The sequence below is a fragment of the Helianthus annuus genome, chromosome 6 (genome assembly GCF_002127325.2).
Source record: "Helianthus annuus cultivar XRQ/B chromosome 6, HanXRQr2.0-SUNRISE, whole genome shotgun sequence".
NCBI lineage: Eukaryota > Viridiplantae > Streptophyta > Magnoliopsida > Asterales > Asteraceae > Helianthus > Helianthus annuus.
In genome coordinates, this window is record NC_035438.2 from 146,886,892 (window position 1) to 146,958,980 (window position 72,089).

At 39.6% G+C, this 72,089-nt stretch overlaps 2 protein-coding genes and 1 long non-coding RNA gene across 18 annotated transcripts; 1 reads left to right on the forward strand and 2 right to left on the reverse strand.

Moving 5' to 3' along the window:
* Nucleotides 1–12,542: 12,542 nt before the first annotated feature.
* On the reverse strand, nucleotides 12,543–14,039 carry LOC110883752. 3 transcript variants are annotated; one of them, XM_022131391.2, is made up of 4 exons: nucleotides 13,771–14,039; nucleotides 13,154–13,662; nucleotides 12,799–13,087; nucleotides 12,543–12,724 (listed from the first exon to the last, which is right to left on the reverse strand). In XM_022131391.2, exons 2-4 carry the CDS (start codon nucleotides 13,651–13,653, stop codon nucleotides 12,695–12,697), a joined length of 819 nt encoding a protein of 272 aa, XP_021987083.1. In that variant the 5' UTR covers nucleotides 13,654–13,662; nucleotides 13,771–14,039; the 3' UTR covers nucleotides 12,543–12,694. The 3 variants fall into 3 exon arrangements, with proteins under 3 accessions (XP_021987083.1, XP_021987082.1, XP_035830504.1); XM_022131390.2 differs by having other exon boundaries at nucleotides 13,154–13,667; XM_035974611.1 differs by lacking the exon at nucleotides 13,771–14,039 and having other exon boundaries at nucleotides 13,154–13,708.
* A 1,087-nt stretch (nucleotides 14,040–15,126) lies between these two features.
* Nucleotides 15,127–19,693, reverse strand: LOC110883751. Of its 14 annotated transcripts, XR_004860960.1 has the most exons (12): nucleotides 19,505–19,693; nucleotides 19,333–19,424; nucleotides 19,002–19,148; nucleotides 18,766–18,864; nucleotides 18,563–18,673; nucleotides 18,423–18,459; nucleotides 18,162–18,350; nucleotides 17,801–18,082; nucleotides 17,189–17,244; nucleotides 17,022–17,115; nucleotides 16,467–16,935; nucleotides 15,127–16,375 (listed from the first exon to the last, which is right to left on the reverse strand). It is a non-coding gene; the product is annotated as an uncharacterized LOC110883751 (long non-coding RNA). The 14 variants fall into 14 exon arrangements; XR_004860956.1 differs by having other exon boundaries at nucleotides 18,563–18,864; XR_004860957.1 differs by having other exon boundaries at nucleotides 18,766–19,148.
* A 2,933-nt stretch (nucleotides 19,694–22,626) lies between these two features.
* LOC118479643 (protein FAR1-RELATED SEQUENCE 5-like) lies at nucleotides 22,627–24,954 on the forward strand. Its single transcript, XM_035974278.1, has 3 exons — nucleotides 22,627–23,095; nucleotides 23,173–23,584; nucleotides 24,914–24,954. The coding sequence occupies exons 1-3, from the start codon at nucleotides 22,673–22,675 to the stop codon at nucleotides 24,952–24,954; spliced, it is 876 nt and encodes a 291-aa protein (XP_035830171.1). The 5' UTR covers nucleotides 22,627–22,672.
* Nucleotides 24,955–72,089: the final 47,135 nt, after the last annotated feature.

Consider the following 72,089-nt stretch of genomic DNA (forward strand, 5'->3'; position numbering starts at 1 on the left):
ACAAACTTAAGTGTTTTGAAATCTAAATGAGAAAATGGTTTGTTGAAAGGGGGAGTTCTGATTGTTTATGCCGAGTGAATTGAGATTTGATGTGATTCGATATCAGTTGTCAAGTTTCTGTACAGTTTGTGTTGTTTTCTATGTTTTCAAGTGGGTCAAGAGTCTAGTAGTTTTCAAATTTCCTTTGAAATGTGTTTGCATTTTAGGGGGAGTAGAAAATTTCAGAAAATCCAAAAACATTAGAAAATTTGAAAAAGCCAAAAACATGATAAAATTCAAAAATGAGTTTCGTTGTGAAAAGAGGAAATGATAGTACGTTAGTAGGCTGTCACAACATGCTAAAGAATTGGAAAGATAATATGTGATAAACAGTCTTACTGTGGATATGTCAGTAAGTTTTTACACATTTAGTAAACTGTGACGAGATATAAATCTAAAAGTTCAAACTTGCTTGTTCTGTGGGTTAACACAAACTTGGATATATAGGTAACCCCTGAAATCTTGTTTGAAAGGTTCCTTATTCTGAGATACTAGGTCTTTATGCTCAGTGATATCTGGGGTATTATCCCGGGACTTCTGCTGTATGGAAGTACTGACCTAGTCCCCGGATAATACTTTTCGCAAAAAGCTTGAAACATAGCTTCACCCTCAGCATGCTGATGAAACAATAAAATTGATAGTCGCTGCTGTTGAAATTAAAAGATCCTCTAAAGGGGACACACCAAAAGTCGAAGCCGTCATCTCTCTGCGTATACGGAAGTATCAACCTGAGCTCTCACGGCCCTCGCATCTAACCCCTATACAGATATCATCTGTGGTATATTCACTTGTAAGACTGAATATTGGGATCTGGATACGGGAGTATATTCAAGTAGTGGGACACACGAATAAGTTAGTATCTAAAACATTAATATCGTATCTCGGATCAGTTGAACTTTGTGTGAAAATTTCAGTGGACCGATATACTGACAATCTAGGTAAATTGTTTAGAACTGAAAATGTAATCTAGCTTAATGGTGTTAGTGACATGTCTCATAAACTGATATGATCCTCTTACACGATCTCACAAAAAATAGTGCATGTAAATATTTCTTCTCTGCATTTCATTTCTTTACATTGAAAAATCCAAAAAGATTTTGTGTGTGTTTTAGCATAAATTTTCAAAAATCCACAAAGATTTTCAACAAACTGATGTTGGAAAGCTGATTATCAAAATTCCGAGTGCTAAACATGATGACATTGTTGTGAGGGGGAGTGTGTCTAAATTGTCAATATATGTTTTTAAATCAACTAATGGTTCATCGTGTGTGTGTGATTTGAGAGAGAGTTAGTGTTAGTGCATGCAAATTGTTAAAATTAGAAAATTTACTTCTGGGTTAAGAATGTGTAGGTGTAGCCAGGTTTTGGATTCAGTGGACATAGCTAAAGCCAGGCATCAAGTTTGAACATGTGAAGGCCAGACAACGATCCTGAAGATGTTGCTGAAGAACAAAGAAATACCAGCAAATCGAGAGGGGGAGTCTGAAGACAGAGAGAGAGAGAAGCTCAGAGGACTGATAAAGATTGAAGATTGAAGACTCGACACTTAAGACTCGTCAACATCTGAGGGGGAGTCTGTTAGTGCAGTCATCTGTCGTCTTCGTCTTATGTCGAGTCTTGAGCTCGCGTTGCAGATCTGATCAAACATGATGTCATCTTATACAATGATGACATCATAGAAATGACATCATCATTGCATCATATCACAAAATGTCAAAGTTATATACGGATCAGAATGCATGAAGGTTTCACATGAAGACAGAAGAGAATTTGGTCCAATCATATGCTTTCGTTTGAGGTCCAATCGTTTGAAGTCAACCGCTTGAAGTATATGCAAATTGATGTTGATCGTTTGAAATGTTGTAACCGTTTGAAATTGTTAGCCGTTTGAAGGCTTTCGTTTGAGATTAGGTGTGACCGTTTGAGCATGTTCAAACGATCAGGTTCTAGTATAAATAGCCTTCAAACGAGTTCAATTGTAACGATAGGGTCTATTGATACCGAAGTGCTGCCGGTATTTCCTCTCACTGTAAACACTGTCATTTTAATAGAAAAGAGGATTAAAGTGATTTTCTAGCTGTTTTCTAGTGCGTTTCTTAGTTTCCGCCTCTGAAACGTACGAGAGCTCTTCCGAACGACTCATTCAGGTCGAAATCGATCCTACATTAAACAATTCCTCATAGCAAGCATGTGATTCAAGATAAACATTTAAATATGGCATGTGTCTAACATATCAAACCAAAAGAGACGCAACATGCTCATGACATAACCTCAAGTCTACGGGCGGGTCGTCAATCCTATAGCGCTACATATGTCACGGTTAGGCTCGTACGAAGTTAATGATAAGTTCAACACATAAGAATCACCCAAGTTTAAAGTATCAAGCCATCACGTATACAAGCATGTTATAGGAATGTTCATGTGTTTAAGCCAAATGTTCATGTGTAAGTTTTTGATAAGTAAACATGTTACACCCTAAAAGTGGTAAAAGTAAAAAGGGGAAAATACGAGTATACTCACATAATTGCTAAGTCTTCCGATTATCCAATCGTTGGCGAGTGTATGAGATTAGGAGGATGGAACACCAAGGTAACCCTATAAGGGCAAACGATGGTGCATGAGTAAAAGGAATTATGACGGAGGATAAGAAGTGAAATCTAAAGTATTACTTGTTGCTGTATAAACATATATATATTTTATATAGTTTATACAATAATTCTAAATTACGTCTATCGGAAAGGTTATAGAAGTATCGTAAAAATAAATAAATAAATAAATACATATATATTTATAATTATTGTTATGAAAATTTAATTGAATCCGATAGGCTTCGCCTGTTAAAATAAACGTGTTTCGTTTCACGGAATTTTACGAAAAACGGGCAGAGTTTCCTCTGTTTTTGGACAATCCCGACAACACAAGTTGTCGATTTATTTGTCAAAATTCAACAAGTAACAAAACATTTTATACGAGTTTCATAACGGAAATAAGTGTCTTTATACAAGTTTCAAAACACGTTTAGTGTACAAGTTCGAGTAACGGGCGTTTCATGATTAAACAATAACTATATATATATATATATATATATATATATATATATATATATATAAACACTAATAATAAAAGTTGCGTCGCTTAAGAATATACCAAGTCTCGGATGAGTCGTTGACCCGATAGTTGACCGGGTTTGACCAGTTGACTATTGCTGACCGATCTTGACCCGTTGACTTGCCTTGACCAGTCAGTCCGAGCCGTGAAGCTGCTGAACCGTGAGAACCGCACCAACCGAATAAATAAAAAAAACCAAAACAAAACTAAAATGAGACTTAAACAAACAAACCCAAATCAGATTCTGATTTTTGAAATGAAACTGAAGTTTAAACGAATAAAGTTCCAACTCTTACTAGAACCGAGGCGACCTCATTGACTTGGTGCCGACTGAACCTGAACCGAGCCTCCAATACCTCGCTGTCGTCGGCCGAAACTCAAACAAAACGAACAGAAACTCAACCCTACAAATCCGATCTTTTAAGCTGACCCAAAACGGAGCCGAAACTGTAATTCGCTGGAGATCAAGTTGCACTTACATAACCCGAACTAAACTTGAAAACTGAACCGAGTGAGCTAAACACAAAGGAACTCGAAGCTGTAAAACCCGAACTAACCCTGAAACTCGCTTAAAAACTCGAACCGGAATTAGGTTGGACTGGAACCGAAAGACATAACTGAAAAAAAATCTGATCCAGACACACCGGAACCGCCTCCGCCGTCTGCGACGCCTACTGTCGCCGCTGTCTACTTCTCTCTCCCTCTCTCTCTCTATCTCTCTCTCTCTCTCGCCACCGGTGGTGCTGATCGAGAAGAAGGAGGTGGTTGGGTGGTCGTCAGCCGAGCCACGTCCGAGAAGAAGGAGGTGACTGGTGTGCGGGAGTCGTGAGTGAAAGAGGGAGGAGGAGGAGGTGACTGGTGTGCGGGTGTCGCCGGAAACGTAGCTCCGGTTGTCGGAATTGGTGAGGGAGGGAGAGAACAGGGTGTGTTGGCATGAGCGGCTACAAGTTTGAGTTTGAGATCTGACTTCACAGTATGACTAAATATATGTAGATTAGGGTTTGGGGTACCATTTTCTCTTTCAAGTAAATACACAAGTAGTCCCTCAACTTAAAGAGTTAAATGGTCACACTAACTTGGTTATCTAAATAACCTTTTAATTTAATTAGATTAATTAATTAATTACTATATTGTTTTTTTTAACAAAATAAATAATTAATTAATTAAACGAATCATTAATTATATATAAATTTTTTGACGGATGTTACAGTCTCCCCTACTTTAGGAGATTTCGTCCTCGAAATCTAAAAGTAAGACTTTTGAAAAGATGAGATCCAAAGATTTAACAGAGAGAATAGATGAGACTTGATTGCGAACGGGGTTCGTCTAAAAGACAAAGAATAAAGGAGAATAAGGGGAGTATAAAAGCGAATGATTGATTTTAATAAACGAATGCGAGTATAATGGTAGCATATGCATTGGATAGACGAAAGTAGCGTGTTAAGAATGTGGTCTCGTCACGGATAATCGGATATAATGCGTTTGTGAGTTGTTTAAAGTTTGTATTAGGTCTAAAAGGTCTGCAAAACACCAAATTTCTCATGGCACGTTTTACGAAAGTTTGGTAGCATGGTGAAAACACTTATATATAGGAAGTACCAGCGGCGTATTCACCATGTTTTGACCACGTTACGTCCGTTTCGTATTCGGTGTCATGTTACGTTCTGTGTCTTACCATACACAGTAGTACACTCTATGGTTCTCATACGCCGATCACTGTAATCTCATGTGCACCCGCGATTATATTGATCGTCGCATGATCCGCATAGCTTGTACTAGTCGTGTATGAGTCAGGGTATACATAATTTAAAATTAAGAATGTGTACGTGTAGGAATGTAGTATGTAAGCAAGTCCATGCTTAAGTATGTATGGGACCCACGTAAGCAAATCACTCAGATTACGCTCGCGTACGGGTACGAATTTATGAATCATGAGTTTAAGTATGAATATGCATGTATGTATGAGCATAAACATAAAACGTGTAAGTAGTATGTGGATAAGTATAAGCATAAAACGTATGAAAAATGAGTATAAATGCGAGTACAACAGGAGTATAAGCGTAATCACAAGGTGTATGAGTATAAATACAAGTATCAGTGTGAACATAAGATGTATGAGCATAGATATGATTATGAATATAGGTGTAAAACATGAAGGTTAAGTATGAATAAAATATATGTGTATGAATATAAGTGTAACAAAGTTGTGTAAGTGCAAATGGAAACATAAAGCGTGTGAATATGAATACGAATGTAGTATAGACATGAATGTAAGGACAACGTAAGTGTATAATTGTGAGTGTATTTATTAATGTAAAACGTACGAATTCAGAATCGTGAGTATAACATAAATGTGTAAGTGTGAACATAAGTGAAGGCGTAAAATGTATAAGCATGGATGTAGAAAATAATGATTTTGTTTATAGTATAAATCGAAATACATGAGTTTATGTGCGTAAAAGATCAAAAGTTTTGAGTATGAAAGAAAAAGTGAACGAGTGACACGCGTGAGATTGTTGTGAGATATTGACTAAAACATGTAAAATGGTATGCATATGTAGTTGTTTGCGTAAAACGTGAAGTTAAATAGATTGAGTTGTCATGAAATGCAGGATCTAGTTTGTGAATGTAAGGGAATATAAAACAGCTATTGGTTACATGAAACGTGCTTTGTAAAAAGAATGGAAATGCTACTACGGTTTTAAAAGAGATTACATAACTTGAAAATTTGTCGGTCCTTATGAAGTTTCTTTGCCCACGTGTTTTGAAGTTAATTGACGTATTGAATGAGGTTTTGAAAAAGTCCTAGAGGTTAATAAGTTTGCATCATTTTAAGCAACTTTGTGTTAGAAAATTTTGAAACTTATAGCTTCTTGTGAAAAAGTTGATCCTTAGAAAAAGGAATTTGGTACATGAACTTAGTGATTGTTGAAAAAAAATGTTTCATTGGTTTTGAAAAGGAATTTTTTTTGTAAATGATTGAATAATATTGGTAATATTTTATAGGTGTGTGCGAAAAAGTTGATTTGATTCTCAATTGAGAATAACAAGCTCTAGTTTAATGGTGTGAGAGGAGCGTGTTTCAATGTTTACGTTGGTTGGTGAATTTGTGGGCAATGGATTTATTAAACCGACCGGGCTGACAAGTAGTATTTCGTGAAATTTTGAAAATCGAGGAACACTCGTTTATTGGTAACATTAAAATTTTGTGTATGCGAGTGAGGTGAAATTAGATTATAGAATAAGAGGTACGTTTAAATAAATGAAGAATTTTGAAATACATGATAAATGATTTAGGTATAAACATGATTGTGTTTACATAATATAGCCTATTAGAAGAAAGCATTGGTAACGATCACCTAGGTAAGGGAATCACCCCTAACTCGTTGGTGAGGTCGTTGTAAGGTGAGAAATAAAGCGGAGTTAATCGTCAAGGTAAGGAAATCACTCCTATCTCGATGATATGTCTCCACTCGTTACAAAAGTGTAAATAAAATTACGTGAAAATATGCATGCAAATAATGTATAATCGTATGAAAAGTAATAGCATGATGCATGCGCAAAAGTGAAATCTCAAAATGGTTCAAAATTGACAAAAGATCGAAAATAATAAAGCGTGAGTTTGATAAAAGGAAACTCGGATGGTTCCAAAACGGAACGTTGACTAACCAAAGAGGTCGAAGAGTCTTTTGAATTTGAGAAACATGCTTTGGCCTAATAGGTGGAATACTCTCGCCGATATCTCGGTTAATGGTATTCACCCTTCCAGTTACTACATGTTCCCAATCCATCGAAAATTCAAGACCTGGCGGGATTTTTTTTCAAAATCAAGGAGCGGAACTAGTCGACAAGGTGCGGGTTTCACCCCTAACTTGACGATTTCGTACCCTATGTGTGGTTGGCACTCATCGAGTCAAAATTTAATTTCGACACATTGACGAGCGTCCACTAGAATTTAAATTTGAAATTTCCGTTAAGATGTGGATTTCACTCCTAACTTAATGGTGAATTTCGTGCGAAAAAATAGAATCAAGCGGGGTGAGAGTCGTTTACCAAATTGTGGGTTTCATGCCTATTTTGGTAAACTCATCTCGTTCGTATAATATGAGTGTTTTCGAGTTTAAGAAAAAAAATCGAGTAAAATGCCTTGGAAAAAGGCGTATGTTAAAGGAAATAACGAACAAGTATAAGCACATAAAAGGCATGTTGAGAATAACACACAAAGAATAGATCAATAAATCAAAGTATCGACACATAGAAAACAAGTATTGACACATAAGAATAGCAATTCAAGTATTAACACACAAGCGACTTATATGTTTAAAAGTCAAGGCGAATAAATGAGAAGCGAGTAAAGTAGCATGCAAGTAGTTTCAAGCAATACACGAGAATAAAGCTCTAAAACTATAGACTAGGTTAAAGCATTCCTACTTTTCCTAATTCCCTATAGTTATGGCTCTGATACCAATCTGTCACACCCCAACCAATGGCGGAAACATCGGGATGAGACGAAGTGTGAAGATTGCTAGAGACATCATAACGCTATTGCTATTTGTGACAATATTTAAATAATCCCCATTTCATTTCATAACTTCAAATAGTCAACATTACATAAACTCAAATAACAACAAGTTCCAAAAGTAATACATAACAACATAAGCAAAATTGATACAACATATTAAACCTAAACGTCTATATGTGTATCTAGGCATCAACGCTACTTCTTTTCATAGCATCGTCATCATCAACCTGTAACATGTTTAAAAATACAATTCAATGCAAAAGCAAAGGCGAGTATACAAGTTTGGTACGTACATAGCAAAAGATAAGTTTTAAACAATTCCTCATAGCAAGCATGTGATTCAAGATAAACATTTAAATATGGCATGTGTCTAACATATCAAACCAAAAGAGACGCAACATGCTCATGACATAACCTCAAGTCTACGGGCGGGTCGTCAATCCTATAGCGCTACATATGTCATGGTTAGGCTCGTACGAAGTTAATGATAAGTTCAACACATAAGAATCACCCAAGTTTAAAGTATCAAGCCATCACGTATACAAGCATGTTATAGGAATGTTCATGTGTTTAAGCCAAATGTTCATGTGTAAGTTTTTGATAAGTAAACATGTTACACCCCAAAAGTGGTAAAAGTAAAAAGGGGAAAATACGAGTATACTCACATAATTGCTAAGTCTTCCGATTATCCAATCGTTGGCGAGTGTATGAGATTAGGAGGATGGAACACCAAGGTAACCCTATAAGGGCAAACGATGGTGCATGAGTAAAAGGAATTATGACGGAGGATAGGAAGTGAAATCTAAAGTATTACTTGTTGCTGTATAAACATATATATATTTTATATAGTTTATACAATAATTCTAAATTACGTCTATCGGAAAGGTTATAGAAGTATCGTAAAAATAAATAAATAAATAAATAAATACATATATATTTATAATTATTGTTATGAAAATTTAATTGAATCCGATAGGCTTCGCTTGTTAAAATAAACGTGTTTCGTTTCACGGAATTTTACGAAAAACGGGCAGAGTTTCCTCTGTTTTTGGACAATCCCGACAACACAAGTTGTCGATTTATTTGTCAAAATTCAACAAGTAACAAAACATTTTATACGAGTTTCATAACGGAAATAAGTGTATTTATACAAGTTTCAAAACACGTTTAGTGTACAAGTTCGAGTAACGAACGTTTCATGATTAAACAATAAATATATATATATATATATATATATATATATATATATATATATATATATATATATATATATATAAACACTAATAATAAAAGTTGCGTCGCTTAAGAATATACCAAGTCTCGGATGAGTCGTTGACCCGATAGTTGACCGGGTTTGACCAGTTGACTATTGCTGACCGATCTTGACCCGTTGACTTGCCTTGACCAGTCAGTCCGAGCCGTGAAGCTGCTGAACCGTGAGAACCGCACCAACCGAATAAATAAAAAAAACCAAAACAAAACTAAAATGAGACTTAAACAAATAAACCCAAATCAGATTCTGATTTTTGAAATGAAACTGAAGTTTAAACGAATAAAGTTCCAACTCTTACTGGAACCGAGGCGACCTCATTGACATGGTGTCGACTGAACCTGAACCGAGCCGCCAATACCTCGCTGTCGTTGGCCGGAACTCAAATAAAACGAACAGAAACTCAACTCTACAAATCCAATCTTTTGAGCTGACCCAAAACGGAGCCGAAACTGTAATTCGCTGGAAATCAAGTTGCACTTACATAACCCGAACTAAACTTGAAAACTGAACCGAGTGAGCTAAACACAAAGGAACTCGAAGCTGTAAAACCCGAACTAACCCTGAAACCCGCTTAAAAACTCGAACCGGAATTAGGTTGGACTGGAACCGAAAGACATAACTGAAAAAAAAATCTGATCCAGACACACCGGAACCGCCTCCGCCGTCTGCGACGCCTACTGTCGCCGCTGTCTACTTCTCTCTCCCTCTCTCTCTCTATCTCTCTCTCTCTCTCGCCACCGGTGGTGCTGATCGAGAAGAAGGAGGTGGTTGGGTGGTCGTCAGCCGAGCCACGTCCGAGAAGAAGGAGGTGACTGGTGTGCGGGAGTCGTGAGTGAAAGAGGGAGGAGGAGGAGGTGACTGGTGTGCGGGTGTCGCCGGAAACGTAGCTCCGGTTGCCGGAATTGGTGAGGGAGGGAGAGAACAGGGTGTGTTGGCATGAGCGGCTGCAAGTTTGAGTTTGAGATCTGACTTCACAGTATGACTAAATATATGTAGATTAGGGTTTGGGGTACCATTTTCTCTTTCAAGTAAATACGCAAGTAGTCCCTCAACTTAAAGAGTTAAATGGTCACACTAACTTGGTTACCTAAATAACCTTTTAATTTAATTAGATTAATTAATTAATTACTATATTGTTTTTTTAACAAAATAAATAATTAATTAATTAAACGAATCATTAATTATATATAAATTTTTTGACGGATGTTACAACAATGGCTATTTCCGGTTAAAAGTTTGTAAACTTTGCATTTTCAGTCTGGTCCATTTTAAGTTTAAATAACTTTCTTTTATTGCACAATTGACCCACGTAGTTAACTTTTAAGAGTCTTGGGTCACAAATTAACTCCGTTAAGCTCCCGGTTAGTTGTAAGATCACCCGAAAAGTCTTGTTTTCATCAAAACTCTATGAGATTACTATCCGATATTCGTGAGATCAAAAATATAAATATTACAATGCTTTCGGGATCGTTAAAAGGTCACTCAGAGGTAACTTTATACATGTTGACACATTTAACCCTTATGCTTTGTAAACTTTTCAATTTAAGCACAAACGGCTTCCTATGTCCGTCAATTCATTCACTCATGAATACGAACATCTTATGAGGTCATTCAGAGGCACGAGTTTGGCATGTTAACACATTTGATCCTTCCATACACATACTTTCTTTGTTTATTAATTTTAGTCCTTCGGAATCCATTCATTACACGTTTAAAGTTCATGACACGTGTCGTTACTACATTGGACATGATTTTGCGAGGTGTTACATATATGATGCGTGAAATTAGGGTTTTGGGTTAAAGCTGATTCGTGCGCACCCATATAGTCCATCCGCAGTTCTTGTTGGTCCGTGCCAAGTCATTCCGCACCAAACCATGTCCATCCGTAACTGTTCATATGTGCGAACCTACTTGTCCTATAAATACTAGTGTTGTCTTGACTCTTGAGAACTAGAGTGGGGAAACTCTGTTCATTTTCACGGTTCTGTAATTGTCAATCAGTGACAGAAATCATTGTTAATTAGCTTGCTTGTGTTCAATTCACTCTCGTACTTGGATTCCACACAAGATACGAGACTTACACAGTCAACGGTGTAACGGTATCGATCCTAACACTAACTCACAAGTGGTATCAGAGCAGGAGATTGATTTCAAGGATTGAAGACACAAGATTCAAGCAATTTCAAACATAATCAGAGCTGAAATTCATCATTCTTCTTCTACTCATTCTTTTCATCTTTAAATCTTAGATTCACGACGTTTTCACGGATAAAAACGGTTGAATTTTGAATATGTTGTGGGAAAATCTGTTTTAAACAAACCTCTAAAGTTTCAGATCTAAATTCAAACATCTTCATCAAAAATTTGCTGAAAATCATGAAAAATGGAACTTGTTTGCGCGCTGATGTGTTTTCACGGATCTAGATTAGGTTCATCCGCACGAACCTAGTTATATTTTGATCAAATTGTGTTTTAATAAGCTTGCACGGATCTAGGTATTCACGGATCTATACTTTGGACAAATATTGAAGAATCAAAGTTTACTCCCAGCGATTTCAATTGACGATTTGGGGATTCTGACTTAGTTAAACATGATGGTCCATCTAGGGTTTCAATGGTCAGTGATGATGGTAAATGTCGTGATGTGGCAAATTATAGTTCTAGGGCCAATTTTGATCAGCGTAGTTTGGTTTTGGGCCCTGGCCCAAGTGGAAAACAAAATTTGATTAACGGACCATTAACAACAAATAGTTTTGGTTTTGTTAATGGGCCACACAATTTCTGTTCATGGACTGAAGGCTACATCAAATGAATATGGGCCACATGTAAATGATGTTAATGGACCTGGACCTGGACATGGAAAACCAATTTTTGAACTAAAAGACCCCAACCATCTTAAAGCAGGTTATCTAAGCATCTAAGCACCTGGGCTATGCACAACTATGAGATAATCTATAAGAAAGAACAAGACAATGGACTATAACTTTATTTGATCCATTACTGTAGGCTAAATTTCAGAATAGTTGGGTCCAATCTTCAAAGCAAATACACAACCTGGTTGTAGGAAAAGACATACAATTAAGGCCGGACATAAATTTGAAAATACGACTTTGGGTGGTAATTCGGGGTTCATGCCTTTAAAATGTATATTTATTAGAAAGGCCAAAGGAGCTGAGAAAGTGGCTTATTACCTATTCAATTGAAGGAACAGAAACAAAGCAAAAGAACACTAAACTCCTAAATACTACAATACCAACTACAAGAGATTATTTTTATAGACTAAAAAAATAGGGTTAAAAGTTAAAACCCATAATTAAACAAATAAGCCCGTAGGTGATGACTCGGGCCGATTGCCGTTACTGTCGCGCCACACCTAGTGGTGTCGAGAAGTCTACAACCTAACACTGGTCCAGTTGCTTAGACGGTCCACTTATTTTCTGAGACTTTACAAATTGCATGGTTCCCCTTATTTCTTGATATAGAGTTAATGTGTTTCCATGGCACCACCATGGCGATATCCATTGCTTACTATCCCGAGACGGATGGTACAATACAAGTTGTGAATTTGCAAAAGCAAAGCAAAAGAACATCAAATTCCCAAATACTACAATACCAAGCAGCATTCACTTAAGCAAAGCGGAAATCATAGAAAGAGATGAGAGGTTTACAATGTAAAAACAAACTAAATTAATTAATCAAATTCAAGCCATTTAAAATAACGAATTATCTCTTCATAAACCTCAAAGCTTTCCTCAGCAAGACGATTCATTCCTCTTGACAGCCTGCAAATATTAATCAGCAGGTTAAATATATGATGATTGATGAGAGGTACACACACACATATATATTTATTTACCTTAGTTATAGATTTATGGTATTTCCTGTATTCCTTTGCACCCACATGAAGTAACCTGGTCTGTTTATCTATGAGCAGGATAAGTTTGTTAGCAAGGTTAAACCGGGTTTCGTAAAACGACGCATGTTCAGCTTCGAGCTCCCTGAGCTGGTGTTCAGCAGTAGACATCAAATAGTCTAACCTGATGTCCTTCACATCATTTCGTGGTAGACACGTATAATCATCAAAACCCGCGGTTACAAGCGGATACTTAGAAGCAAATTCACTCCTTGTCTTTACCCGTTGTTTCCTGATGAAATTAATTCCGATTAACAAAATAGATAATTAAAAAAAACCTGTAAGACGTAACCCAAACCTCGTGTTATCAGAATTCGCTGGCTGTTTGTAAGCCCCCTGAGATAGCTGAAATAACGCAGAGTACTTGGGCATGAATGTCATTCGTTGTCGAGTACATTGGCAGCTCTCATTGAAGTAATTTATCCACTCCCCTTCCAAGGCGTCAAGTTTGGTTGGAGAAGCAAAGGCGAAGCAATCTCCGATGACATTTGCACTAATCGGAGTATGGCAATACGGAAAGAAATGGCCAACACCCTCAGCTATGTTCGGGTAGCGCTGAAAGAATTCGTCACGATTCATACGAGGAGCACGGACACGACTAACTTTATCTCGGCCACTCATGTCTTTCTCATTTTCTGTGCAGAGTTGTTTGGCGTTCCCACTGCCACTGTCTGTGCGGCGGCGTTTGATGACACTGCCTGCTTCTTCATCTGCTGAAGAGGAAGGAATTACCGCGTTTTCAAGCGTGGTATCCAATTTATCAGACGAAGCAATTACGGTGGCGTTGTTATCAGCCATTGTGATCAACTTAACTTGTTTGCAGAAAGAATGTGTGATATTACTGTCAAGAATTACAATACAGCAAGACAAATCGAATGATTAAACTACTGAAAGTAAAGCAATAAGAAGGCTCACAAAGTAAGTAATGATCAGTGCTCCCCCTCAATAACAGCAACCAAGATAGCAACGGTTAACGTGATTGAAGAAAAGGAAAGGAAAGAATAGACATTCCTTGTACAATCATATACCAAATTGAAGCAATATACGTATTATTATTATACATATAAAGCCCAAACAATGCTTTAGCACAATAACCCAGATCTTCTGGTCCAAGAGAAGCTAGCCCATCTAGAGATATATGCAATATTTAGAGAATACGTGTATCTTTGACATGAATTGGGTGTATATATATTTCAACAATTACACACCCATATATAAAGCAATTATCTGTATTTATCTTTGTCTTAGACCTTGTTTCATTTCAAACTATTAGTTCTCTTTATTTCTAGAAATTATATACTTGCCTTTGGTTTCATAGAAATACAAATACTTTCCATTATAATCAAAATCATTGTATATTTTTTTGTGTTATTATTTAGCCAAAAATATTTTGTTGTTCTATTTAAAAAAAGAGAGTTTATTTATTTTTGTTGTTCTATTTTGAAACAAAGGGATACTTTATCTATTTAAGATCAACTTTGAAAGAATTTGTTATATATATATATAGATACTAGCCATTTACCCGCGTGATGCAGCGGAAGTGGTGATTTACAATAGGATACTCGTTTAGCGTTAGTTTATCAGTTATCTCGTGATATATTGTATAGAACTTAAGTTAGTTTTCTTATTCATAATATGTTGGCATTCGTTTTTCTGTTAGTTTATCAATTCTTTGGCGATATATCTTTGTTCATTTTTTTAACTGTAGATTCGGCGTGATCTATCTATGCCTTAAATGTTTTTGGAATTTTTGAAGTGACTACAAAGAAAATTTAAGGTTGTTAGATATGTTTAGCCAATTTGTTAATTATGACTAACCATGTGAAATGGTAAACTTATTTTTTTCTAAATACTTAAAAGGGTTAATGGGTCAACCCGTTTTTTATACGGATCAACCCGAACTCTTTTTAAAACCGATTAACCTGAACACCACCCCCTTTTCTAAACTTTTCGTGTAAGTCGACCAAAGACATGTTTCGTTCGTGTCATGTTCGGGTTGTGTCAAGCATTGTCGCCCCTAGTTATGACTGATGTCTTTAGCACAAATAAATACATGGGTCATGTTCGTGTTTAACAAATTGAAATCCCTAAATTCTTATCAGCCTATAGCCTGCATTCGTAAGAAGAAAAAAAAACAACCCTAGTAACCGTTGTAAGTATTAATTTTGTTGAAAACGAAAGGGAGCTGTAAATACAGGACAAATGCACCAGCTAGATCCCAAATAACTCCAATCTCAAAACAATACACCAAATAACACAAAATCACCAATATGATTAATAAAGCCAATCATTCCATAATCATTTCATTGAAGAGCAACCTGTTTACACCTTTTTACATTCAAGTAAATCTAATAATTACTTAATTAGTCTAGACAAAAACTGTAGTTATTCTCTTAGAATACTACAATTTTTCTTAATGGCATATAAGACCAAATAAGCCATGCATAATACATTGTTACCATCCTAATAACTACATCAACTTTGCTTCTATGAGTCCAGCTACCGACCCGACTAAAGCCACCGCCGATACAACCATCAGAACACCACTGAATATTTCAAGAACCACCCATTTTCGACTCCATGCTTCCGCCTTTCTTTGCACTATCTACATTTCTACTGGAAAATATATAGCCAATGGACATAGATTTAGTGCACCTAACACACCCAGAATCTCATGGAATCTTTTCAAAAACTGACTGCTGGGGAGCTTTAAATGCAAATACTGGTTGGTTGAATAGCTTTTGTTATAATCCAAAAGGATTGCATTAGTCATTGTTTACCATTATAAATGATTTGACTTTTAAGGTCAACAAGAAGATGAAGATTCCATTACTTTTGTTAAAGCCACATAAAATGTTAATTAAAACTAAAAAGCAATGGCCATGAAATAGATTCCATGTGGAATCCAATCTTAAAAGACATGGTATTGACATGATTGATAATATTCTTCTTGACAAACAAACAGTTTGACTTTTAAGGTCAAACAAAAAAAAAGTAGGAAATTCATTATTTGATAATTTATAATTTATATAGTCTTTCAAAAAAGTATTAATGAATACCCAAAATCTCAATACATAGAAAAATATGTAAAGACAATTTTGGTCAGGAAAGTTTGATAAAACCCATTTGAATTTTAGTATGAAAAGTTGTAACTTTGACCCGGAAAGTTATATAGTAAAAGACAGTTTGACTTTTTGAAGAAAATATTTATCAATAAGATCTTTGTTAAACCTGTATCAATTTCAACTTGAAAGTCATCAATTTGTCCTTAATAGTCAAAGAGTGACTTGTTTATGTGAAGTATAGAAGGTTTACTCATATTAGATGCATTATAATGCAGGCGTTAGCAAAGGCGACGTGCCAATAAGGTTCATAAAACCTGAAGCCTGTCAAGAGGTTTCCCGGTGTATCATTCCCAAATGCAGCAGCATCCAAGGTAGAAAAAACTTGTCGCAAGAATCGCTATTGCTGAAGCGTGTTTTGTAACCTTGTTTTCCGCTGGTGGTGACTTCACAGTATCCTATATTACACCAAAAAATTTATCTTACGCATGTGTATGACACAATTAAAAAGTAACTGATCTTAAACTTAACCAATGACAAATTATTAACCTGAATTTCCAAAAGAATAAGCTCATATGGATACGCGAATGCTATGTCTCCAAGTGCTTGAAAAGTTAGCCATAACTTATTAGCTACACTAACAGCCGGGTATCCTATAATGCTCCCAGCAATCTTACCATTCTCTGCGGTGTTTTCAAATGATCAGATCACACGGAATTCTTAGAGGGTGTTTGGCGTTTTCTCCACTTTTAAGTCACTTTCAAAACGCCAAACCCCTACCAAAAACCGGAGTGGGGGATAGAAACATAAAGGAGCAGAACCGAGCCCCAAACCAATAGAGAAGTAACAAAAGGACATTATGGCCGCAACAACAGACACCAAAACCATGCTATGGAAATCCAGTATTTGTGACGTTAAAATCTACACTACTCCAAACAACAACATACAAGTGTTGCCACCGTATTCGCAATCGCCATCACGCCATTCTTTATGGTAACAGTTGGCTTTCAAAATCGCCCTGAAGGATTATCGAAAACCACCAGTCATCATGAAACAATATTTGGAACCCATTAATTAGTAACCTTAATCAGTGGGTTAAACTACCTCATATAAGTCAAAGTTGTTACAACATAAGCAACCGCAGTTCCATAAAAACTCACATACTGAAGAAAACCACATATCCAGGCGTGTTTTCTGCCTGAAAAACACACTATCATAACTTAATACTTACAAACACATAGAAACTTAAATATTTGATGAAATCTTGGTACCTAGAATAACTCCCGTAAAAGACCGGTTTCTAGTCCCGGTAACCGGATCAGGAGACCTGTAACAATCAGATTAAAAAGGAACATAATGTTAGTAAAAGTTGAAGAGGTCGCAAAATGGGTGGGTCGTTTGTCAAAATGGGCCAGCTTGAGATAATCCAAAACACTTTCCATCAAGAAATGCTCGAGTTTTTTAATAAATAGTTAGCATATTAAAAATGATCATGACGTTTACATCATTTCAAAAATTAATAAAAAAACCATTTTCTAGGTCATAATACGCTTGAAATGAATTTTAACTCATTTCTCTTTTCAATGTCTTTACCCATTTGACCCATAAATCCATTTATAAGTGAACGGGTCAAAATTACCACCTCTAAAAGTAGTAATTTTATTGACTCGTATTTCATTATCTTTCTCATCGAGTCATCCTCAATGAGGATGCTTATTAAATATGATCAAGCATATAGATAAAAATTCCGAACGAAAAATTTGTCAATTTGACAAAGTATATAGATAAAAATGTAGTCATATACGGATTATCATTGTCAAACTGCTGATGAATATGGTTCTAGTTATGGTTTTTTATATCATGCATAGCAAGAAAGATGAGACCTTTAAACATAAGGTTGTGTAATTATTTGGTGGCCCCGCTTGTAGTTTCCGGTTTATGCAAATGAATGTCTTGGGAAGAAGATTGCATTTGATCTTCAGCTCTTCAAATAACTTCTTCAGCGCTAAAACCAGTTCACTTCTCCTCCTGTTCTTTTCACCAAACTCTTGAAAATTCATCATATGATTGAAAACATCGCCATTTTTATCTTGTTCACATTTTCGATCTCCTTCACGACAAAACTGTGATTCAGGTGCCAGAATTGGGGATTCTACTCCAAATACCTAATCACATATAATAATGATAGATAGCATTTGTTATATACCATGAAACAGAATGTATAAAAAATGTTTTATAACTTACTTTTCATCTTGTCTTTTAATAGCCCAATCTTCTCAATAGGTGTTGTAAAGTCAGAGAATTCGACACCATCTGACATATCTGGACTTCTATAGAAATTTCTAATGCGCTTTGTAGACAAACCCCAATTCGGATTATATTGTCATATCTCCAGAAAGCCGTCGTTAAGATATTCATCTCTTCAACTATCAACTGTCAAATAACAAATAGTCCATCAATTAAATGCAAAATATAAAAAAAAAAAAAAAAAAAAAAAAACTGAACCAGCGCCAAATGGTCATAAATCTCCTTAAATCCATATCTTCAATGTACATACATTGTAAACATATAACATTAATTAAAAATGAGTTAATCACCAACAAATGAAGCATACTTAAAGAACTTGTCGATATAAACGTTCTTACATGAAACCAGGCTGAGCAACATTTCTAAAAAGCCGCAATCGCTTCTATCTCATTAGAAATTTGCCGATCCATCAATTCGTTTGGCCTATCATACTTCAGATCCGAAAATATCTGCAGCTATTAACGGTGGTTACTTCAGTCAAAACACCTAGAAAAATAGTGTATCAAAATAATGGAAGTGATAATCATAGGACAGATGTGACCTGCTCATTGATTAGTATCAAACTCAGCCAAGCTTAACACCAACCCATCAAATTAAACCAGCAAGCTTAAACTTTTGAAATCACTAACTTAGGGTTTACCTTTCAGTCATTACAAATTCGAGAAAAACAAGCAAATAGATCCAAAATCAAAATGCAAACTCATAAATAAAGGGCTTCAAATCAAAGCCCAAATTAGTCAGAATCATGGTAAATGGTGCAATACTAAATATTTATACCTTTACAAACAAAAACCCATGAAACCGTTTCAAATTAGGGTCAGCGACCACACCAAGTATGTTGACTTAACAAATTTGATGTAATTTTCACTGAGGACTTTGGGCTTGATGCTTCTGATTGTAACAATTCCATAGAGTTTCAAATCCCTATACATCAAAAACGAAAATTAATCAACCATCAACAGAATGTAAGTTTGAAATCCCTAATTTCAAACAACAAATTGACTCGATGAACTTAGAATTGAAACTATATCCACTCGTAATCACAATAAAATAAACAATAGAAACACTAATTAAGCAACAGAGTTGGGGAAAAAAGGGGGAAATGAACCATGAAAGGTGATTCAGTTTCGACCCTTCAATCAACTGCTACACTCATCACCGATTGATATTGACTCAATTGTTACTTACATCAGCAAAGCCCTAAAAACAAAATCAAGATCAAAGCTTTGATTTTAGGTTGACAATTTCTGAATAAAAGACAAATTAGAGAAGTATGATACCTGGAATGAAGGAGAAGCCGCGATTGAAGTAGCGTAACAAGGCGGAGGGGAATAGGCGGTGGCTCACAGATCTGGTCATGAAACGGATCTGGTGATAGATATGGCAGGCATAGTTTTCTTGAGTCGCGCCGAGGGAGAGAGAGAAGGTCTGATTGTTTTGTGAGATGTTTGAGTTGTTAGAGAGAAAGGAATTGAAAAGTTGATCCGTGTGAAGTGAAGTGAACGGCTGAGGTCGCGATCCGTGTGAAAAATTAAGAGAAACGGACGGCTGAAGATAAACCAGGGTAAAGGGTAAATTATTTGTGTTTCTTGGTGTTTAAGAGTTGTACATTGTGTATTGAGGGTGTTTTCAACACATTTATGCTTAAATGGTTGTATAATGTGTTTAAAATGGTTGTACAATGGCAAATGACCATTCTTGCCCTTCCTATATGCTTATTAAAGTAGTATAGATATATATATATATATATATATATATAGGGGACCGCTAAAATGTGAAAACCACATCCAGCTGTAAGAACCATGAGAACCAATATTGTCCAATAACAAGCTGATATGTCATTTACCCACATGACTTTTCTGAAGGTTAATATGGTAATTTAACCCCTCTTTCCTTTTCAATCAGCCACCGCCCCCCCCCACCCCCCCGTCATTTCCGTTTTCCATTTTTCGATTTGTCAGGAAATAATACGAATAGCACTGTAGCATTTTAGTAATCCCAATATTTTCCTTCATTCTTTATATAAGCAAGCTCTAATTCTTGAATCACCCCACACATTCACCTTCTGGCCTTTTCTTCTCTCCCTACCACCTCCTAAAAACCTCCTTCATCAATCACCCCTTCACTGGAAAAACCCAAACCAAAAATCAAAAGACCGAGCAATGTATAATCCTCCGAGTGGCGACTTGGAAGGAGAAATCACCGGTGCCGCCGCCGGGGGTGCCGATAATCTGATCATTGGCACCCCACAACGGGGATCAGGGGCTGGGATTGATGTCGAAGGCACTCTGTTTCTAGAGCAGTTTGCTTTCTCTGGAATGCCGGCTCCTGTGGGTGTTGAGCGAGGATCAAGTTCAGGTGGTTTCCGGACTCCATTGATGACAACAAACCAGGCAACAGACATTGGTAACACATATTCCGGTCAAAACCTTAATTTGACTTTTCTTAATTTTTTTTTATTTTGGGAACTGACTTAGCATAGGTATCAAAGAAAATGAAAAGCGGGGTTGAATGATGGGGGTTAACTTTATACTGGCTCACCCTTTTATGTTAATTGTGAAAATTAGTTTTTGCATTTTTTGATGTCGGTTCACCCATAATTCAGTTTATTTTACTTTTCGATGTAAAAAAATACTTATTTGTTGTGTTTGTTATGCATTTTTTTTTGTATACAAACAGATGTTTGAGTGTGGGGGGTTGAGTATTTGGGGGGGGGGGGGGGTTAAGTTCTTTACTGCTTCGCCGTGTTGTAAATTTTGTATATTAGTTTATACATTATGACGTGGGTTCGCGCATGGTTCAGATTTTTTACTTTCAGTGTAAAAAAGTAGTTAATTGTTGGTTATCATAGTTTTTTTTTTTTTTTGAAAAATAAACACATTTTTTGTGTGTATTCTGTTTTGCTGCTGCACCCCCCACCCAATATCAGTTATTTTTATGTAGTCGGCTCTTATGTCTGAGGTATATACATTTTTTTGGTGTGTTTTGTTTCGCAGACCATGCCACAGAGTCAGAGGATGAGTGCTTTTCCTGGTTCACTCCAAATGGGACACGCTACTGGTGCCCGGCTGCTCCGGATAACCTAAAACCAAGAATTGACACCGTGTTTCAGCGATGGGAAGACGTCGCGGAGATGTATGACCTCTACGCAGATCACTGTGCGTTTTCAACTAGGCTTGGGACAATTAAGCGAAAGAAAGGAGCTATCACGCACCGTTACATTGTTTGTTCCAACCACGGGAAGCCGCATAGCCAGAATAGGAACTTCAATAGCCTTGACGAGACATCGCTGAAGATAAGGCAGGCCACTTTCCGTGTGTGTGACTGTAAAGCTTGTATACGTGTGAGGTTTGATAAGTCATCTTGCATTTGGGTCTTGTATCACTTTGAAGAGAACCATAACCATCCTATGGTCCCATTGCATAGTAGAGATCTAACGAAAAAACGCCGGAGGCTTGATTTTTTTACTAAAGAATTCATCCACCGAGCAAGTCTTAGCAAGGTCGGACCGTCGTTGGCACCTAGGCTACAAGTTAACCTTAGGGGGGGCACCACAACGTCAAAGGGACGGCTGATGACTTTCGGAACTTTGCATCAAGGGTTCGCATGTTCATTGGTGACAGGGACACACATTTGGTGATCGAGAAGATGAAAGATCGGGTCGACCACTTGCCGAACTACACTTTTAAGTACAGCATGGAAAACGGTGAAATCCGACACATGTTCTGGGCGGATGAAATTTCCAAGATCAACTATCAAGCTTTCGGCGACGTCCTCGCATTCGACGCTACTTATCAAACCAACAAGTACATTTCACAGCCTTGAAGTTTGGGTTTATATATATATATATATATATATATATTTTCATTATATATCTTTTTTCGAAAGTTTCAACTGGGTTAATCGCGTTATAACTGATTAACGTCGTACACACAGGTACAATCTGATCTTCGTTCCGTTTACTGGGGTTGACAACAACAAGCGGTGCGTCACTTTTGGAGCTGGCCTATTGTTTTGTGAGACAATTGAGGCCTACACGTGGTTGTTAAGGGCTTTCCTCGACACGCACAACAAGCAGCCCACCCTAGTGCTAACTGACCAAGACCCGGCCATGCGGCAAGCAGTGGCTGTTGTGTTTGATCGTTCACTCCATCGCCTGTGCATGTGGCACCTCATGAAGAAATTACCTGCGAAGGTGGAACTGTTGCCCCTTCACGTCTTTTTGTATTTATTTCTATACGAGATATTTTTTTGGCTGGACTCATTTATCTCCTTTTTTGTCATTTTTTTTCCTTCCAGATTACAGGAGAGGTCGTGCATAACACTGAATTCAGGGCTGCCCTTCATAAACTGGTATGGAACATTTATATTAAACCTGAGACATTCGAGAGGAGATGGGGAAGCTTCTAGAGAAGTATGGGCTCGAAGATCACGAGTGACTGAGAGACATGTACAACATAAAGGAGGTGTGGGTCCCGGCTTATTTTAGAGAAATCCCAATGTCATGTTTGATGAAGACTACATCCCGATGCGAGAGTTCGAACTCTGCGTTTAAGGTGAACTCGTCCTGGGCGAACACCCTTGTCCAATTTTTTTTTTGTTGTTATGACTCCACGTTGGAGTCCCAACGCTATAGGCAGAGGGTTGGGGACTTCAAGGCGGATGATCGCGCGCACGAGTTCAAATCTGGTTTGGCGATAGAGAAGCACTGCGCATTATTGTATTCCCCGGCCATATTCGTCGAGGTCCGCAAAGAGATCCTGAAGGGCCTTTTACACTGCTACACTACCGGGGTCGAAGAAGTCGACGGGAGAAAGGTGTATACTGTTACGCATTTGGACAAGCGTTCCGATGTCGTCAATGAATTCACGGTAATGGCCCCTCCCTCTTTTTTTCTTTTCAGTACCCTCTTTTTTATAACGTGGGTGTGTCTTCTGACATGGTGCAGGTTAAAGTCGACCCAGTCGAGGACACTACAACATGCTCCTGTAACCTTTGGTGCCATATTGGATACCTTTGCAGGCATATATTTTGCGTCTTCCGGCAAACAAAGTTGGACGAAATCCCGGCTAAGTATGTGGTTAGTCGCTGGGGACGTCACGTGTTGCCGAAGTCGGTTTTTCATGTAGAATTCAGGTATGGGGTAGACTTGTCTCCGGTTTCGTTAACCAGGAACACCCTAGTGGACTGCTTTTCTGAAGCGCTTCAGGCTGTGATGGGCGACCGGGCAGCGATGGAGGATTTCATTGAAAAAATCAAAGGCTGGACAAAAGAATTGAATGACGATCGACGCGGTAAAAGAGTCGCCGAGGCAACAGAATCACAGGTTATGGCTGATATGCTTGGCGTGGTGGTGGAAGGTGAGAATAGCACCCCCGTTTCCTGCTCCAATCCTCAAGGTGTACGCAATAAGGGACGCGGGACAAACAAACGCATGATTGGGCCGGGTGAGAGGGCAGTCCAGAACCACCAAAAGCCCCAGCGATTATGCAGAACATGCAACCGCTTTGTAACCGGGCATGACTCCCGCAACTGCCCAGAGAAACTCAAGACTGCAGAACCTTAGACCTGGGGCTGAAGGGGGCGGCGTGACGGGGGGTGCCTTTTTTTGGATCGGGGGTTCAACTTATGACTTATGTGGTGCACGGTTGGGTTGACGTGTCTTTTTTGTTGACCAGTATGGCTGTGTTTGGGCAAGGTAATAGGTTTTTGGTATATTATATCTCTAACTTTGGTACAACAATTAATGTATAAAGTAAACCCCCCCCCCTTTTGTGGTATGGTTAATAGTACTTAGTTTATGTTTTTTGTGTGTTCTCGGTTTATCATCGAACCCCCTCCTCCAAACCAAATTTACGTAAGGTTGTGTTTGATATGCATTGAAGACGTATAAAATCAGCAGCAACCAACATAATGTAGGACGTATACCTTTTTCAATGTGGCAACATAAAACCGAGAAATGTTCCCGAAAATTTACGTAAAGCGTAAAAGCTTTGGTTTTTTTATGTGAAATGTAAAAGCCTTTTTTTACGGTAAGACGTACATAGGGGTGAAGTGTAAAGCCTTTTAAAGTTACACGAAAATTTTTAAATGTAAAACTTAAACCCTGTAAGTGTTAAAAAGTTGACTGTTTACGGGAAACGTAAAAAAATTCATAATCTATAGATCGATTAAACGTGAATCTTTTTCTTTAAAACTTAATACATTTTGTGGAAAAAAAAGATAATAAAAATCAAGAATCACACTCTCTGTAAAAACAAAAAGGGAAGTGGTAGGTGTGTCCGTGTAAGTAGAGGTGTTTTGGAATTGGACAAAACATCTTTTCTAAGTTTGTCATTTAGTAAAAAATAGACATGGGCTTGGAACCACTCAATTTTTTGATTTGAAATGATTACTGCACAAAGGTCAAGGGTCATGCAAAAAAAGTCAGGAATATCTATAAGTGCATTTGGAGAAAAAGCACACCTCCTCTTGTCACCTTCCTTTGTTTGTATCTCTATATATAGCATACTGCACTAGGTTGTTTTTCATCCCAACTATAGAAAAAAAGACATTTTCTAAATCTGTCCACGCAAACCTGTCCCTCCCGGAGGTGAACTAACAAACCATAAATGTGTTACATTGTCTTACCGCGTCGTTTATTTAATTTTTTTATTTAAAAAAAATGTTTTTGTTTACCTTCTGTTCAGGCTCGTCACCAAGCCCTCCAAATCAAAATGCGAAAGCCTAAACAGTGCAAGTGTGGAGCCCTGAGCAGATGGGTTTGGTGTCTAACCCAGACACTTGTTGGCTCCCTATCCAGCGTGATGGCGGTGACTCAGGGGTGCAAGTATGGGATCGTCGCCGACTGGATATGAATTCGGACCCAGGTTTGGTTTGGTATCCCAGGCAAGCCACGGGGTCTCCCCCGACCCCCTCCCGCCCCCCGCAAACACGCTTTGGTTCGCCAGCTCCCCGGTTCGGTTCACCTTCTGCCCCCTTCAGCTCGCCGGGCCCCATTACGCCGGTTCGTGGGAACTTTGGTTCCCCGCCAGCCCGTTTTGCTTCGCCCCCTCGTGTTGGAGTTGCTTTTCGTCCTTCCCAAGGAGCTGCTTTCAGGACGCCACCGTCTGAAGGTGGAAGCGAGAGGTCAAAGGGCAAGCAGCCAATGACTCAGGTTTGGGTACCTAAGGCGACAAAAGTGGAGGTTCCTGATCCCTATCATGGTTCCAAGGATGCAACGGCTGGTTCGGATACGACATTCTTTTCGTGGGGGTCAGACTGCACTCTGATTTGGATTAGCCATTGGTGAAAATGGTTTTCAAGCGTTTCGCTTGATTCGCTGGGATGTGTAGGGCATGTGGGGTTTGGTCGCTAGGATGTTTGCGTGTCATGTGTTCCATTTCAGTGTTGTGTTTTTTTAAAACTTCGTTTGTAACCGATGTCTATTTCGTATTGTCTTGTTTTATGCATCAAAATGCAACGTATGTGTCTGTAAAATGTTTCGTTCAACGAATAAAAATGGAACGCGGTGTATGTGCTGTAATGTTTTTTTTTTTGTTTTTTTATCAATGAAAAATTTTGCGTAGACCGTAAAAAGTGAGACGTCTTCACCTTAGAAATGTTCCGTAAATAGTTTTTACGCAAGAACCGTTCTTTTACGGTTTACGCAATGTTACGCTGAAACGTTTTCAACTTTAAATTGTAGCAAAACGTTAAACTTTGTATGTAAAATTGTATAATTGATATGCTTAAACTCACAAAAAGAAATTCTGGTAAAACGTATAGAAACATTAAAAGTTTCCGTAAAACGTAAAAACTTTTTCGTACACTTCTACGGTTAATGGAAATTTACGGTTTTTTAGCTTTTTTTTCGCAGTTTCCTTTTGCAATTTTTTCGTTGAATTTTTCACGGAAAAAATTGTTTAGGTTTACCTTGTTTTACGGTTCAGACATAAGTTTTACGCTAATTGTCTAGGGTTTTTACATTTTTTACGTTTACTTTTCAGGAAAACCATTTTATGGATTGGGAGACTTTACGTTTACTTTTTACAGTTGGCGTTTTACCTTTAAGAAAACCTTTTTACGGTTTACGCTAAATTTACGTTTCACCCCTTAACCTTTTTATGGGTTACGTTTTACTTTTTACGAAAAATTCTTTTTTTTTGCGGTTTCCTTTCTGCCCGTAAAACTTTTGACGTTGTAGGCCTTTTTATGCTCTTACACAATTTTTTCCATTGAATTTTTCACGCAAAAACATTGTTAGGCTTACCTTGTTTTTACGGTTCAGGCATAAGTTTTTCGCTAATTGTCTACGGTTTTACATTTTTACGTTTTCTTTTCAGAAAAAACTTTTTACGGATTGGCGACTTTACGTTTAGTTTTTACAGTTGGTGTTTTACCTTTAAGAAAACTTTTTGCGGTTTACGCTAAATTTACGTTTCACCCCTTTAACTTTTTTATGCCAAACTTTTTACGGAAAACATTTTGAGGTTTACGTTTTACCGTTTACGTAAAACTTTTTGTAATGTTCGCTAATTACAAAGTTTACTTTTTTACGGAAACCTTTTTTACTTTTTACAGGTTATGAACATAAAAAAGTTTTTACGTCCAAACTTTTACAGGTATATGCTTAGCGTAAAACTTTTTTACGGTTTAGGAAAATTTTTACTTTAACCTTTTATGGGTGACGTTTTACTTTTTACGAAAAAACTTTTTTAGTTTTACGCAAAACTACGTTTTAAGGAATACGCAAATTTTTACGTAAAACTTTTTAAGGAATACGCAAAACATATTAAGGTTTACGTTTTACCGTTTACGTAAAACTTTTTGTAATGTTACGCAAATTACAAAGTTTACCTTTTTACGGAAACCTTTTTTACTTTTTACATATTTCGCACATTTTAACGATTTATGCTTAGCGTAAAATTTTACGGAAACCTTTTTACGCAAAAAGTTTACAGGTAAAAAGTTTACGGAAACCTTTTTACGTAAAAAATTTACGGAAACCTTTTTTTAGTTTACCTTTTTGCGGAAACCTTTTTACGTAAAAACTTAGCGTAATATTTTTTAACGGTTTAGGCAAATTTTTACGTTAACCTTTTATGGGTTACGTTTTACTTTTTACGAAAAAACTTTTTAGTTTTACGCAAAACTACGTTTTAAGGAAAACGTAATTTTTACGGGGAACTTTTTACGGTTCAGGCATAAGTTTTTCGCTAATTGTCTACGGTTTTTCATTTTTACGTTTTCTTTTCAGAAAAAACTTTTTACGGATTGGCGACTTTACGTTTAGTTTTTACAGTTGGCGTTTTACCTTTAAGAAAACTTTTTGCGGTTTACGCTAAATTTACGTTTCACCCTTTTAACTTTTTTATGCCAAACTTTTTACGGAAAACATTTTAAGGTTTACGTTTTACCGTTTACGTAAAACTTTTTGTAATGTCCGCTAATTACAAAGTTTACTTTTTTACGAAAACCTTTTTTACTTTTTACAGGTTATGCACATAAAAAATTTTTACGTCCAAACTTTTACAGGTGTATGCTTAGCGTAAAACTTTTTTACGGTTTAGGCAAATTTTTACTTTAACCTTTTATGGGTTACGTTTTTCTTTTTACGAAAAAAACTTTTTTAGTTTTATGCAAAACTACGTTTTAAGGAATACGCAAATTTTTACGTAAAACTTTTTAAGGAATACGCAAAAATATTAAGGTTTACGTTTTACCGTTTACGTAAAACTTTTTGTAATGTTACGCAAATTACAAAGTTTACCTTTTTACGGAAACCTTTTTTACTTTTTACATATTACGCACATTTTTAACGGTTTATGCTTAGCGTAAAATTTTACGGAAACCTTTTTACGCAAAAACTTTACCTGTAAAAAGTTTACGGAAACCTTTTTACGTAAAAAATTTACGGAAACCTTTTTTTAGTTTACCTTTTTACGGAAACCTTTTTACGTAAAAACTTAGCGTAAAATTTTTAACGGTTTAGGCAAATTTTTACGTTAACCTTTTATGGGTTACGTTTTACTTTTTACGAAAAAACTTTTTTTGTTTTACGCAAAACTACGTTTTAAGGAAAACGTAATTTTTTTACGGGGAACTTTTCGGGGGTTACGATTTACTTTTAAAGTAAAACCTTTTTAAGGTTTACGCAAATCTTCAGGTACTTTTTACGGTTTACTTTTTAAGAAAAACACTTTATGTTATACCACCAAAAAAACAACAGTTTACGGGTTACTTTTTAAAGGGAACTTTTTGACGGTTTTTTTGGGGAAAATAAACTGCGCACTTTTTCCATAAAACCTTTTTTATGCCAAACTTTTTACGGAAAACATTTTAAGGTTTACGTTTTACCGTTTACGTAAAACTTTTTGTTATGTTCGCAAATTACAATCTTTACTTTTTTACGGAAACCTTTTTTACTTTTTACAGGTTATGCACATATTTTTACGTCCAAATTTTTACAGGTATATGGTTAGTGTAAAAACTTTTTTACGGTTTAGGCAAATTTTTACTTTAACCTTTTATGGGTTACGTTCTACTTTTTACGAAAAAAGTTTTTTAGTTTTACGCAACACTACGTTTTAAGGAATACGCAAATTTTTACGTAAAACTTTTTAAGGAATACGCAAAACATATTAAGGTTTACGTTTTACCGTTTACGTAAATCTTTTTGTAATGTTACGCAAATTACAAAGTTTACCTTTTTACGGAAACCTTTTTTACTTTTTACATATTTCGCACATTTTTAACGGTTTATGCTTAGCGTAAAATTTTACGGAAACCTTTTTACGCAAAAACTTTACAGGTAAAAAGTTTACGGAAACCTTTTTACGTAAAAATTTTACGGAAACCTTTTTTTAGTTTATCTTTTTACGGAAACCTTTTTACGTAAAAACTTTACAGGTGTACGCTTAGCGTAAAATTTTTTAACGGTTTAGGCAAATTTTTACGTTAACCTTTTATGGGTTACGTTTTACTTTTTACGAAAAAAACTTTTATAGTTTTACGCAAAACTGCGCTCTTTTTCCATAAAAGCTTTTACGGGCAATATTGTGCGGGGTTCGTCTTTCTTTTTTACGCAAAAACTTTTTACGGTTTACGTAACTTTACATTTTAAATTTTACATAAAAGTTTTAACGAAAAAAGTTTACGGGAAGTAACTGTTTACGGTTTACGTAACTGTTCATGTAAAAATTTTACATGAAACTTTTAAAACTTTTTACGGTTTACGTAACTGTTCTTGTAAAAATATACGATTGGCCCTTTTACGTATAACTCTTTACGTTATACCCGAACTTACATACTCCTTTTAACGTTTTACGCATACCTTTTACGGTTTACATTTTTTACCTTTTTAGCAAAAAAATATTTCGGGTTACGTAAAGTTTCGATTAACCAAAAAAGAAACAAAAAAGGAAAAAAGGGAACCTTTTTTTAAACCACCCCTACTGGGTTTTTAGACAACCAACTTGGGGTTGTCCTAGTGACCCACACAAACACATCTGTCCATCGTCCCAAAACAAAAAAGTCATTGTCTAAGCTTGCTAAACCACCCCAAAAGACGCCCAACTCATAGTTACCCATTCAAAAAAAGTTACTGGCTAATATGTCAGAACATTGACTACACATATTTCAACCGATGTCGTATCACGTCGCCATATTTGTTCACGGGGGCAGGAGTTTCTCCGCAGCATACCTTTTCCGTAAGTAATTGCACTGGACCTTTTTCCGCGCCCCGTGCACACTAAACCCGCAGAAGAAGTTTCGCCTGGAACCCATAAACTGTTCCATATGGCGCATTGCGAATATGCCGGACTCAACAAACGGCGCCGCAATTTTGCGGGTTGTAGACCATGGAAGGTCCTCGTGCATAATGAGACTCGCTTGCATTGATGTCGCTTTGGGATGATTTACCAACTTCAAGTAATCGACAAAAATTTCTTTCTGCGGTCAAGGGAAAAAAACCGAGATGTAAAACGACCTGAGCTTTAATTATACCAGAAAGGAAAAAAATACAACATAAGTACCAGGAAAAAAAACATGCCACATACCACTTTAAACGGTGTTGACTTCATGATATAGCTTTCGTCATCCCTTAACAATGCCCCAGACCCCCTGTCACCCAAGTGGTCAACGAGGTGTATGCACTCGGCCTCCAAATCAAAAACTACAAGGTAGTAGTGGTCTCCCTCTAGCATTGTCACAAAGACCATGTCGAACGCACGCAGGTCCACCAGGTGATGTCGCCCGGCCAGGCTAGTCTTGAGCCCACATTCAAACGCAGACACGCGACTCCCATCAGGGTCTGTCTCCAAGCTTAACATCCACTCAACCTGTGGGGGGGGGGAGCCAAACCGATTACGTTTTATTTTTTTTACGTCATAATTTTTTTTTCCTCTTACGGTTTACGTAAAAAAGGTCTACTTGTATACTGGGAAAATTTGTACAATTTTCAGCTCAACAAGGATTTACGTTTTATGTGGGAAAAATGTTGTACGCTTAACATCTTACCACGGCTGTGTGGACGCAAAACAAGCGTCTAGGCATCCCGGGGATTAAGAATTTCGGGTCGCCGTTGAGGACGTGCGCCCATGCATCGACTACTAACCCGGCTACGTTGCTTCCAATCTCCAGGGATTGAAGGGCTATAGCTTCCGCCCGTGCCCCAAACATGTCCTCAAACATCACATATCTACGGGGCATGAACAAAAAGGAAAAAAAAAGTTTACAAATTTAAAACGGGGAATTTCCAGAAGTTTTCATATTAGGTATGTTTCCTAACAAATACCCGACCGATAGGGTTTTTACAAATTTATTTTTCGATTGTATAACTTACGGAAAGTTATCGCATGCGTCGTCCGGGTTGACCTGTGTGTATGGATCACTGCATAAAAAAAACACATAAAAAAAACGCCTCTGTGGTTTAAAAAACAACAACATATTAAAAATCAAAAAACATAAAAATCATTTTAGACTTGGCGTAAATGGCGACACGAGCGCAGCATAAAAATCGTGGTTGTTTATCTTTTTTACCTCTCGGTCATTTCAAATAGTGCTTGCTTCAACAACCCATTCTTTGTCCGCTTACGGAAAAGCCACCGCCACGCCGAAAGTTCCAGCATCGTGGTTTGTTTTGGGTCTATCTCGACATCATCCGGGTTGGAAACCAAGCGCGGCTTCTCATGGAACGCTCGGATTGGTCTTGCTTGAATAGGCTCCGTTTGCTTCGGGTGTCCCCCAGTTCCCGTGCGCTTACTACCCTCTCCCATGTCGAACGGGCCGCGGGTTGCAATAGGGACCCAGAAATCAGCACCTAAACGTCTTCTTGCACCGTCGGTGGCGCCCGCACCACTCCTACGTACGGAACCCGAGCCGCCATCATTACCTGCTGGTGGTGGGGATTACACAGGAAGAAAAAAGAACGAGAGAAAAAAATTAAGAAACATAAAAATCAAAACATTTCCTAGCGCGCAAAGAAAATTCCAATAAATAAATAAAAAATATTAAACAAAGTTGATAAGTATGTGATTTGTTTTTTATACAATCACAGCGTACATACTCGAGTTTTTTCCGTTTGGCTGCCGCTCACACGGCACCCTCTGCGATATCCCAAGACTGAAACTAGGTTGGCTACCCGACGCAACATCAACCTTCGTAGGGGCCTCACCTTCGCGCACCCAGGACTTGAAGCTTTGAGGGCTTCTGACAGGGCTAGATATGGTGGCCGACACTTCCACAGCATCCGAAGGGCCAGGTCCCAAGTCAGCCTGGACACCTGCTACTGGTGGGTGGTTGTCACAGGTTAAAAAATAATAAAAGAAAGGACCAAAACGAAAATAACAAACATAATAGCACCCCACGGAACGTACCAGGTGATTTTTCAGTTGCTCCCGCGCCATACGCTACTTCCTGCGAGATCCCCAAGCTAAAACTCGGCTGGCTACCGGCCCCCACCCGGCCCCTGCCACCGTTAACACCTACGGGAGCGATAATAAATAGTTAACACATAAAGGCCAAAATTTTCCCGTGTTTAGACATTAAGCCAAAATACGAAACGTGACTTGGTATTTTTTATATACACACCACTATGCGTACCCACGGGCTGTTCCCCCTCGCAAGATACCCCGGGCACGTAGTCTGCTGCACGCAAGCCCGAGGAACAGGCTGAGCTGACAGACAGGGGCCCGATAAGAAGCCTCACGACAATTGATGACTTGGTCCAGCCTCGCCCCCGTCCAACAGACCCAAACCCCAGTTCCATCGTCGAACTGCGATTAACAACCGTCTCACCTCCTCCAGTCTTAACGCTCATTTCCACCCCTTCCGTTGCCACGCCATCAGTCCATTCAGCAGCAACCCCTTGGTTAGAAGCACAAAAAAGTCATGCATTAGATCATTTACCAGCTTGAAAAAAAATAAAAATAAAAAAATAAAAAATGTTATAAACAAGTTGTTGCTTATTTTTTTTCTGGTCACATACCTGTTCCGGGTTCTGAAACATTTTCAATTGCGGCTGCGAGCCTGGGTAATCCAACCAGCGGAGCAAACAGCCCACATACAGCTAGGGGCCGAAGCACGGTGGCAGGCTGCTGCTGCAAAACGTCGGCGGCAGGTGGCCTCCCATCAACATCCGGCTGTACATTTTCAACACCGTCATCGTCGGTTACGCCCGTTTCTTTGTTCACATCATCAGGCGTGACTTCAGGACCGCCCGTAACGTCACCCGTGTCTGAAAAAGAAAGTACAAAAAAGGAAGTAGTTACCCAGCAGGCTCATTTCTTCCATTCATGGGGCCTTTTTCGTTACCTGACTTGCCAACATTCGCAGGGCTCTCAACATCCGAGCCCCGCACTCTCGTTTCGGCCGACACGCTAGCATCGACTTGACTGTTATCCCCCAAACTCACCGTACCCTGGGTATCAACCGACAACTGTTCTTCCACGTGATTCACCCCCTCTAAACTTTCAGCCTCCTTGTACCCAGCATCGCCGCTAGCTGCTGTAACAGCCTCAACATTGCCCACATCTGGCTCATCGGTGCCATCGTCAGCATCGTCTCCACCCGCAGCGCCACGTGTCCCTAATATGAAAATAAAAAAACCCTTTTTTCGTGAGACACAAATTGAATGGATAAAGAATTCGAGGGGGCGTTTGTTTATTTATTTCCTTCTTTTATTACTTGGAACAGAGACTAGGCTTACATCTCCCAGGCTCGCGCCGTCCCCCTCTACTGCGGTTTTGGCGATACCTGTTATCAACACATTTAAATTACCCTCTTCGTATTCGTCGCCAGAATCAGAAGCAACATCTGTGTCGTCTTGCGTCGGTTGCTCAATCCCCCCTGCAGAAAAAACAAGGTAAAAAAAATGCACCTAGCGTAGCAAAAAAATAAAATAAAAAACAATTCAATTACCTGCTAGGGCGGACGGAGGGCTGGAAGAACCCCCGGCTGTTCTATTCAGCATGTCGCCTTCCTCGAAGGTCTCTAATCCCTCATCCGGCAAACATGGTAACACGTCTAACACTTCGAGGTATTTTCGCTTCAACCTCCTATGATCCTCGTTGTCCGGATCCAGGTTCAACCGATCGCTTAAAGTCTTCTCTATTTTGGACCTTAAAGCAGCTAACTCTTGTAACCATTCATCCACAATGCTCGCCTGTCCGCCCGTACCGTCTTTGTTTTTTACAGCGGCAGACGAATTTGCCATCTGGTCAACACCATAAATCGTTAGTGTTTTTACAATTTACGTAAACCTTCCATTTTTAACGAAAAAAAGGTTTTATGTTTTCTACAGTTTATCGTTGAAAACGTTATGCTTTTAACGGTCTACGTAAATTTGTTTTACGGGTAGACCAACATTAAACAAATTATAAGAAAACACGGGAAAAAGAGATACCAAAAATTTAAATATGGTCATACCTGTTCAGCTCCACCGTTCTCAGCTGGGGCCTCACTTAGAGGTTTCACCTGGCCACGCCCGAACCCTCCGTTCGCTATCTCGTAGTCCTGACGACGCGTCAAAAGATCTTTTGTCCAGTAATGAAATGCGCGGACCCCAACGCCAGTGTTGCACGCTGGCTGCTGTGTGCAGTCTACATACCGCAACTGTAGGAAAAATAAAAACACAATAACATATAAACATAAAAAAACTTTTAATAAAAGAAATCAAATTAAAACATAACGACCAAACACATGCTCACCGTCAGGATCGTCAAAGGCCCCACCCAGCAACACTTGGGGTCCGATGGCCTCCATTTTTTCTTACACTTCCTCAAACACTCGATAATGAATTCACACCAATTGTAATCTTCGTATCTTGTTTCCGCTGTCAAACATTTCAAAATCTTGTCTTTGACATAACTGTTCTGCTGTGAACTGCCCATCGTTGTGAGGAAAAGCAAGGCAAAATCGGTACGGAAAAACGCCATGTCCGAATACGTGTCCTTCTGAATTTCGGCCGAAATCAGTGAAGGGGCTATGTAAGTTGTTGGCGGGAAGCGTGCCCGCCATGCCTTCAACGATGGATGAAGCGTCTTGGCTACCTCAACATCAGCAAAACTCAAACCTGTGTTTCGTATCCCTAACAATTTGCTAATCAACCCCCAGTCAACCACCAAGCTGGCATTACCTATGTTTAACGTCATCGACTTCGCATCAAAAATATCCACCACATGGAAGGCCAACTTCTCAGGAATCCCGTTGACACTCAGACCTAACAAGCCCCCGAAACCCATTGCCTTAATAGCCTCTTTCTGACGATCACTTAAAAACAATCATGGCACTGAGTAATTGCTTCGGGGAAGATCGTGTATTCAACGCTGGAATGTGTTGTTGTGCTGGTTGTCTGTGTTTTGTCCTCCTTTTCGTCGGGGAACCACAATAGTCCGATTGCTTCCGCTTCGTTGTCTGCCGTTTGACGATTGCCCGTGGGGGCGTGTCGTCTTCGTCGCTCGAGTCAAAGAGCACACAAGCGACATGACTATTGCGCTTACGCCTGGACCTCGTGCCTACATGTATGCGGGAGGAAAACATTTATGTACATTTGGGGGTCGTTTACACGTGGTGTAAAAAAACCAGCTGCTAATTACGTAACGAAAGAAAACTATCTTTTCTTACCGGAACTAACGCATATAACATCTCGTTCTAAATTTGTCTTCCCCTTTCTCCGGCTCAAGCTTCTGGTATGTGCAACCATTTTTTCCGTGTAATCACCTACGATAAATAATAAAAATATTGAAACATCGTCAAAATATACAAACCCCCCCGGAAGATCAAACCCCAAACCTAACAGAGCAGCCACTAAACCTAAAAATCTCGATACTGCCATCAAACCCCAAACCTAACAGAGCAGCCACCAAATTTTTCCGGCAGCCATACATTGAAACTAGTTTTCCAAACACTACAATCCCCATTCAATAAAGGACCCCAACACCCCCCCCCCTCCACCCCCGCTATATAACTTGCCACCACCCACAGTCGTTCCCAATAAAATATCAAAAAACATCATTCAAAAACCCCATTACAGAATTCTCAATATTGGAGGAAGGGGAGAGACACCAACCTTTTAACGTTTTTTCCTAGATTTGAAGCTGGGGTCCTCGACGCTTTCAAATGGGGACGCCGAAATCGGATTTGCCGAAAGAATTTTTGGGTGTTTCTTCGTCGCCTAAAAGAGGAGAGCAGAGAGTTTTTCTAGGTTTTGATGTTTTCTGCTTATTTATGACGAAGAGAGGAAGAAGGCAAGAAGTAAACATAGAGAAGTGTAAAATTTTAATAGTGATTAGACATGCATGCTGAAATGTGCAGGGATATAACTACTGGCATTAAAATTAGTTAACTAAAATACCCTTTTGTTAATAAAAAAATCAAAAGCATAAAATACAAAAGAGTTGAAAAATAATTTTATATTCATTTAATCTCATCCATCCATCATGTTGATCTAAGGGCTAAAAACTAGTTCCCATGGTTCTTACAACTGGAGGTGGTTTTCATTTTAGCGGTCCCCTATATATATATATATAGGACAAAGATCCGTTAGTAACCGCCCTTTATTGCGAGAACCGCGAGAACCAATGTGAACACAACCAAAAATACCTAAAAATAGCTAAAAAACACACAATTTTTTTTGCTACTAAAAGTAGTGATTTTAACTTAAAAAATATTAAAAAAAAATTTGTGTGTTTTTTTTTTAGATTTTTTTTTAGGTTTTTTGGGTTTAATTTTTAGCATTTTAGCTTGGGGGGGGGGGGTTAGGTTTTTGGGGGGTGGGGGAGGGGGGTTTAGGTTTGGGGGGGGGGTGGGGTTAGGTTTTTTTTGTGGGGGGGGGGGGAGGGTAGGTTTTTTTAGCTATTTTAGGTTGTGTTCACATTGGTTCAGGCGGTTCTCGCAATAAAGGTGGTTCTCGCTTGAACCTTACCCAATATATATATTACTAGTCTAAGTACCCGTGTATTACACGAGTAGCTTACACAAAAAAAATATCTCGTTTAACAATGTTGACCCAAATATTTGAATTATATAAATGTTAAACTACTAACGCAAATATTAGAGTATACTGAATAATTAAAATACATGAATGTGAAAAAAATCACAAGTCGTGGGTAAAAATTTCTTCAACTGACCTGGACTGGCTCTTTTCAACCCGGTGTTCAACCCGACCATCTTGCCACCTTCATATTCTATCTTCATCAACCTATGTTGAGTATGGAAATAAAGCTTTTTGGACTAAAGGAACTTACCCACCAACACCTTGGTCACTGAATCAACGGAGATAACACTTTTGAGGACGAAAAAAGTTGAAAGGTGTACCGATTGATAAGATTCCAATATCCATAATATTCTATAAACTAAACCCTAATTTAAACACCTTTAAGAAGCATATAAGCTAAGCTTGAACACTTTTGAGAAAAAGATTCCAATGTCTGTAATATTCTATAAACTAAATCCTACTTTGAACACCTTTATTCCTTTAAGAAGCATATAAGCTTGCATAAATTTTACAGGCAGGCCTCGGATAACTAACCCTTACTCTAAGAACATTTAAGAAGTATATAAGTTTAAAGAAACTTGAGGAACATTAATAACATCATTGCAAAATCAGACTGTCAAGTCGAAGCTGGGAACACAAGTATCTAGTTATCTTTTGAGATCTCTCAACTCGAAACATTTTGTATCCTTAATTCCTTATAATGCTTCCTTCCGTCCCACCTTGCCCCACAAATCATATATGCTTCTAATCAAATATTGAAGGGTTATGGTCCCAAAAACCTGCGCCGACCAATCAAGTCGTGCGCGGGACCATACTCCTATTAGGCTAATCTGGCATCTTTCTCAACCCCGCGCCGACCAATCAGGTGAAACCTAGGTCGCGCATGAGGTCTAAACAAAGACAAGACCATATTTCACACCTAGTTTCCTGGATAAAAGCCCTAGGGCTGTAAACGAGTCGAGTCGAGCCGAGCTCGACCCGGCTCGAGCTCGGCTCGAACTCAATTTGAGCTGGCTCGATCGAGCTCGAATTTCAAATCGAGCTGAGATTTGAGGCTCGAGCTCGACTCGATTAAAATTCGAGCTAGCTCGGCTCGGCTCGAACTAGCTCGAACTAACAGAGAACCACAAAATTTACTACTTAAAAAGCCTTAAAAATGAATCTTTTCATAGACTAAGGGTGATAATTGCAATTATATTTAACCAAATGGCTAAAAATGCAAATAAAAATAGTTAACCCACTTTGTACATTTTCTTTAACTTCTTTTATAGGGGAGGTACTCCCTTAGTTTTTAATAATTTATTTTTTCTCTCTAAACTTACGTTTTTTAATCTTTTTGAAAAATTTGAATACGCATGTGTGTTTAGTTTTTTTCTCGATATTTGTGACACCTGTATCTGTAATCATTGTAAACAGTTCAGTTATCAAAAAATAATGTTATTTGACCCCAATATTTGTTTGTTTATGTTTGACATTTTTCATGTTTTGATTTTCGTTAAATTTCAAACTCTATATCGCTTTCTGGAGAATTATACGCAAACTGGTGCATAAACGTAATCAGTATAACGCAACAAATACTCCAGAACATCAATTTATGCTTAACATACCTTAAATAACCTTTACATAACTTGGAAATAAGTTTTGAAGGCTTTGGTATGGCAAAATCAAGTTTATTCGCTTACAGGGACTAAATTCGACAAACGACGAAAGTATGCCGATTCGTACTGTAACGAACAATCTGAAAACTTGATCATAAGTTAAACATACTCTAAATATCATTCACATAGCTTAGAAATAGGCTTTGAGGGGTTCGGTGTGCTAAAATAAACTTTTTGGTCATTCAGGACTAAAAGCCTCAAAAGTGCATAAGTTTGCATTTTCGCGCATATCTTACGTTCTGAATACATCCGGGCATCCAAAAATTTATGTAATCATTAAAATATTTTATTTTAGTGATTGCCATGATAAAAATCCATTCGTCGCGCAATTTGGATCGTTTTTCGCGTTCGTGCGCATTTCGTCGTAATTAAGCAAATAACGCGACCGTACGACCAAACGAACCGACATCCGGCATATTTTTGGGCATGTTTCATGTACACTATGTTTAGACATCATTGTAGGGCCTTAAAGTTGGCTTAACGGGCCTTAGATGTGTCGGAATTGAGCTTAAAACACTGCAGGGACTGAAACTGTAATAAATAAAAGCTGTTGGTGATCTGTGAAGTCCAGGCGGCCCGCGTAGCCCCTGTCTGACTCTTACGTGGGGCGCGTAGGTGCAGCAGATCTGCACAGAATCTTTCCCAGCCTGTTTCTAGCTGTTCCAACTGATTTGGGGACTTGCAAATGGTATTTTAGCAACATATGGGCCATTTTTAGGTGCCCATGTGTACGATTGAGATTGAAGCTCGGTTTTCGATGAACGATCCTAACAGTTGTACGAAAACTATAAATACCCCTCATGTTTTCACTCTCAACTCACACTTTGATCAAATTTTTCCCTAAGTTGAAGGATAAAACCTTCATACCTGGGAATTATTAGATCAAAACTTCCGTTCTTGGACCCGTTGTAAGTATTCTTTCTTTCTTTTACGCGTTTTAGCGTGAAAGTCAAACTTTGTTTGACTTTCCGCATTTACCAGTTTATGGTCAACACGAAGTTCGTTTAAACTTCATAACGTGAGCATAATCACGATGGTTATAATCCCTTGTGACTATACCTACTGATTAGTACGTTATCTAGGCAAAGTGACGAGTCGTAGTTTCGGCCAAAATGCGTATTCTTGCGTATTTTGTAACCAAACTACTTTTAGGTATCAAGACCCTTTGTTTTGATACCAAACCTGTTTTCAAACTTCGTTAAACATGTTTTAACATGTTTAGCTCGTCACTTTAGATTTAGTGCTTATATATGGTCGTAAGGTAAGCGATCTAAACAATCGTTTATACTTTCGAACCCGACCCGTTTGGTCGATCATTAGGATCCGACCAAACACATTAGATGACCATAGTTGTATAGGGAATAACCTTCCGAGGTTATACCTTATGGTCACGTCGTTTAGTTAGTTGTATGTTAGGTAGTTTATATGCCTTAGGAAAATTACCAAAATGCCCTTTTACGCCAAAATTCATTTTAAGCATATGTAACATAAATTTTGACATCTAAACTGATTAGGCAACTATATTAGACATGTTAAGGCATATATTACTTACCATAGGACTAGTTAGGCGGTCCGAACGCGTTTTACGCGAACGACGCGTTAAAGTAGCGTAAGCTACCTAAACAAGTCGTAATGGGTCGTAAGCACTTAGGATAGGTTCCGTTTTTGAATGTAGGCTTTGTTAAACCATACTACATGAGTTCTTACACTCATTTGTTTTTTGAAACCACATTTTATCCGATCCTCCGATTTAGGTCCGTTTATTAACGTAGTTACCTATATTAGGTGCCGTTTGATTCCGTGATCTTTCTAGCATTGCTTGGTGGTTATCTAAAGACTATTGAGCAATCTCAAGTGAGTACATAGTCCCCACTTTTACTGTTTTTCAAATGTTTTGGGGTGAAACACATGTGCCTACTTCTTACTTTGGTGCTTTCATGTTTTCATATCATATACTTGCTATGTTCATTAGTACGCATATAGTACATGATTTCATATATGTTTTGCTATGTATGTTTACTTAGCATGCTAGAACATTGATTTACATTACATTGTTTTGCTGTGTTTGTTTACTTAGCATGCTAGCACATTGATTTACATTACATTGTTTTGCTATGTATGTTTACTTAGCATGCTAGCACATTGATTTACATTACATTGTTTTGCTATGTATGTTGACTGAGCATGCTAGCACATTGATTTACATTACATTTCTGCTATGTATGTTGACTGAGCATGCTAGCACATTGTTTTACATTACATTTTATGTTTTGTATGTTAACTTAGCATACTAGGTACATTGTTTTCATAAAACATGCTTACATTTGGTATGACATTTGGTTGTTTAACAAACTAAAATACGTTCATTAACATTAGCTACGTCGCTAGGTAGTAAGTAATGGTACCATAGGACTTGACAACTCCTATTCCTGATATCCTAGGTTTGTTTGGATGTAAGGAATGACTGAATCCGAAAATATTTTGATAACCTTTACTCTAAGGGTCTGTTTGGTATGGGGTAATGGAATAGATGAGAGAATGGAATGGGCGAGGTAATGGAATGGACAACGGAATGAAATGGATCATTCCATTCCATTGTGATGTTTGGTTACTCATATGTGAATAGAATGAATCATTACTTTGTACAATTTGATAAACAAAAAAAGATGAAGTAACGAAACACAACTGTATTAAAAACGACAAAAATATAATTGCCTCCATAATAATAATAATAATAATAATAATATATTAATGATAAAAAAATTAATAATAGATTTTTTATATATATTAATATTAGTATGAGTATTAATAAATATAAATATAAATATAAATATAAATATAAATATAAATATAAATATAAATATAAATATAAATATAAATATAAATATAAATATAAATATAAATATAAATACAAATAAAAGTATAATAATAATAATAATAACATATTTCTTTCCATTACTTGAAGGAATGGAAAAAAAAAAAACACCTACATACCAAGGAATGAAAATTATTATATTTGGAATGAGTTACATTCCTTTGGAATGCTCCATTCCATTACCACATGATAACCAAACATGTTTCTTTTCATTCCATCAGAATGATCCATTCCATTCCACCTTCCATTCCTTCATACCAAACCAAACGCTACCTAAGGTTATCCTACAGTCTCAAGGCTTGAATGTATACGTTTAACTTATCGCATAAGTGTTTGTATCAGTAAAGCATGCATTTATTTTGCAAAACATGACTTTTGATATATATTCAAAATACTTTGTTTTGTACATTTTACATTTGGTTTAAGTAATCACATTTTACTTACCATACATAACATTTGTTTACACATTACATGATTTACATTTGACATAAACATTTTGATATTGGTTTACACATTACATGATTTACATTTTGACATTAAACATTAAACATTTTGACATGGTTTATACAATAACATTTGACAATTGGTTTAAACATGAACATTTTACATTGGTGGTTTGTTTGGGTAAGTGATTTAAGTAACGAGGCGTGTGTAATATGATACAAGCATGGTGGATACGCCGCTGGTACTTCCTATATATAAGTGCTTGTATGATATTACACATCGTAGCGTTATTTAAATCATTTCAGTTTAGACATATAACATTTTACATAAATAACATATTTTTCACAAAACACTGTTTTACAAAACAGTTTGTTTTATACAACTCATTTTACTTGTGTAGGACCGGTTTCGCGACCTGAATGAGTTGATCGGAAGAGCTCTTGTACGTTTCAGAGGCGGAATACTAAGAAACGCACTAGAAAACAGCTTGAATATACTTTAAACCTCTTTTCTATTGATATGACAGTGATTACAGTACAAGAAACTACCGGCAGCACCTCGGTATCAGTTTTCTTAATCGTTACAAATGAACTCGTTTGAATGGTATTTATACTAACAGATCCTGTCCGTTTGAACATGCTCAAACGGACGCTTCACTCAAACGACCACCACTCAAATGGTCAAGATCAAACGGAAAGGCTTCAAGCGGAAGCCTCTTCAAACGGCTAGATATCCTTCAAATGGCCAGGCTTTCAATTCTCTTGATTTCTTGTCCAATCTGATCTGCAACGAACTCGAGACTCGACATAAGACGAAGACGACAGATGACTGCACCAACAGACTCCCCCTCAGATGTTGACGAGTCTTAAGTGTCGAGTCTTCATAATCTTCAGTCTTTATCAGTCCTCTGAGCTTCTCTCTCTCTGTCTTCAGACTCCCCCTCTCGATTTGCTGGTATTCCTTTGTTCTTCAGCAACATCTTCAGGATCGTTGTCTGGCCTTCACATGATCAAGCTTGATGCCTGGCTTTAGCTATGTCCACTAAATCTGAAAACTGTTTACACCTACACATTCTTAACCCAGAAGTAAATTTTCTAATTTTAACAATTTGCATGCACCAACACTAACACTCTCTCAGATCATTCACATATGATGAACTACTTGTTGATTTAAAAACATATTTTGACAATTAGAAGCACTCCCCCTCACAATAATATCATCATGTTTAGCACTCGGAATTTTGATAATCAGCTTTCCAACATCAGTTTGTCGAAAATCTTTTTGGATTTTTGAAAATTTATGCTAAAACACACACAAAATCTTTTTGGATTTTTCAATGTAAAGAAATGAAATGCAGACAATGAAATATTTACAAACATATTTTTGTGAGTTCGTGTAAGAGGATCATATCAGTTTATGAGACATGTCACTAACACCGTTAAGCTAGATTACATTTTCAGTTCTAAACAATTTACCTAGATTGTCAGTATATCGGTCCACTGAAATTTTCACACAAAGTTCAACTGATCCGAGATACGATATTAATGTTTTAAGAACTTAAACTTATCCGTGTGTCCCACTACTTGAATATACTCCCGTATCCAGATCCCAATATTCAGTCTTACAAGTGAATATACCACAGATGATATCTGCATAGGGATTAGATGCGAGGGCCGTGAGAGCTCAGGTCGATACTTCCGTATACGCAGAGAGATGACGGCTTCGACTTTTGGTGTGTCCCCTTTAGAGGATCTTTTAATTTCAACAGCAGCGACTATCAATTTTATTGTTTCATCAGCTTGCTGAGGGCGATGCCTTTTCAAGCTTTGCGGAAAGTATTATCCGGGGACTAGGTCAGTACTTCCATACAACAGAAGTCCCGGGATAATACCCCAGATATCACTGAGCATAAAGACCTAGTATCTCAGAATAAGGGACCTTTCAAACAAGATTTCAGGGGTTACCTATATATCCAAGTTTGTGTTAACCCACAGAACAAGCAAGTTTGAACTTTTAGATTTATATCTCGTCACAGTTTACTAAATGTGTAAAAACCTACTGACATATCCACAGTAAGACTGTTTATCACATATTATCTTTCCAATTCTTTAGCATGTTGTGACAGTCCACTGATGTACTATCATTTCCTCTTTTCACAACGAAACTCATTTTTTAAATTTTATCATGTTTTTGTCTTTTTCAAATTTTCTAATGTTTTTGGATTTTCTGAAATTTTCTACTCCCCCTAAAATGCAAACACATTTCAAAGGAAATTTGAAAACTACTAGACTATTGACCCATTTGAAAACATAGAAATCAACACAAACTGTACAGAAACTTGACAACTGATATCGAATCACATCAAATCTCCATTTACTAGGCATAAACAATCTGAACTCCCCCTTTCAACAAACCATTTTCTCATTTAGATTTCAAAACACTTAAGTTTGTTTTAATCAAAATGATTTTTCCGGAAAATGAGTTTGTGTTTACCATTTTTTAAGTTTACCACTTATGAAGCATGGGGATATGGTTCATCATCTTGTTTATCAATCTCATATGAATAGTAAATCAAGTATAACTTAATGTCTCTGATTTACCATTTGCAGTTCAGAAATCTCGGCATCACTTGTAAACATAATCTCTTCAAAGTATAATCAACACATACCACTTGTAAGTAAACCAAATAATATCACTTGTAGGTTTTACTGTAGGAATGAAACATCTACAGAAACCTCTTTACCACTTGTCAAATTATTCAGAAAGATGCCGATTCCTGCTTCTCAATTACCAACCTGGAAGCTCCGGCGTAGTCCTTTCACCTGTAAAATTCAAACACTATTCAACATCTTTCAAACAAGCTTTTCAAACACTAGAATGATGCCGATTCCTGATCCATGATATAAACTTGGGATCTCCGGCATAGTCCTTCGACTATCATGGGAAGCAGACTTCCATCCAAGTCTTCTCAGACTTGATGGCTTTCAGCTCTTGAGCAGTAGGGTTATATGTTGCCTTTTTAGTTGCATAAAAATCTTTTACCCCCTTAGCTCTCCCACTCAACATTTTCCCAAAAATCTTTTTAACATTCCCGTTGAATGTTTTCTCAACATCAAATTCTTTTTCTTCTTTGTAAAACTGATTTGAAATTTCTGTTTTACCAACTTTCTTTTTAATCTCTTCAAATTTCAGCGATGGAAAATCATCATCATTTACTGAAATTTTCTCTTCAATCTGTGGCTCTTCTGGCTTTGTAGAACCAGATTCATCGCCGACATTCACATCACCCTTCTTAGCTACCCACACTTGGTTGTCTTTTCCTTTCTTTTCATACCTCTTCTTTGTCGAACACTCACCAACCTCAAAAGTTGAATTTTCAAAAACTTTAAGTTTTTCTGTTGGTGGTTCAGTATCAACAACTTTTTCTTTTAATTTCTGAGAAACTCCCTGTTTTGTTGTAATATTTTTCGAGCAATTCCATGCAATGTGACCAGCTTCATTGCATTTGAAACAGGTTCGAGTTTCTCTTGGATGAAATACTCCAGTACCATTCCTTCTTCTCTCAGCAAGAAACTCTTGATTCGATTGTTTCCAGAATGGTTTCTTCTGTTCATCTTCAGAGCTTCCACCTGTCACAAATTCTGTTTTTGTTTTAGAATTTTTTTCATTTTTATGGTTTTCTGGTGGAATAAAACCTAAACCTTTCTTTTTGTAGCTACGATTTTGGTTTGGTTTCTTTTGAAAACCAAAACCAGAATTGTAACCCTTTTTCTTGTTTAGACGTTGTTGAACTCTTGAAGTATACTTTTTGGGTTTTTCAAAATTTTTCAAAACTTTTAATTCAGGAATATTTATCTCTATTAGTTTGAAAGTTTTGTTAATCAATTCCGTTTTAATACTCAATATTGGAAACTCTTTGTTGTAATATAATTTGTCAGAACCATTCAAAGTATAAACAACTTCGAATGTTTCATCATTCAAATTTGCCTTTGATAACCAAAATTCTTTACTGTAAGAAGGTTTGACCGACGACTTTTCACTGTTGACTGATGAATTTGACCCTTCAGACCCAGATTTTGACTCGGACTCCTCATCAGTATCCAACACCTGATCGACCACCTTTTTAATTAACTCGGACTCATGATCAGTATCAGACGAGGTAAACATGACATCAATGTTATCTGGTAAAACGTCAGTTGTGTCGGTTTTAAGCTTTATATTGACTGCTTTCTCAAGTTGCTCCTCGTTTGGTTTCCTAGGAGAATACCCATCCCAAATCGGAGGCGGACACTTGTTATAACTAACAGTCGGTTTCTTACCACAGTCTTTCTTTTCCTTCGGCTTCTCATCTTGAAAAGCTTCCATACCTGCAACAGTTGGGTAAATACGATCAATGAGATAATCAGAACTAGAATAACTTTGTAGTAGACGTCTAATTCTCTCATTCTCAATCTTTTCTATTTCCAACTCTTGCTTCCATTTGGCACTTTCTTCGATGTAGAAGTTTATCGCCTTCTGCTTTGACATCATAACAACATTCATCATCGTCAGTGCTTGTTCTCTTTCTGAATTTGTCTTTTGGAGACCATTTACTGTTTTGTTCAATACATCATACGATTCTTTCACGTAGTTGAGGTTGAACAGTAACTGCTCCTTCTTCTTCTCATACTCAACTATAATGTTGTCTTTTGCTGCACATTCCTTACAAGCCTCCAAACACTTCTCGCAAGGCTTGACGACTTCAACAATCTTCTCAACCTCGATTGTTTTCACAACTTCAATCACCTTTTCAGCTTCAGTCAACTTCTCTTCTTCTTTCACAACTTCGTTAATCTTCTCAGCAGCGCTTTCAACATTTTGAACATCATCATCAGATTTCTTTTGTTGTTCTTTAGCAGCTCATTTCTCCTTCAGTTTCTCCATGCGATCTGCAAAATAGAAATGAAAACTTTCAGGAGAAAGATGAGATTTAGCAACATTAATATGTTTCTCTTCCTCATCATCACTGCTACTGTGATCTGGTGATTGATCAAATTGAACCAATTTTTCAGAATCAGCATCTGAAACACCCGAATCAGACGGTGTTTTGTCAAATACAACTGCTTTTTCTGAAACAACCTCATTCTGTACACTCTCATCAGAACTTGATAAACTCTCATCTGAACCCTCTGAAATTTCTCCAAATCTTTCTGAAAGTTCATCGGTACTTTCTGAATTTTCATCAGACGCAACAGACTTTTCATCCTCACTAGACACATTCACCCCAATAGATTTCATCCAGGTAGCAAACAAATCTGGCTCTTTGACAATCTTGGCAATGAATGCTTTGAATTCTCCTTTTTCATCAACGAACATATCCCAACTAAAACCTTCTGGTAGTTTCTCATCATCTTGATCGATTATGCGTGCTGCTTTGCCTTCAGATGATATGTAATCACTCTAGCTGAAATCTACCAAACATGCTCTCTTGGGATCTTCAATCTTTCTTCCATGAGCTGTCTGTGGTTCTTGAGTTTGACCAACTTGCTGATAGATAGCTTTACGGTAGTAGTCATCTTTTCCGAATGGATTCTGTGCTCCACTAGCTTCTCTACCTTTGCACTCCCGTTTGAAATGGCCTTTCTCCCTGCATCGAAAACAAGTAACTTTAGATTTATCAAAACCTAAAGTAGATACATGAGCATCAAGGAAATCATTTCTCCCGGTAATTGCTTTAAACTTCTTAGCACGTCGAAGAACACTTGCAAGACACCATTTGATATCCATGAGTTCCATTTCTTCGGCATCTATTTGATCGTAATCCTCTTTTGTAAGCATAGGATTTCCGATCCGACCAGCAACAAGCCCTTCATAGGATAACAATACAGAACCAAGAAGTGCCATGTGGTCTTTTGCAGTGTCTTCTGAAAAGCTTTGACCTTCTGGAAGGTTGAGAGCTATGTTGCATTGAATCACGTATCCATTTCCAGTCTTTGTACCCTGAGACTGAAAGCTTGTATTTGTTTCTTTAGGATTGACACTCGGAAATGATGAAAACCCGCTGCTACTCTTGTTTGAACCCTGATCAGCTTTATCTGATGAATCCCCAGCACTGAATGCAGTTTGAATTTTCGGACTTCTCTCAGACTCGGTGGTTGGAATACTACCCTTGTAGTACATTTTCACATCCTGTTGACCAATCGGACTGTTCATCCTAGCGATCTTCTGCTGTTCCAGATTCTGACTCTCGATCTTTTCAATAAACTGTCCAATTGTTAATCCTTCATAAACACCAGTATTCTTCAGAATCATCAAATACGTTCCCCATTCTTTCTGTGGTAACGCATCAGCCAGCTTGTCTACCCACTCATCTCTGTCCTTCTTTATACTAAGCATCGACATGGATCGTACTAAATGACAGTACCGTTCAATAAGCTGCTTTGTATCTTCTCCAGGTAAACTACTAAAAAGATCAAATTCTTTCTTTAGTAAAGCTTTCTTGCTCTTGATCATGTTTTCACTGCCTTCAAACTTAATACGAAGAGCATCCCAAATAGACTTTGAAGTTTTATCATGCTGAAGCAGTATGAAGATGTCTTCTTTGATGGCTTGTTGAAGCAAACTGATCATCATCTTTTCTGCTCTGTACATAACCCGTTCTTGATCCGTGAATTCTGATAATTCTTTTTCAACATGCATATCAGTACACGGTAACACATATTTCTTTAGTATGCACTCCCACGATCTTAGATGGTTGGCTTAAACCCAGTTTTCAAAACGATCTTTCCATCCATGATATTCTTCGATACTCATAAATTTTGGTGGTTTTTGAGTAGTTCCTGTCTCGTTATCTAGATTCATAGCTTGAACAACTGCAGCTGGACTCGATGGTGTTGCAAATGCGTTGTAGTACTCGGTATCCATATTTCACAAACTAAACAGCTTTCAAACGGACAACACAATTCAAACGGTAGTTGATTCAAACGGTTGACTTTCAAACGACAGGAAACTTTCAAACGATAGAAAGTATCTTTCAAACAAACAGATATTGTTCAAACGACAGGATCACTTTTCAAACGAACTATTGTGATTTCAAACGATAGAATTTGATTCAAACGATTGGACAACAGCTTCAAACGATGGGAACTGTTTTCAAACGATCAGTTCAAACGATTGACTTGGTTTCAAACGGAAGGTCTCATGACGTCATCATTTTGTCGAATGATTACAAACGGACAGCCAATTTTTATCAATTTTACTTCAATTTTCAGTCTGAAACTTTCAAGGCTTTGTCAGTTAACAATTCTGAACACAGTGTGAAGTTTTGAGCTGATTTTGACCGTGAAAAGTATCGGCTTTGAACAGAAGGTGTAGAAAACAAGATTTCCAAGCTGAATATGGTAAGAACTCCTCGTCCTGAGCTCTGATACCACTTGTAGGACCGGTTTCGCGACCTGAATGAGTCGATCGGAAGAGCTCTTGTACGTTTCAGAGGCGGAATACTAAGAAACGCACTAGAAAACAGCTTGAATATACTTTAAACCTCTTTTCTATTGATATGACAGTGATTACAATACAAGAAACTACCGGCAGCACCTCGGTATCAGTTTTCTTAATCGTTACAAATGAACTCGTTTGAATGGTATTTATACTAACAGATCCTGTCCGTTTGAACATGGTCAAACGGACGCTTCACTCAAACGACCACCACTCAAATGGTCAAGATCAAACGGAAAGGCTTCAAGCGGAAGCCTCTTCAAACGGCTAGATATCCTTCAAACGGCCAGGCTTTCAATTCTCTTGATTTCTTGTCCAATCTGATCTGCAACAAACTCGAGACTCGACATAAGACGAAGACGACAGATGACTGCACCAACAACTTGGTTATATTATTAACCATACACCTTTCTTTTATATAATCTGATTTCTTATCGCGTTTTCATATGATTTATAAAAGAAAACACTTAACAAAATTCATGACAAATATTTGTTAAACATTTCTTTAAACCTAAGTTATGAATCCTATTTTCATAAAACCTATGTATCTCACAGGCATTTTTATGCTGACGTACCTATCTTCACATGTGTTTTCAGGAGCTGGTGCATAGGTTTGAGCAGGATACACTAGGGTGGACTCGGGCCTTAGTGACATAAAATGAAGCTAGACTAGTTAAATAATGTTATGTACTCTTGTTTTCTTTCATTTAAGACAATGTAACTCTCATGTTTGATAAATAAAACATAACTTTAAATGCCATGGTTGTGAAACAATAATTCTGTTACAACACTCCCCGACGTTTCCGCCACGATTTGATGTTTTACGTGGTCGGGGTGTGAAAGAAGAGTTGGTATCAGAGCCAATGGTTATAGGGAATTAGGTTATTAGTAATGCTTTAACCTAAACTATAACCTTTCTAGGACCCCAACACAAGTTATCTTGTGTTTAGATCTTAAAACATGCACTTCACCTATCCTTAGGTGATTGCCAAAACAAGAACCCAATTTTCCGAAACGATTTTTGAAAATTAATCATCTGTTTTTAAATGATTTATTATAAGGTTTTGAACCCTTCGATTTTTCAAAATGATTTTGAAAATTTAATCATCTATTTTTGAATGATTCTTTTGGCCTTGTGCCTTCCAAGTTTTCAAAATCTCGTCAAAGTTTTGGGTTCTAAATAGTGTGAACACGTGCAAACTGAAAGAGTGAATGCCTGTACCTCGGGTTTTCTGTCTAAGACTAGAGTGTTCGTACAAATTCACATAATCGGACCAGTCACTCTTACCTGGGAACTTTTGGGGTGAGTGTTCACTTATAGGCGAGCATGTCTTCGCGATACATTATTTTTGACCCATTTACTTTGATTAGTCACTGTGTGTCGTTTGTTCGCTTTGTGGTAACGAACGAATGACCACCATCTTTTCTTTTGTCGATTTTTGTATCATCTCATGCTTTTCATCTAATCATCTCACTCGTTTTCCTCTCATGTTTCCTCTTTTAGAATGCCTCCTCGTCGCGAAAATCCGTTATCCAATGCCGAAATGGCAGATATCATGGCGTAACATATGGCTGCTGTACTCCCAGACATTATTGCTCAGGTGAACCAAGCCAACAATAACCAGAATGCTCCACACAATTTCAAGAGTTTCAATTCGGCTAAACCACTCAAGTTTAGTGGTTCTGAAGGAGCAACTGGGCTCCTACAGTGGTTCGAGAGCATTGAGAGTACGTTCCGTCATGTTCAGTGTCCTGAAAATCGGAAAGTCGAGTTTGCTTCTAGTGTATTTCAGAATAGGGCTCTTACTTGGTGGAACGGGGTTATGAGAGACCGTGGTGCTAAGGTTGCGTTAGCACAAACTTAGGCCGAGCTTAGGGCTCTTATGATGAGGGAGTTTTGTCATCGTCATGAACTGAGAGCTTTAGAAAGGGAATTTGATGATTTTAAGCAGGATAGTGGTGAGCACCGGGCTTATACTGATAGGTATGAAGAATTGATTTTACTTTGCCCTACCATGGTTACCCCACTCGAGAAGGCTATCGAGAGGTATATTGATGGCCTACCTGACTCTGTGCAAGATATCATCACTGGTAGTAACCTTACCACAATTCATCAGGCGATCGAGCTATCTGCGACATTGACTGAGTCGCAGGTCCGAAAGGGTAAGCTACACAGGAAGGGTGACATGGTTAAGAAGCAGGCGTCTGCTGAAGGTAAGAACAAGAAGGGAAAGAAAGCTGAGTCTGCTAAGATGTCTAAGAAGCACAAGGCTTCCCAAAACTTTGCCATTACTGCACAGGCCAATCAAGCTGCTCCAAATCAGCCTGCGCAACCACTTGCCAAGAAACCATACCTTGGCAATGCATCTCAGTGCAACAGGTGTATCGGTCATCATCAGCCACACCTCCAGTGTCGTTATTGTACTAACTGTGGAAGATCTGGTCATCTTGCTGCCACATGTCGTCTTCCTGCTAATCAGAGTGGAGCAGTTCAGAACCCAGCTCAACAAGTTGCTCAACCTCCTGCTCAGCAACAAGCTCAAGTTGCACGACCTCATTACCTGCCTGGTTCTTGTTATAACTATGGGGATCTGACCCACTACAGGAATCAATGTGCAAGGTTGGTGAATCAAAATCAGGCTCAGGCTCATGGGCGAGTCCTTAATATGAATGCACAAGAGGCGCAAACAGACAATGAAGTGGTCAACGGTACGTTCTTTGTTAATAATCAACCTGCATCTGTTCTTTTCAATTCAGGTGCCGATAAGAGTTTTGTGTCGTTATCTTTTGAGCCATTTCTTCGCGTGTCTAGAACGAAACTAGGAAAGCCTTTGACAGTAGAAGTTGCTAGTGGTGATCCCGTTGTTCTTGATTCTGTTCTTCGTAACTGCCAGTTGAACCTTAACAACCATCTTTTTCCTATCGATCTCATGCCAATGCAACTTGGAAGCTTCGACGTTATAGTGGGTATGGATTGGTTAGCTAAGCATCACGCAGAGGTAGTTTGTTTCGAGAAGATTGTACGTGTTCCGCTCTCGACAGGTGAGATCCAACAGGTTCATGGTGAGAAACCTGCTAGTAGTCTCAAGCTTATGTCTTGTTTTCAAGCTCAGAAATATCTGAAAAAGAACTATGTGGCCTTCTTGGCACATGTTATAGCAGATAAAGGCAAAGGTAAGTCTATTCAAGATATCCCTGTTGTTCGGGATTATCCGGAGTTGTTTCCTGAAGAATTACCTGGTTTACCCCCAGCACACCAAGTCGAGTTCTGTATTGATCTCGTACCTGGTGCAAATCCTATTGCCAGATCTCCATATCGTCTTGCACCGTCTGAGATGCAAGAACTGTCGAAGCAGCTTCAGGAGCTTTCTGACAAAGGTTTTATTCGTCCTAGTTTTTCACCTTGGGGTTCTCCTGTTCTTTTTGTCAAGAAAAAGGATGGATCTTTCAGGATGTGTATTGATTATCGTGAGCTTAACAAGCTTACCATCAAGAATCGATATCCCCTACCTCGCATTGTTGATCTCTTTGATCAGTTACAGGGCGCTACTTGTTTTTCGAAGATTGATCTTCGTTCTGGGTATCATCAACTTCGTGTGCATGAAGAAGATATTCCCAAGACAGCTTTCCGCACTCATTATGGGCATTATGAGTTCACAGTTATGCCATTCGGTTTGACTAATGCTCCTGCTGTTTTCATGGACTTGATGAATAGTGTCACACCCCGATTTCCACACGTTTCACCGGTGGGCCCGGTGGGGGATTACCGTGACGTAGTTGGCAACAATATAGTCAAACCATACAATATTTAAATGCACAGCGGAAGCATAAAGATAGATATATTTCAACCATCGAATGTAATATCCAAGTATCACAAGTAGTCGAAATAAATCCACAGGGGATCAAAATAAAATAGAAACATTGCTCAACAGATAGTGGCATCCGAAGCTTGCGAAACTCTAACGATGCTAAGGAGTGGCCAGCCTATTTCGTGTAGAACCTGCATTTAATCTTTTTGGGGAAAATACGTCAGTTTACACTTGTAAATACATTCAACCGACACTTTTGTAAAAGGTTTAATAAAATTGATTTGAATACACAAGGCACAAACTCTTTATAACTTGGGATAATTAATCAAATTAAATCTTGTAAAAGAATTACATGTTCACTATGCGTTCCGTCGCCCGGGTCGTGCCGGGTTTAAGGTTAATTAACACACCACATAGCATAAAACCGTGGCGGGAAAACCAACAGTCACACCTTTATAATCATGGACACATTGTCGGGTGTACGCCTACACCCGCGTGTCAAGGTCGTGGCCATTTCGTAAAATGATACCAAGGATATCCGGGACATGGTCATTAAGCTCCCAAAGGCGTAAAGCCAACAAAACAAATTTTGAAATGGGTCACATTGATAATACCCAACTACTAATGAGTTGGGGTCAATTGCCCGACCAAGCGGTATTTTGTATACCGTAACCCAAGCCCGTATAACGGAAAATAAGTTAAAAGTATTTACCTGAGCAAATAATAACCTCAACAAACAAATGCAAGTATCTTTTACTGGTCTCCTATTCTGGAATGAAGGTTTATAACAACCTATTAGAATCCTAACGGGTCTTTAATTTAGCCTTAGCTTAGACCGGTCAGTTTCAAAGGATAATTACGGTTTAATCGCGTGAAAGGCGAAAACCGGGAATGGAATGTGGTTTGGACCCAACAAGTTTTAAGACTTGTTTTATATGGGTAATATAACCACACTCTGGATTTTGAAGTAAAAACGATAAGGTTTGACCCGTTTCGGCTAGTTTATGTAAACTAGTTACATAAACCCAACCGTACGCGTAAAAGGCGTAACGGGTAACCGTAAGAGTCCTACATAGGTTTCCTAAGTTAATATGCTCTAAAGAGGTTGTGGTATCAGTAGGATACCTTCCATTATGCCCATAACGAGTTTAATCCCAATATACGCCCCGTAGGGGTATTTTGGTCATTTTAAAGATTATAAAAGAGGTTTCCGAGTTCTACAGGAAATCTGAGTTTTTTGAACAGTTTATAAAGTCCAAAATACTCTATTTAAAAATCAGTAGCAATTGGCTTCGGGTCAAAATACCTTGTAGAACTCATTTTATGTTCGAAATGAGTATATTCGGTATTTACCGAATCAATGCCATAACCGTAGTTTATGAGCAGGTTAAAAATAATTAAAAATCTTTAAAAATCCCAAAATATTAGTTTGCATCAGTGTGTAAAAGGTTTGGTGTCGAATTTGGGTTTAGATAGGCTTTATGCTAATTGCGCCGTTTAATTACTAAAGTTTCCGTAATTGCGCTATTTAGCATAACTCCTATTCTAGACCTCGGATTAACGTGAAATTTTAGGGACATGCTTAGAAATCAGTAACTAAGGTTAATATCCTTTCACATGTCCAAAATTCTCGTTTTAAAGTAAAAAGGCCGTTATGGTCAACTTTTAAGCATTTAACGGAAATGTGCAAAAGACTCGGACAAACAATGAACCGGTTACATAGGGTTATACCATCACGTAACCTGGTCCTAAGAGAGTCCTAAGGCATATCTAAATCATACCATAACGGGTCAGAACTGAAGTCAAAGCAAAAGTCAAAGTTTTGCGACTTTCGGTTCCGAACCGGGTCAAAATAGTAAATGGTCGGATCAAACAAGCTTAGACCACTTATAATACTTATTATCATGTTGTATGAGTGTTAGAACAGGTTACACGCCATCTACATTACTGATTATGCATAAAATCAAAAGTTAGCATTCTGTTGACTTTTTCTAAGCAACTTTGACCCGACATTTGGACTAGTTAGAGTGGGAATCAGAGGGTGCCCTTTTAAGGGTTTAAAGCCCACATAATTACCAACATATAACTACCTTTGATTTGGCTAATCACTGGACCAGTTGTGATTATCCGTTAAGTCAATCGTTAATTACGACGGATTGACTTTTAAGCTATATCTAAGCAAAACTTAACCAAGAAAGGGTGGAGCACACTTACAAGAGTCCTATGCACGACCAGGGATGAGTATTGAAGGCACTTGAGCTCCAGAAATGATCAGAAGTGTTGTTTGAAGGTGTGAAGAACATTGATGCACTAAGTGGCCCTTTATAGTAAACTATACACCTTAGATCATTGACAACAATGCCTACAAGTGTTCTTGGATGATCACCAAGTGTCCCTGAGTGCTAGGGGACGTTTAGGGGGCGCCCATGCTCTTAATAATGGTCCATAAGTCGATTAAAACAGCAAACAGTGCTTCTGTCTGACTTTTCTGCATCTGGGAGGCTGACGCGGCCCGCGTCCAAGATCATGTAACCTTTACGCGGCCCGCTTGAATCTCAATGTCAGAGCCCATATCTTCACTGTCAGCACGGCCCGCGTAAAGCCCTTTGCTGCCTTTACGCGGCCCGCCTGAGACCTAAAAGTAAGATTTTCAAATCTTTTTCATTATTGCAGCTGGCCTTTGGCGTTTCGAAGGGGTAACTTTGCGTTTTGGGCCTCTTTTAATTACGTATATGGGCCCCGTGACTTTTACCCGCGCCGTTAAGTCCTCGGTTAATTTATTACTACCCGAAAAGTCCTAACTTTCATCGTTGACGCTTTTAACCCCTCGCATACGAATTTGATCATAACTTTCTCGTTTTAAAACGGAACTTCGCGAAATTTATATCGTACAATCTAGTGAGCGTAATTTACTGTTACAAAGTCTCGGGTTCGTTAAAGGGTCACTCAGAGGTATGACTTAAACATGTTGACACATTTAACCCCTGTAGTTTGTAATCTCTCACTTTCTTCTGCATTTCGTTCTGTACGATCCATGATTCATTCGTTTGAAGGTACGAGCATCATTTAGGGTTACTGTACAGTATATTTATCCCTTGTTGACATTTTGAACCCTCGGATTCACATACTTTCTATGTTTGTCAACTTTAGTCCTTATTTAGCATTTATTACCACGTGTAAACTTATGACACGTGTCAATACATTATAGGACGCAAAATTTCGAGGTGTTACATCCTCACCCCCTTAAAAGAAATCTCGACCTCGAGATTTATTGAAATAAATGAGGGTACTTTTCTTTCATCGTGGACTCTACGTCCCACGTGTACTCGGGACCTCTACGGGCATCCCATTTTACCTTAACAATCGGTATATACTTCCTGCGAAGTTTCTTAACCTGTCGATCCTCGATCGACACAGGTTTTTCAACAAATTTTAAGCTTTCATCGATGTGTACATCTGTGTGCGGTATAACCAGTGATTCGTCAGCGAAACACTTCTTCAGGTTACAGATGTGGAACACACTGTGGATACCACTGAGCTCTTCCGGTAAGTTTAATTTGTAGGCAACCGATCCGACACGTTCGATTACCTCGAAGGGTCCAATATATCTCAGGCTTAACTTGCCTTTCTTACCGAATCGCATCACCCCCTTCCAGGGTGATACCTTAAGCAATACCTTGTCGCCTACTTCGAAATTGAAAGGCTTACGCTTCAAATCTGCGTAGCTTTTCTGCCTGTCTCGGGCAGCTTTCAATCGATCGCGAATTTGGACAATCTTGTCCGTTGTTTCAAATATTATATCAGGTCCTGTCATCTGGACATCTCCAACTTCTGCCCAACAAACGGGCGTTCTACACTTTCTACCATATAGGGCTTCAAAAGGTGCAGCCTTAATGCTCGTATGGTAGCTGTTGTAATAGGAGAACTCGACCAATGGTAGGTGGTTATCCCAACTACCACCTAAGTCGATCGCACATGCACGAAGTATGTCTTAAAACGTTTGGATTGTACGCTCACTCTGTCCATCTGTCTGAGGGTGGTAAGCCGTACTGAAGTTCAAACGTGTGCCCAAAGATTGTTGGAAACTTTTCCAAAAGTGTGACGTGTATCTGGTATCTCTGTCAGAGATAATAGACACAGGCACGCCATGAAGGGCTACAATCTTATCTACAAACAACTGGGCTAACATATCGGAGCTATGAGTCTCCTTTATGGGTAGGAAATGTGCTGACTTGGTCAATCTATCAACTTTTACCCATATTGTATCGTTTCCCTTCTTTGTCTTTGGCAACTTGGTGATGAAATCCATCGTCACCATTTCCCACTTCCACTCGGGAAGTTCGGGCTGTTGTAGCAAGCCTGACGGCTTTTGATGTTCAGCTTTTACTTGCGCGCAAGTCAAACACTTTGCTACATAGGTGGCTATAGACTTCTTCAAGCCTATCCACCAAAAGTTTGCCTTCAAGTCCTGGTACATTTTGTCCGCTCCAGGATGCACGGAATATCGGGAACTGTGGGCTTCCTGGAGGATAACGTACCGAAGACCTCCATAAACAGGAACCCATATCCTTCCGTTTAACCTCAGAATTCCGTCTTTGCCATAGGATAACTGTTCTTCAGTTACTCCTAGCTTTTCGTTAGGATAGTTAGCTTCTGACACAGCTTCTTTCTGTGCAGCTAACAATCTCTCATTCAGACTGTTCTTGATTTCAATGCTCTTGGCATTGATCCTTATTGGTTTCACTCTTTCTTTTCTGCTCAAGGCATCTGCGACTACGTTGGCCTTGCCTGGATGGTATCTTATTTCACAGTCATAATCATTCAGAGTTTCCATCCAACGTCGCTACCTCATATTCAAATCTTTCTGATTGAACAGGTGCTGGAGGCTTTTGTGATCAGAATAGATCACAAATTTAATGCCATACAAATAATGCCTCCATAGCTTTAGTGCAAATACAACGGCACCCAACTCCAAGTCATGGGTGGTGTAATTCTTTTCATGCACCTTTAATTGTCGTGAAGCATAGGCAATCACCTTGCCCTTCTGCATAAGCACACAACCCAGCCCGGTGTGCGATGCGTCACAATACACTACAAATTCTTCCATTCCTTCCGGTAATGTCAACACAGGAGCATTGCTTAGCTTCTGTTTAAGGATGTCGAAGGCTTCCTGCTGCTTAGGGCCCCAATTAAACTTTATATTCTTTCTAGTTAAAGAAGTTAGGGGCGCAGCAATCCTTGAAAAATTTTCGATGAAACGTCTGTAGTATCCTGCTAGACCTAGGAAACTGCGAATCTCTATAGGCGTCTTCGGCTCCTGTCAATTCATGACGGCTTCAACCTTGGCGGGATCCACTTGGATACCACGCTCACTGACTACATGTCCAAGGAATTGAACTTCTCGTAGCCAAAATTCACATTTAGAGAATTTGGCATAAAGCTTTTCTTGATGAAGCAGTTTAAGAATACATCGAAGATGCTTCTCGTGGTCAGCTTGACTTTTTGAGTAGATGAGGATGTCATCGATGAAGACAATGACAAATTTATCCAAATACGGCTTGCAGACGCGATTCATGAGATCCATGAATGCGGCAGGTGCATTAGTGAGCCCAAAAGGCATCACTAGGAACTCGAAATGACCATAACGAGTCCTAAATGCAGTCTTGTGCACATCTTCGTCCTTGACCTTCAATTGATGGTAGCCTGACCTGAGATCAATTTTAGAAAAGTAGCTCGCTCCTTGAAGTTGATCGAACAGATCGTCGATCCTGGGCAGAGGATACCTATTCTTGATTGTAACTTTATTAAGTTCACGGTAATCGATGCATAGACGCATCGAACCATCTTTCTTTTTGACGAATAAGATTGGTGCTCCCCATGGAGACGAACTGGGTCTTACAAAACCTTTGGCTAGCAGATCATCTAGCTGCGTTCTCAATTCTTTCATTTCCGTGGGTGCCAATCTGTATGGTGCTCTTGCGATAGGCGCTGCTCCTGGAATGATGTCGATACTGAATTCCACTTGCCTATTTGGTGGCAAACCAGGCAGTTCTTCCGGGAAAACTTCAGGATAGTCAGAGATGACTGGGATGTCTTCAATCTTGAGTTTCTCCTCACCAATAGTCACCTGTGCCATATAAATGACACATCCTTTCTTCAAACATCTGGATGCCTTTAGTATAGATACTTGTGCAGGCAATCCATGCCGAGTATCTCCCTGAATGGTAAGTGGTTCTCCAGACGGAGTCTTGATTACCACTTGCTTCTTGTTGCACACAATTTGGTCTTGGTTATACGATAACCAATCTGTGACAACTCGAACTTTAGACTTGCTTTGATGTAACGTTACGTGCTTATGAGAACTGAATTATATGATTTTAAATGAATATTTGTTTATGTGCGTTATGTGTGTATGTATGTTATGTGTTGCACGAGCCCAAACTACACAAACCGGTCACACAAGCCCGTTTGGGCCACACTTTGAAATCGGATCCATTAGGCAGCCGAGTTGGGCTCGGCCCACCCCTCTACCGTGTAAACACCTTAGGGACTTGGTTATTTTCTCATTTGTTACAAACACCATCACACACACATAACCCTAGACTCTTTCTCTCTCTCTCTAGGTCGCTTGGAACCCGACGGCAAGAATACCCCTACTCGGATCACCCTCTTTTCCTTCTTTAATCCGGTTAGTGATTATGTTATTGGTTGTGTGTTATTGTTTGTATGTTGATAATTGCTTGATACCCGAAGGATTCTTGTTAACATGTTGTTTATGATAATAGTTATTATTGATTGTGAACCGGCTGCATGATTATTGAATTGGATTGGTCCGGATGTTGTTTGATAACCGGTTGTGATTAAAGAGTTAGGTTGCATGCTAGTATGATGATATGATTATGATTCGGTTTAGTTTTGATGCTGTTCTTAAACATGAAATGAACAGGTTGAATGTGTTTTGAAACTGATTAAATTATGAGTTTGATCTGATTTCCGAAACTGCCAAACTTGTTTGCTGAATTTACGGTAGTGATTGGGATTGAATTTAGGAAATCAGGAAAATCAGTTACACACTGGGTTGCGACTCAGATTGCGAGTCGAAACCTCACGGTCACGACTCGAGACCACAACAGCACCAGTCGAGACCATGGTTGCGAGTCCCGTTGCGACTCGTAACCGGACCATGATGAGCCGAAATCACCATTGCGACTCGCAACCTCCTGTTGCGACTCGTAATCTCCTGCTGTGACTCGTAACTCTCGGTTGCGACTCGAGATCGCCGGTTGCGACTCGAGACCACCTTTGCACGTACATCGGTTTGGGCCTACACTGTCACGGGCCCAACCGTTTGGACCAATGATTGGATTTGTGGACTGTTTGTTATTGGACTTGTATGCGTTTACTATTTGGGCCGATTGAGAATCTGGACTGTTTAGATTGGGCCGTTATATGAATTGGCTGATATGTTATTTGGGCTGTTTGTATTTCGGGCTTAGACATTGGATCGCACATGAATATTCATGCTATGCTTTTACCTGTTCACATGCATACGTGATAGTAACGTGTTAACAAATGTGGTGCACACGTGTATTACCTTAGTCAAAACCTGACTTGTATAATAACCATGATAGGACGAGGTTGACCATTTACTTGCTACCTGTACTCTTTGTGTATCTGCCGAGCAAACCAAGGTGAGTTCACACAGCCAAGGCATGGGATTCCCGGGTTGGGAAGTGGGTTGAATATGTTGATATTAAAAGAGTTACTCGTACTTACGCATTCTCTAGACTATAGACCATCGTCCTCAGGTTAGTCAGGACACGTTGCGTAAAGCCTACGTAACCCAGTAATTTCCATATGTCTCCCGGGTCGGGAGGACACGTTACGTAAAGCCTACGTAACCCAATACCATCCACTGGCTTCCGGGTCGGAAGGCCACGCTGCGTAAAGCCTACGTAGCCCCCACGCGTACCAATGTCCTCGGGGAAGGGCACGTCACGTAAAGCCTACGTGACCCTGTACGTTTTCCTGTTCTCGGTAAAGAAGAACACATGGTTGGAAGTTAGTCTAGTAAGTACCACTAATGAGAAGCCCTCATTAGTAAGGATAAACGTGGGAAGCCCCCACCAGTAATATAAACACAAGGTTTGGGAAGCCCCCACCTTTAGTACACACTAGTATGGGAAGCCCCCACTAGCTAAACTTATGCACTATGTTATGAACTCACTTTCTGTGAACTCGCTCAACTAGTTTGTTGATTATTTGTTGCATGCCTTGCAGGACCTTAGGTACATTATGGAGCTTGCACAGGGAGGGGCAGGTCGTTGTGGGATCTGGATCATGAACTTTATCTGAACTTATAACTATTTTGAGATTTCATACTATGCTTCCGCTATTTGAACGATGTTTGGTTTTTGAAACATCAATCATGTCATGATGATTTACATTAACTGCTTTTATTATTAAATGCTATGTTTGATATGATTGATGGCTTGATCCTGGTCAGTCACGCTCCCAAGCGGTGGTACTCCGCGGGTGGATTTTGGGGGTGTGACAGATTGGTATCAGAGCCATTGGTTATAGAGAACTAGGTTTTAGTATGGGGAAAACGTTTTTATTAAAACCGGACTATAACCAGAACAGTGCTCTCAACGATCCACAACGACGCTTCGCTCCACGTGCAAGACTCGACATCCTAGGTAATAAGGTTTATGTTTATTGCCTGTTTGCTAGAATTGCCTAGAACTTTGCTCGCATTACGCTTAGATACACATGATACTATAGCATGAGAAACCCTACGTGCTTACGCTTTTCTGTCATCGCCCTACTCGCGAACCACTCTCATTTACGTTACTTTTATTATGAAGATCATGTCTGGACGAATCAACATGACACAAGCCCAGCTAGAGGCTCTCGTTCAAGCTCAAGTTGCTGCGGCAGTTGCAGCAGCTCAAGCAGGTAGTATATCCTGCAGTATAGGCACACACTAGGATCTTTAGATCCTACATTAACTCTCGTATTTGACTTCGTCCTATTCGTACACAATAGGTCAACACGCGCAGCAGCCTGTCTGCACATTCAAGAACTTCATGGACTGTCGTCCAAACTCTTTCAGCGGCACCGAGGGGGCAGTGGGACTCCTCCATTGGTTTGAAAAGCTAGAATCAGTATTCGAAATGTGCGAGTGCCCTGAGGCTCGCAAGGTCAAGTTTGCCACCGGCACTTTGGAAGGAATAGCACTGACTTGGTGGAACGCCCAAGTTCAGATCTTAGGGTTGGCAGCTGCTAACGCCACCCCATGGAACGATTTCAAGGAACTCATCAAGCGTGAGTATTGCACGCGTGAAGATATTCACAAGCTAGAAGACGAGCTGTATAACCTGAAAATGGTTGGGTCAGAGATTGAAGCGTATACTAAACGGTCCAATGAGCTAGCCGTTCTGTGTCCTACTATGGTGGATCCTCCATACAAGCGCATCGAGATATATCTCAAAGGGTTGGCACCGGAGATTCAGAGCCATGTTACTTCAGCTAATCTTGACAATATCCAGGAAATCCAGCGTCTCGCTCATCGCATCACCGACCAGGCAGTGGATCAGAATAAACTGCCTAAGCGTGTTAACGCTACTGCTACAGTCACTCCTTCGGCTACTCCTGCTACTACTAGTGAAAGCAAAAGAAAATGGGAAGGAGATTCTAGTAAGGGTTCAGCATCTGTTCAGCCACAAGCTCAGCAGCAGAAGATTGACCACTATCAGAGTCCCAGTCAGCAATCCTCTGGTGGTCACAGACAGAGGAGATATCAGGGAAGTCAGCCTAAGTGCTACAATTGCCACAGACATCACAATGGCCCGTGCAACAAGGGTCGTTGTCAAAGGTGTCTTAAGATGGGTCACGAGGCCAAAGACTGTAGGAGTCCACGGCCTGCGAATCAGAATCAGCAGCCTCAGCAACCTGCCCCACAGAACCAGCAGCAGCAGCAGCAACCACAGCGTGGAAACCGGGGATGTTTCCAGTGTGGGGCTGAAGGTCATTACAAACGCGATTGCCCCCAGTTGAACCAGAACCAGAACCGCAACAACAACAACAACCAGGGCAACGGGAATAACAACAACGGGGGTAACAACAATGGCAACGAAGCTAGGGGACGCGCTTTTGTGCTAGGTCGAGGCGACGCAGTGAACGATCCCAACGCAGTTATGGGTAAGTTTCTCCTCGACAATATTTACGTTACTGTTTTGTTTGATTCGGGTGCGGATACAAGCTATATGTCTGTAAAAATGTGTCAACTGCTAAAACGTGCACCAACACTTTTACCCACCAAACACGTAGTAGAGTTAGCTAACGGTAAAAGTCTAGAAGCCACGCACGTAGTTCAGGGTTGTAATCTTATACTAGCTGGTCAAGCTTTCTCTATCGATCTCATTCCCATAGTTTTGGGTAGCTTCGACGTCGTGATTGGGATGGATTGGTTATCCCAACACCAGGCAGAAATTTTATGCAGCGAGAAGATTATTCGCATTCCTCGTTCTGGTCAGGAACCTCTAAAAGTTCAAGGCGACAAGAGTGGTGCTGTGGTTGGCATCATCTCTTTTTTGAAGGCGCAGAAATGTTTACGAAAGGGTCACACAGCCATTCTGGCTCTTGTTTCAGATGCGTCCGCAAAAGAAAAGAGATTGGAGGATATTCCAATTGTACGTGACTACCCTCAGGTGTTTCCTGAAGACTTACCTGGCTTACCGCCTCATCGACAGGTCGAATTCCAAATCGAGCTCGCTCCGGGAGCAGCACCCATAGCTCGCGCTCCATATCGTCTAGCTCCATCAGAATTGGAGGAACTGTCAAAACAGCTACAAGAGCTCTTGGAAAAGGGTTTCATTCGTCCAAGCTCTTCGCCTTGGGGAGCTCCAGTACTTTTCGTGAAAAAGAAAGACGGTACGTTCAGGATGTGCATCGACTACCGTGAACTCAACAAAGTAACGGTGAAGAACCGTTATCCTCTTCCACGCATAGACGACTTATTCGATCAGTTGCAAGGGTCGTGCTACTATTCGAAGATAGACTTGAGGTCTGGGTATCATCAGCTGAGAGTCCGGGATGAGGACGTCTCCAAGACAGCCTTCAGAACTCGTTACGGTCACTACGAGTTTCTCGTCATGCCGTTCGGGTTAACGAACGCGCCTGCTGTATTTATGGATCTTATGAACAGGGTGTGCAAACCCTATCTCGACAAGTTCGTCATAGTATTCATCGACGACATCCTGATTTACTCCAAGAGTCAGGAGGAACACGAGCAGCATCTTCGCCTTATATTGGAACTCCTTCGGAAGGAACAGCTGTACGCTAAACTTTCTAAATGCGACTTCTGGCTTCGTGAAGTCCACTTCTTAGGCCATGTGGTGAACAGGAATGGGATCCATGTCGATCCATCCAAGGTAGATTCGATCAGGAACTGGCCTGCACCGCGTACACCGACAGAAATACGCCAATTCTTGGGTCTGGCAGGTTACTACAGACGGTTTATTAGAGACTTTTCGAAGATTGCTCAGCCGCTTACGTTACTGACACAGAAGGGTGTCACCTATCGCTGGGGAGAGCCCCAGGAGACTGCTTTTCAGCACCTAAAGGATAGACTTTGCAGTGCACCTATCCTCTCTTTGCCAGAGGGCACAGATGATTTCGTAGTTTATTGTGATGCATCCATTCGGGGACTTGGATGTGTGTTAATGCAGCGCGACAAGGTTATCGCTTACGCCTCTCGTCAACTCAAGGTTCATGAACGCAACTACACGACGCACGATCTAGAGCTGGGAGCTGTTGTTTTCGCGCTTAAGATATGGCGACATTACCTGTACGGTACCAGGTGCACGATTTACACCGATCACAGGAGTCTCGAGCATATTCTTAAGCAGAAGGATTTGAACATGCGTCAACGACGATGGGTTGAACTACTGAACGATTATGAATGCGCTATCAAGTACCATCCAGGCAAGGCCAATGTTGTGGCTGACGCTCTAAGTCGAAAGGACACCTTACCGAAGCGCGTGCGAGCGCTACAGCTTACGATACAGTCTAGCCTCCCTACACAGATACGAAATGCTCAGGTAGAAGCATTGAAGCCCGAAAACGTCAAGGCTGAAGCCTTACGCGGCTCACGACAGCAAATGGAACAGAAGGCAGACGGCGCCTACTATGTAGCGGGGCGTATTTGGGTCCCACTTTATGGCGGTCTACGCGAACTTGTGATGGACGAAGCACACAAGTCTCGCTACTCAGTACATCCCGGGGCGGATAAAATGTACCACGACATCAGCACTACTTATTGGTGGCCTAGCATGAAGGCCCACATCGCTACGTACGTTGGAAAATGCTTGACCTGTGCGAGAGTCAAGGTCGAATATCAGAAACCAGCTGGCCTACTTCAGCAGCCTAAGATACCACAGTGGAAATGGGAAGAAATTTCCATGGATTTCGTTACAGGCCTACCTAGATCCCAGCGTGGGAACGATACGATATGGGTGATCGTGGATCGACTCACTAAGTCTGCACACTTCCTGCCGATTAAGGAAACGGACAAGTTCTCCACTCTCTCAGACGTCTATCTTAAAGAAGTTGTCTCGAGGCACGGGGTGCCCACATCTATCATTTCGGATCGCGATGCACGATTCACGTCAGAGCTATGGCAAGCGATGCATAAATCTCTCGGCTCCAGACTAGACATGAGCACAGTATACCATCCTCAGACCGATGGGCAGTCTGAGCGTACGATCCAAACTCTCGAAGACATGCTTCGGGCATGCGTTATTGATTTCGGCAACGGCTGGGAAAAGCACCTCCCTTTGGTGGAGTTCTCGTATAATAATAGTTATCACACCAGCATTCAAGCCACTCCATTCGAGGCATTGTACGGGCGTAAATGCCGGTCACCTCTCTGTTGGGCAGAGGTGGGGGATAGTCAGATCACGGGTCCAGAGATCGTAGTGGACGCCACAGAAAAGATCGCACAGATACGACAACGCATGGCGGCAGCACGCGACCGTCAGAAAGCCTACGCGGACAAGCGTAGAAAGCCTTTGGAATTTCAAGTCGGGGACCGGGTTTTATTGAAAGTCTCACCCTGGAAGGGTGTGGTACGTTTTGGCAAAAGGGGCAAACTGAATCCGCGGTATGTCGGACCATTCGAAATCGTAGAAAAGATTGGCAAGGTAGCCTACAAGTTGAACCTACCAGCTGAACTCGGGGCAGTTCACAATGTCTTTCATATATCGAACTTAAAGAAGTGCCTATCAGATGAAAACCTCATCATTCCTTTTAAGGAACTCACTATCGACGAGCGGTTGCAGTTCGTCGAGGAACCAGTTGAAATCACGGACCGGGATGTGAAGGTCCTCAAAAACAAGAGAATCCCTCTTGTTCGAGTTCGCTGGAACTCCAAACGTGGCCCTGAGTACACATGGGAACGCGAAGACAGGATGACAGAAAAGTACCCTCAGTTATTCGACACCAATGCAACCACTACTGAGACTGAAGCTACTACTTCGGAATTTCGGGACGAAATTCCAGATCAACGGGGGGAGGATGTGACACCCCAAGAAAACCAGTGAACAATACAGTTTACCTAGCTTCCTCAGTGAGTGCATACCAAATTTCGGGACGAAATTTCCAATTAGTTGGGGATAATGTGACAACTCGAACTTTAGACTTGCTTTGATGTAACGTTACGTGCTTATGAGAACTGAATTATATGATTTTAAATGAATATTTGTTTATGTGCGTTATGTGTGTATGTATGTTATGTGTTGCACGAGCCCAAACTACACAAACCGGTCACACAAGCCCGTTTGGGCCACACTTTGAAATCGGATCCATTAGGCAGCCGAGTTGGGCTCGGCCCACCCCTCTACCGTGTAAACACCTTAGGGACTTGGTTATTTTCTCATTTGTTACAAACACCATCACACACACACAACCCTAGACTCTTTTTCTCTCTCTCTCTAGGTCGCTTGGAACCCGACGGCAAGAATACCCCTACTCGGATCACCCTCTTTTCCTTCTTTAATCCGGTTAGTGATTATGTTATTGGTTGTGTGTTATTGTTTGTATGTTGATAATTGCTTGATACCCGAAGGATTCTTGTTAACATGTTGTTTATGATAATAGTTATTATTGATTGTGAACCGGCTGCATGATTATTGAATTGGATTGGTCCGGATGTTGTTTGATAACCGGTTGTGATTAAAGAGTTAGGTTGCATGCTAGTATGATGATATGATTATGATTCGGTTTAGTTTTGATGCTGTTCTTAAACATGAAATGAACATGTTGAATGTGTTTTGAAACTGATTAAATTATGAGTTTGATCTGATTTCCGAAACTGCCAAACTTGTTTGCTGAATTTACGGTAGTGATTGGGATTGAATTTAGGAAATCAGGAAAATCAGTTACACACTGGGTTGCGACTCAGATTGCGAGTCGAAACCTCACGGTCACGACTCGAGACCACAACAGCACCAGTCGAGACCATGGTTGCGAGTCCCGTTGCGACTCGTAACCGGACCATGATGAGCCGAAATCACCATTGCGACTCGCAACCTCCTGTTGCGACTCGTAATCTCCTGCTGTGACTCGTAACTCTCGGTTGCGACTCGAGATCGCCGGTTGCGACTCGAGACCACCTTTGCACGTACATCGGTTTGGGCCTACACTGTCACGGGCCCAACCGTTTGGACCAATGATTGGATTTGTGGACTGTTTGTTATTGGACTTGTATGCGTTTACTATTTGGGCCGATTGAGAATCTGGACTGTTTAGATTGGGCCGTTATATGAATTGGCTGATATGTTATTTGGGCTGTTTGTATTTCGGGCTTAGACATTGGATCGCACATGAATATTCATGCTATGCTTTTACCTGTTCACATGCATACGTGATAGTAACGTGTTAACAAATGTGGTGCACACGTGTATTACCTTAGTCAAAACCTGACTTGTATAATAACCATGATAGGACGAGGTTGACCATTTACTTGCTACCTGTACTCTTTGTGTATCTGCCGAGCAAACCAAGGTGAGTTCACACAGCCAAGGCATGGGATTCCCGGGTTGGGAAGTGGGTTGAATATGTTGATATTAAAAGAGTTACTCGTACTTACGCATTCTCTAGACTATAGACCATCGTCCTCAGGTTAGTCAGGACACGTTGCGTAAAGCCTACGTAACCCAGTAATTTCCATATGTCTCCCGGGTCGGGAGGACACGTTACGTAAAGCCTACGTAACCCAATACCATCCACTGGCTTCCGGGTCGGAAGGCCACGCTGCGTAAAGCCTACGTAGCCCCCACGCGTACCAATGTCCTCGGGGAAGGGCACGTCACGTAAAGCCTACGTGACCCTGTATGTTTTCCTGTTCTCGGTAAAGAAGAACACATGGTTGGAAGTTAGTCTAGTAAGTACCACTAATGAGAAGCCCTCATTAGTAAGGATAAACGTGGGAAGCCCCCACCAGTAATATAAACACAAGGTTTGGGAAGCCCCCACCTTTAGTACACACTAGTATGGGAAGCCCCCACTAGCTAAACTTATGCACTATGTTATGAACTCACTTTCTGTGAACTCGCTCAACTAGTTTGTTGATTATTTGTTGCATGCCTTGCAGGACCTTAGGTACATTATGGAGCTTGCACAGGGAGGGGCAGGTCATTGTGGGATCTGGATCATGAACTTTATCTGAACTTATAACTATTTTGAGATTTCATACTATGCTTCCGCTATTTGAACGATGTTTGGTTTTTGAAACATCAATCATGTCATGATGATTTACATTAACTGCTTTTATTATTAAATGCTATGTTTGATATGATTGATGGCTTGATCCTGGTCAGTCACGCTCCCAAGCGGTGGTACTCCGCGGGTGGATTTTGGGGGTGTGACATACCCAATACTACGTCGAAACCAGCTAGTTTAAAGGGTAACATGGATAAAGGAAATGAGTGATTCCTAATGGATATAACCCATCCATCTAAAACAGTTGAGACTGTTTCCAAGCTCCCATCAGCTAATTCTACTTCAAAGTTCACTTTCAAGGCTTTAACAGGCAATTTTAATAACTCACAAAACTTATTATCCACAAAGGATTTATCTGCTCCAGAATCAAATAATACTCTTGCGAATACATCATTGATAAGAAACGTACCGGTTATGACGTTGTCGTTCTGGATAGCCTCTTGAACATTCATCTGAAAGACCCTGGCATTGGTCTTTTTCCCTTCTTCAGCCTTCTTCACTATCTTCGGGCAGTTAGTCTTGATGTGCCCTTTTTCGTTGCAACTATAACAAGTTGCATCCTTCAGTTTCTAACATTCAAGGGTCCTATGCTCAGAGGACTTGCAAATCCCACATGCCTTCGGCTGGGATTTCTGTTCACCTGCACCTTCCGAAATGGTGCTTCTTGCAAACATTGCACTTGGGCCTATTGCCCGACTGTCGGTCATTCTTCTTGGTCTCTGATCCCTTCTTGTGGTCACGATTCCCCTGATGCTTCTTGCTTGACCTACGTGAATCGTCATCTTCACGTTTTCTCTTCTTAGTGTCAGCATTTCTCAGAGATCTCTGTCTTACTGCATCCAGCGTAAGAGACAGAGATATATCTGCCACGGATCTAAATGTAGCAGGCCTAGAAGCCTTCACGCTAGCTTTTATCTCTGGGGCCAAACCCCCAATGAAACGCGCGATCCGTTTGGGTTCCGGGGTCACAAGGTACGGAACCAATCTTGACAGGGTGTTGAAACTTGTGAGATAAGCCTGGCAGTCCAGGTTCTTCATGACCAGTGATAGGAAATCAGACTCTATCTTCTCAACCTCATGCTGAGGGCAGTAGTTTTCTTTGATGAGAGCAATAAATTGCTCCCATGCCATGCTATACAAAGCAACCTTCCCAGAGGCTTGAACCAATGATCTCCACCAAGCTAGGGCTTCACCCTTGAATGACTGGGATACAAACTTCACCACATCCCTCTCAGCACAACCACTAATGTCCATAACTATGTCCATTTCGTCTAGCCAGGTCATACAATCCACCGCGCCTTTTTCCCCAGTAAAATCTCGGGGCTTGCAGGAAACAAAGTACTTATACGTGCAACCCTTGGCGCGAGGTGTATCATTGAACACTTTATTCTTAGGACGGACACTATTCTCATTTGATGAGTGCCGATCGTCGTCCTTCTTAGGCTTAGATTGGGTCGAGGGTGGTTTGCTGTGAGGTTCAGAATGGGTTCTTGGTTTAGAGTGTGGTGCAGATTGGGTCCTGCTTCGAGACTCGCTATATTCTTCGTACTGCCGATCCAAGGCCATCTTAACAGCGTCGTCTACCAAGGCTTTTAATTCCGTGCCCGTTATATTAATTTGGGCGTTATCATTGTCATCCTCTTTTGAATGACTATCAGCTCCATTTGGGTCAGCCATTGAAATCTTGATCTGCTACAAAGAATATGACAGAATTTTATTAAGGAGTTTATTATGGAATTGTCTTTTATGGCAATTCATTAACCATGGTAAACATAGACCATATTTGGTTAATTTGTTACTCACTTTTATTTAGGATTTGAATATAACTTATCCTATTTACAACAATATTGTTAGTGGCACAAAAGCCTAGTCACATGGACGTTTTATATATATCAGCCAGGATTTCAGAGAATCAAGGCATGAAGGTTTGAACCATAGTCCTTTTACCTTTTCTGACAGGGAGTCATAGACTACAACTGTCTTTTGTTCTTATATAACAATAAGTATGGCCCGTAGGCACTACATCACTATTGGATGTTTGATAAGTGATCATCTTAATTGATGATTTAAACCCATGATTTATGAATCATTAATTTAGGTCTAGGAATCATTTGAAGGATTCTTATATAAGAATGACGCGTGCGATTTTAACGGATCACATCTACCAAGAATGTTAACATGTTTACAAAGGTTAACAGGAATCTGAATCTTTTACTCAGGTCTCACCATCTTGGCCAGGTCTTATAATGACACCAGGCTAGGTCTCACTATTAAGATTCTTTATTTAGGTAGACTTATTTAAAAGGAATGATTTTTAATTTATTTCATATAATAATGTATTAAAATGACAAAAATGAAATTTATAAACTTAACATTCCATTAATCATAAGAACGATTACACCCTGCCCTAAACGGGACTTTTAAATAGATGAAATACCTACGCAGAGGTTTACAGAAAACAAGTCCACGCAGAGACCAAATACAAGGATAGATGTCCGCACAGGGACAAAAGATAAGTCCACGCAGGGACTGAATGGCAATGGTCCACGCAGGGACTAAACATACAATAAATGTCCATGTAGGGACTAAACATACAAATAAATGTCCACACAGGGACTTGATTAAAATAGGAGATACAACAGAACATATAAAGACTAATGATCTCGCTTCTTCTTCCCCTTTAACAGGTTTGCTAAGCCCTTGAAGAATCCACGATTGTTCTTACGTTCTTGCTCAAAATCTCGTTCTACCTTATTCAAACGGTGAAGGATTTCTTCCTGCTCCGGTGGGGAAAAACGTGGCTGCTGTGACGGTTGTTGAACCGGAGGTCTAGCAGGTGCTGGATACCCATGGGCTGCGTATCCTAATCCCCAAGGAATTCCATAAGGTCCTTCGGGATGGAGAGCGTTGTAATTGGCCGGTACCAAGTATGGGTCGGCATCAGCATAATTATAGTGAGTGTGAGTCGGCAACTCAAACGGGTTATGTGCTGTGGATCCGGCGTATGCTGGTATCGGGTTATCATAGCCGAATGGTGGCGGAGGTGGTGCAACTGGTGCAGAATTCACCTCTGCAGGGTGACTCGAAGGTCCACCCATTGCTGGGTCTTTAGGCAGTGGCGGAAAATGGTTTGCACTCGAGTGGCGAGGGGTGCTAAAGTGAAATTCCCCTCCTCGTGTGGACATCCGTGTGCCTGATCTCCTACACCTTGGCGGATCTGGAGGTGCTTGATGAACTGGTGGCGGTGGAGGCGGTGGCGTAACTGCTGCTGTTGTTGTTGCTGCTGGTGAGGTGAAGAATGGTGAGAGGGTGTAAAGTACCATTCGCACTGGTTGAACCTCGCCT

Coding starts and splice junctions, on each gene's coding strand:
- LOC118479643 (XM_035974278.1), top strand. CDS start 22,673: ATGTACAACATAAAGGAGGTGTGGGTCCCGGCTTATTTTAGAGAAATC. Junction 23,096..23,172: donor ATGTCGTCAATGAATTCACG/GTAATGGCCCCT, acceptor GACATGGTGCAG/GTTAAAGTCGACCCAGTCGA. Junction 23,585..24,913: donor GCTTGGCGTGGTGGTGGAAG/GTGAGAATAGCA, acceptor CCTTCTGTTCAG/GCTCGTCACCAAGCCCTCCA.
- LOC110883752 (XM_022131391.2), bottom strand. CDS start 13,653: ATGGCTGATAACAACGCCACCGTAATTGCTTCGTCTGATAAATTGGAT. Junction 13,088..13,153: donor GCGAATTCTGATAACACGAG/GTTTGGGTTACG, acceptor TAATTTCATCAG/GAAACAACGGGTAAAGACAA. Junction 12,725..12,798: donor ACCATAAATCTATAACTAAG/GTAAATAAATAT, acceptor TAATATTTGCAG/GCTGTCAAGAGGAATGAATC.